The sequence below is a fragment of the Brachyhypopomus gauderio genome, unplaced genomic scaffold (genome assembly GCF_052324685.1).
Source record: "Brachyhypopomus gauderio isolate BG-103 unplaced genomic scaffold, BGAUD_0.2 sc60, whole genome shotgun sequence".
Taxonomy (NCBI): Eukaryota; Metazoa; Chordata; class Actinopteri; order Gymnotiformes; family Hypopomidae; genus Brachyhypopomus; species Brachyhypopomus gauderio.
The window spans coordinates 1532199-1603867 of NW_027506881.1; the positions used below are offsets into that span (position 1 = coordinate 1532199).

The 71669-nt window shown below is 42.4% G+C and overlaps 3 protein-coding genes and 2 long non-coding RNA genes across 7 annotated transcripts; 2 read left to right on the plus strand and 3 right to left on the minus strand.

Moving 5' to 3' along the window:
* Positions 1–5600: 5600 nt before the first annotated feature.
* On the minus strand, positions 5601–12981 carry LOC143489293 (uncharacterized). Of its 2 annotated transcripts, none has more exons than XR_013124636.1 (5): positions 10610–12981; positions 9880–10511; positions 9533–9648; positions 9328–9430; positions 5601–8998 (listed from the first exon to the last, which is right to left on the minus strand). It is a non-coding gene; the product is annotated as an uncharacterized LOC143489293 (long non-coding RNA). The 2 variants fall into 2 exon arrangements; XR_013124637.1 differs by having other exon boundaries at positions 5602–8998; positions 10467–10511; positions 10610–12978.
* Positions 12982–13484: 503 nt separating this feature from the next.
* On the plus strand, positions 13485–20192 carry LOC143489295 (uncharacterized). The gene is made up of 14 exons (XM_076988215.1): positions 13485–13748; positions 15537–15589; positions 15762–15881; positions 16036–16823; positions 17229–17367; positions 17467–17589; positions 17682–17733; positions 17917–18042; positions 18144–18343; positions 18688–18843; positions 18996–19070; positions 19250–19386; positions 19574–19842; positions 20071–20192. Exons 2-12 carry the CDS (start codon positions 15539–15541, stop codon positions 19277–19279), a joined length of 1860 nt encoding a protein of 619 aa, XP_076844330.1. The 5' UTR covers positions 13485–13748; positions 15537–15538; the 3' UTR covers positions 19280–19386; positions 19574–19842; positions 20071–20192.
* A 5921-nt stretch (positions 20193–26113) lies between these two features.
* On the minus strand, positions 26114–29757 carry LOC143489271 (uncharacterized). The gene is made up of 10 exons (XM_076988166.1): positions 29458–29757; positions 29113–29165; positions 28889–29008; positions 28054–28736; positions 27739–27877; positions 27517–27639; positions 27373–27424; positions 26856–27189; positions 26618–26731; positions 26114–26312 (listed from the first exon to the last, which is right to left on the minus strand). Exons 1-8 carry the CDS (start codon positions 29462–29464, stop codon positions 27020–27022), a joined length of 1347 nt encoding a protein of 448 aa, XP_076844281.1. The 5' UTR covers positions 29465–29757; the 3' UTR covers positions 26114–26312; positions 26618–26731; positions 26856–27019.
* A 678-nt stretch (positions 29758–30435) lies between these two features.
* Positions 30436–39437, plus strand: LOC143489272 (uncharacterized). Of its 2 annotated transcripts, none has more exons than XR_013124629.1 (6): positions 30436–30856; positions 33914–34267; positions 34357–34994; positions 35212–35327; positions 35510–35612; positions 35948–39437. It is a non-coding gene; the product is annotated as an uncharacterized LOC143489272 (long non-coding RNA). The 2 variants fall into 2 exon arrangements; XR_013124630.1 differs by having other exon boundaries at positions 33937–34267.
* Positions 39438–68725: 29288 nt separating this feature from the next.
* Positions 68726–69681, minus strand: LOC143489205 (uncharacterized). Its single transcript, XM_076988057.1, has 3 exons — positions 69164–69681; positions 68849–68987; positions 68726–68737 (listed from the first exon to the last, which is right to left on the minus strand). Exons 1-3 carry the CDS (start codon positions 69679–69681, stop codon positions 68726–68728), a joined length of 669 nt encoding a protein of 222 aa, XP_076844172.1.
* Positions 69682–71669: the final 1988 nt, after the last annotated feature.

The following is a 71669-nucleotide window of genomic DNA, read 5'->3' on the forward strand; positions in this document are numbered from 1 at the left end:
ATAATCTGTCTCACCTGTGAATCGTGCAGTGTCCTGTGCTCGTCGTTGTCTAAGGTTTTCACGTCTCTGTGTGCTGTTTGTGTTCTACGTGCGCTATTGCGCAATACTTGTAAACGAAAGTAAAGTGACATTTGCTGCAACAGAGGGATTCTGTGTCTCGTCCTTCACGCCGCACCCACCGTCACACTTTCAACACACCTTTAACCTAATGATCTAAAATGCTATGATAACCTAAAATGGACACGTGCTGCTCATCCAAAAATTCTCAGTCTTGACCATTTGCTATTTTATCAGAATAAGGGCGCGTGGCCGCCAGATTTTGGGAAGTATGCAAATTAATTATTTATTTCATACTGATACTAATCAATCGCCATGGCTCATCATTCTCATGTAGTAAAGTCCCTGTGTTAACATTACTACCTGCCTACGTACTACACTTTCCCTCTCAGTCTGTCCCTCTTTCACAAGCCTGCATCTCTGGCTGCTGCTGCTGTCTTCACCTACAGAGGACGCGGAGGCTACAGCAGCGAACATGTCTGTGATTTTTACCAGTGGCGGATGCTGGTCTTTCAAAGAGGGGAAGCTCAATTTCGGCCATCATCATAAAATGTGTCGGTTTATTTATACATAAATTCTACCCTCCGTTCCTTTTCAAGAAAATGATCTGTGACCCTGTCATACCAACAAGAAACGTTTCTTTCTTTTAATGAAGAAAATGCCACTAAGAGGATTAGGAAAATCTCCGGTTCAACTCAGAACAGAATGAAAATTTAAAACATTAAAATTAAACGCTCCCGCGAAGGTTTACACCAAAAGATTGCTGATTCGCTCATTTCGCTGTCAATCAAAAAGGGATTCAGCCTCAGACAGATCATCCAATCATCATGCAGAAGCTGAGCGTCCGGGCCAGCCGAGGCCAGCCCACTGCCCCATAGACCCCCAGAGACGCTGAGCGTCCGATGGGCGGGACAAAGCCCAGAATTCATCCAATGGCTCGTCTCGTTTCGCTGCACTCTTCGCTTCGCTATTGAACTCTGTAGACGCTCAGCGTCCACACCGTTTAAAGCACCGTGAAGCTGCGGGACTGAGTGAGAGGAAAGCCGCGTCGTTACCAGTGATAAGAAGCTGATTCTGAACAAAAGATGAGCGCGTTGTAGCGCATATTTAGTCAATGACATGTACACACAACAGTATATGTCTGATCACTTATTTTTTGACATTTAGGGGAAGCTGAGCTTCCCTTGCAGTCTTAGAGCAATCGCCACTGATTTTTACACATTTTGTAGCATCTACATTAGGGGTGACCTGCAATAGTCAGTCCCACCAGGATTTCGCGGGCCTTTTTTGTGATTGTTGCAGGCTAAAATGTTTGATGTTGCGGGTGTTTTTCAAAAAAATTGCGATGGAAGTTGCGGTGTGTTTTTGCTTTTTTGTGAGTACATTGCAATAGGGAGTAAATGTTGTATGGTTTCCTCTATTTAGTAGTCCATTTTAATTATCTATTTAACTATTTATTCAGGGTTGCCAACTTTTCAAGATCGCTTGGAGTGAGATTTGAACCTGGAGGGGGTGGCGAACGTAAGTTGTTACCGGGCGGCCTGTAAAATGGACACAAATTAAGTATTATATCGAGATCGATGGCGACCCTGATTTATTTATTTATGGGTATTATGCTTCTTATAAAACCCATGGTTTTAACACTTCAAGCAATCATTGAAGGAATCATTTCGAATCATTTAGACTATATGTATAAATATTTAACTTAATTAAGTTTATCTGGTGCGCGCAGTTACAAAATTCGAGAGGTGCACGACCTTGCGAATCGACAGCGTGCGACTCCCTCGCGCACGGGCGGAGCCAGTGCGATTACGTCATCTTCGCCGCGCGGACCCTCGCCGCTTGTGCGCTGCAGTGACTTCGCAGGCTACCGTTGCATTGTGGGGAATGTAGTGTTTGTGCTTGCAAAACACCATCGGGCGGTTGTGGCCTGCGGGCCGGTTCTAATAGTAATTAAATATCATCCAGGGGGCCATAGATAATCAATTCGCGGGTCGGATCTGGCCCGCGAGCCTTAACTTTGACATATGTGCTCTATAGTTTGGGCAGGAATTATCCCTCTCAAGATTTTGTATGCCCCGCCCCCTGAAACACAGGTGTTGGGACAGAGAATGCACAATGATCCCTCTCACTTTCTTGAAATGATCCCTCGAAGTGCAACAGCTCGGTGGCAGAAATGGACTTTCCGTCTCTTAAAAGACTATGAAAATCACTTGGAGTGGATGGGCTGGTGCTAGAAATGTTAAACTTGTTGGAAACACATGTATGAACCCATCGTTGTGAAACAATAAAACACTGAAAACAAAAAACAAAACCAGTTTATCCCCGCTTTCATGTAGTGTACCGGGATACTGCTTTTCCCAATCTTTTTGCCGTTATTTTCGTCGCTCATGCTGCTTTCAGTCTGCTCCTCTTGAACGTATATACGGAAGTAAGGCGGGAGTTTGTCGACGTTACATCAAGACGACATCAGCGATTGGTCAAATTTGCGGGAAAGTTGCGGTGATTGGCTGAAGTTGCAACACCGCCCTGAATTCGCAGGGTTTGCTTGAAGTTGCGTTGAAGTTGCAAATCGCAACATCGCGACTTTCTGGAGGGTCTGTTTTACAGAGAGGCGGTTGGTGATACTGAGCAACGTCTCTGTCCGTTACAGGTACAGTTAGGCTCTCGTGCTGGGCGACGTCATACGTGCAATTATATACATGCACGAGAAACTGGCCTATACTACCTCTCACAACAGTGCCACCTACTGGATACTTAAAATAACATGCGAGGAAAAGGAGAGAATGATGTAAATGTAAATGTGCCGTATTTTGTCAATTTTGATTTTTACACTGCCCAGAGCGGTGGGCAGCCCTAGCCCGGCGCCCGGGGAGCAGTTGGGGTTAGGTGCCTTGCTCAAGGGCACCTCAGTCATGGCCTCAGGTCTGGGAATCGAACCCACGAACCCTCCGGTCACAAGACCAGTTCCCTAACACCAGACCATGACTGCCCATGACTGTTCCCTACCACCAGGCCATGACCATTTCATATGGAAATAATAACTTTATTATTCACCTGGCTACATTTATATAGAAATAATAATAATTATTATATCTGCTTCACTAGGATGGTTGTTACGGTTACGCAGTGCTGCTTCTCTCACTGGGCACATCTCAAATCAATAATTATTTAGTGCCCATTTAGTGCTTTTAGTAAGCGTAGGAGTATTTTTGTTTAGGATAGTGAATATACATTCAGCTTTTGACTGTGTAGTGCACTAGTTAACATGGGAAATGTTATTTGAATGTTAAAAAACACAAATGAAACAAAACGAGGACTGTTCTCTCTCTTCAAATATAGTATTCTTATATTTCTTATTTAGGTTTCAGATTTACATCAAGATGAATATGTCACAACAAACACAGAGTCTCGCTGGAGAAGAAAAATGAGGAAGCCACCAAAACTCTCCAAACGATATAGAAGGCTAAAAACATTGGTGAGTATAATAATTTAAAATTAGGGGTGGGATGCGATCAAAAAAATTAATCGAATTAATCGGAAGCTTTGTAATTAATTAATCGAAATTAATCGCATTTTAATCGCATTTCAGTATTTAACATGAGAAATATTCATTTAAGTTTGAATGATGAATGAATCAATGAACATAATCATAAACTTCAACATCTTGTTTATTTTTCCACCAGTCTACTACGAAGACCAATATATGTGTAGTGTGCAGAAAACAGTTCAGAACATTGGAAATTCTAACCAAAAATGTTGTTTAATCTTTAGGGAGTTTTGCTCAGGATATTGGAAGAATTGAAGTAAATCAGAAGATGTTTTTTAATACCATTTTAGATGGTAGACTTTCTTTAATTTCCCAGGCCTCTGCCACAGGCATCTCCATAGTGCCTAGTGGTCTTCTGCATGCTCAAAGCAAATGACTGGATCTTCATCATCTATAGATTCATCATCTATAATATGAGCTGTCACACCAAGATCATTCTTGTTGCTAACAGAGGTCCAGTGATCCCCAGTCAGAGCCACATTTGTGGCACTCTTCACAATAACCTGTTTTAATTCTTTCCTCATCATACAGCTGCTGGATTTTCTTCGACATTGTCTTTCTGGGGTGAGTTTCCCAAAACGTTCTTACGTACGAGGTTAAGAAGTACCTGGCGCTAAGAACGTTTTGGGAAACTCACCCCTGGACGGTAGTTCGTAACGTGCATCAGTTGACGCAATTCGCAGCGCTTCTTGTAAGCATTTATCTTCGACCACAGGGAGCGGACAACACAAATAATGTGACGCATCATGTATAAACGCGTGCGGAGTCGCGCGCCATTCGCGAAAGTTTAATCCAGTCTTAATGGTCCAATGAAGGTAATTTAAAAACCAGGACGTTTCCTCACAGGATGTGAATTACGGACGTTTGGTCACCCTATCGTACTAGGAATACATTTAGCAGCTAAGTTACCATTACTGACCTGCGCGTTAAGCTGGGCGTACACTGTGCGATTTTTGGCCCATTTTCAGCCGATTTTTCACTCGTTTCGGCTCAATCGCGTGTCGTGCATCGTATAGTTTACACAGGTAAACGAGGAACGATTCACACCTCACGACCAACTCCCGATCAGAAATCGCAGCGTCGCAAGAATATCAAACATGTTTGAAATTCAAATCGCTCCTCGTGAGAGTATCGCACTGTTGAAGCAGCTCCACGAGCCGACTCTCCCTGCGATTTAGTCGTACAGTTTGAGCTGGAGCTGAGTACACGATTTAAAATATCGCACAGTGTACGCCCAGCGTTAGCCCCAACATGTTTTGCGTTGAGGTGGTAATGAAGGGTGGAAGTGCTCCTGTGATAAGCGAACTCCTTCCTGCATAAAGTGTAAATAACACTATTTGTGTTTGTACTTCCTTCTGGAAGTTTCTTATATTTAAATTTCTCATCCACCAGCGTAGCCTCTTCAGTCATCTCCATCATGCTCATCTTATTGTGCGTCCATATAATCTGTATGCCCGGAACTCGCGCACTGAGAAACATTCCACAAAAGTGTCTCGTCCGTTAAATGCGTTAAAATGCGTTAATTTTTTTAGTGCGTTAATTTTCATGTAATTAATTAATCGAAATTAACGCGTTAAAGTCCCACCACTATTTAAAATATATATCTTTGAACATATAGAGGCCACTTTATTTATTTTATTTTAGAGATACTTTTGTATCTCTAAAATGCTGGTGTGTTTAAAGTGTGTAGCACATCTCTTGATGGACAAATGCACTGATAACATGGTCACTGAACTTTGCGTTGGGAAAAAAAAATCTAACTGGGTGTTATAAATATAATGTATCTTATATTGCAGAAGGAATCTAACTCAGGAGCCCAAAACACAGGTGTATATTGTTGGGATATTTTTTCTTGACCCAGATAGGCCCCAACACTGCCCCGATGAACTGATTGGTTTTGACTGAGTTACCCAAGCAAAGTCTTAACACCAAAAGTTCTTTTAGATCAGTTTATATGAAATATAAATGAGTACAAAATAGCCAAAGTATACATGGTACAAACTCTCCAGTACACTGGTGCTAGTTGCCTAGAAGTCTACCTAACCCAAGTGGATCTCAGCAGCGTCCCAGCAAAAAGGGCTCTGCACCTTAGTTGCCCTCTCCTCTGTCCCTTCAGGAAATACTGTCCCAAATGATAAATAGTTCATTATTATCAGGTTCTCAATAGTGTTTCAATTCATGGGGGGTCGTGAACATTTTTATGTTCCCTAGGGGGGGCATGACAGAAAATAATTGAGAACCACTGCCTTATCAGGAGAGTAGGTACAGTAGACTGGGTGTAGGGGAATGGAAAATCCAGGGAGAGAGATTCTAACTGAGGTGCAGACACACAGATAAGGGAATGAACATGTCAATGTGTTCTGATTAAGGATTTGCTGGGTGTATGTATGTCTGAAACACATCTGGATCAGGAACATCTGTCCAGCGCAGTGGAGTTGGGGTGAAGCAGGGGGACCATAACAGCTGGAACAGGTTGAGACTCAGTAGCAGCATGACGTCAGGAGTAGATTTACCTCAGCAAGAGGAGAGACAAGATCATTAGACATGTCTTAGTACAGAGAAGTGTAAATTAATGGACTATAGTGTGCAAGGCTCCAGCAGATTTAGCTATGGCAGCACAGCTAAAAGGGTGGAGCTAGAAAATAGCACAGGCATGAGGATCCCTGAGACATCAGGATTAGGTTTATCTGCAGGCAGAGGCAAAGAATAAGACATGTTAACATAATGTTTTTATATGAGGAGAGAGGTGCATTCGCCGACTAACACGTCCAGGTCTCCTAAAAAGAACAACATGAGTGACCTTAATCTGAAAAATGAAACACCAGAAGACTTTTTAACCCATGTGGTGTAAATACTTGTCCAAACATTCTCAGGTATGGCCAGTTTTTTTGTTTGTTTGTTTTGTTAGGGTTGCATCTTGCACAGATGAAGCACGAGTCTAAAAGTAACAGTTTTACAGGTGAAGCTTCTACAAAGTTAATCACAAATCATTAATGACCCCCCTTTGGGTGCCATATGAAATGCCATGAACATGTCGCACACGAAATGGTAGGCAAGACTTGGGGAGAGCTATCCTACTGTCGGGGGCAGGAATGGCCTCAAGCAGGCAGGCATGTCCTGTAAAAACAATCAAGAGATTTTGAAAGATATGCAACACGCCTATATTTACCACCATGCTCTTGAGGCAGGACCCTCGCCATGACCCCATATTCAGAGACCCCATTGCTCCTGATTACCTCCAAGAACTTATTTCCAATTATGAACCCCCACGTCCACTAACATCACAGGTTGCTGGCTTCTTATTAGTTCCAATAATAGCTAATAAATAATAATGAATAATGAGGTAACAGCAGGGGGAAGATTAAATGGATGAAGGATCAACCCACTGCCCTGGCCCCTCTTACCACCCCGAATTACCCCCTGCTAGGGTTGTATCACCACAGCCCTGGACTACCATTACTGACCATCAAGAAGTCTAGGACTCTTAAGAATAAGAATTACACAGATAACACAGGTATATAAATATCGCACATATACGCAAATTCTAACACAATGTGCAAGTATGTTTCATTACAACAAATATAAGTTTTATAAAAAGAAGTTTGCAGCAAGTGTGATTCCAAATATATTTTGGTTTCTCCCGAGGTTTCTTCCTATTCCCCATCATAGGGAGTTTTTCCTCGCCACTGTCGCCTTTGGCTTGCTCATTAGGGTTCTAGACCCATAGTATTGTTAACCTTGTAAATCCTGTAAAGCGCTTTGTGACAACATGTGTTGTGAAAAGCGCTATACAAATAAACTTTGATTTGATTTAGTTTACTCTTTAGTGGGATTCAGTGAATTTGCCATTGCACTATACGTACTGCTAACACATTGTTTATTCTTTAGCACGAAAAAATATGCGTAAAATGCGCATGAAACACATACAAAATGAGCTAGTCAGTATGTGCCCCGGCCCTTAAATTCAATTAAGCTGCCGCTGAGAATCATTTAAATCTGCTAAATATTAGATCCCTGTCATCTAAAGCATTACATGTTTTGCTTGACGGAAACTTGGACTCGGCCAGGCGACTATATGGCCCTAAACGAAGCTTCTCCCTCTGGCTATAGATATGTTCATAACCCCCGTCCAAATGGTAGCGGGGTGATGTTTGAACATCTCATCCTCACTGTATCAAATTTATCAACCAAAGTGGCGCAGACATTTATGTTAATTACTCTTTACTGCCCCCTGGTTCATATTCTGAGTTTTTGCTACTGAGCCTCATTTGAACTTGTCTTGAAGAATTTCAACTAAAGTTTGATCAGCCTGTCATTTGATTTTCCACTTGGATTTTGAGTATGATTCCAAATGCAGACCTCCATGGGATAATAATTTTGATTTACATTGATCATTTTTTATGCTATTTTGTTCTCAACACATTCCACTATGTAATAAATAGATTTTCTACAGTATATTTATATTTGCAAGAGTTATGGCATAATTTAGCATTTCACTAGCCTTACTGAAAAGGTGAATCCACCAACTTTGTTATATCTGCATGACAATTAGGCAACCAAGATTTGAAATAAACTATAACAGAATGAACATAAATATTCTGGCCTACAAACCACTTCTAAACCAAATAACCAGTTGGTCAAGTCTTTAAATCACAGAAAGCAAATGTGTCTAAAGTTGACATAGGCTAAGTGTTTCAGATTGTAGACAATGGTGATGAAGATAGGGGAGCTTGAAACCCTGAGGCGTTTGATTCCTTAGATGAAGGAGAATACAAATTAAGATGAAGAACAGGAGTACTTTAAAGTCTATTTAACTGGTTGTGGAGATCCAGTGGCATTTTACATGCAAATGAACATCTGACTGTAAGAGTCACTTCAATAATCCCTCCAGGGACCTTGGTCATATTTTTGTCACATTTATTTTCAGAAGAGCAGTGAATTCTATTGCCCCCCTGTGTCAATAGTATGTCAAGTTAGAGTCTCTCCTGTGTGAGTGTGATGGTCTCTCTACTCAATATTTATGTGGTGGATTTTACTGAATCAGCTGACAGGAGCCACTAACAATCTCAACTGGAACTTGGTGTGATTACTGAAACTAAATGTAATGTGTGTTGTACAGAACTCTCTGTGTGTGTGTATGTGTGTGTGTGTGTGTGTGTGTGTGTGTGTGTGAGAGACAAGAACATTGTTAAGACACATGCACACATTTAAAATGCTTCTATTTAAAGATGTTTAGGAAGAACTAATATATGCCAGTGTGTGTAATGCTGGATGTCAGACGATATCAGGTTGATGAGCAGGTGCAGCACCTTCATTTCACCTGTGCAGGTGCAGCTGCTGAGGGCATCCACACAGGGGGACAGGAGGAATGTTCTCAGGCTGCAGAGCACCCTGGTGTGGAAAAGAACACAGTAAATTAAAAAACACCCTAACAATCAGGGTTGGGTTGAAACTGTGAAACTGTGTGTGTGTGTGTGTGTGTGTGTGTGTGTGACAAGGACGTTGTTAAGACACAACTTAAGTATAACTTCCCTAAGCTTCGATATATGTCTGTAATTATTAATTAGAACAAGAACGTCATTATTGTAACTTCATTAGTGAGACAAAGAGGTGTTTCTGGGTTTTCTGGAGTCCCCATGTCTTAGCTGTGCAGGGTGTTGCTGGTGGAGACATTGTGTGTTGGTGCTACGGTTGTTTCCTAGTGTGGAAGTTGACCTCACCTTTTTACACCTTATCACAGAGCACATAGACCTCAGTCTTTCCTGTACAGGGACCTTGAACAACATTTAGCCCGCTGATCTTCAGTTTCTTCAGTTTCAGCTACTACACACATGCGCCCACACACACACACAGCATTTTAGTATTTTAAAGCTGATATCTGAGATCTGAAGTATGTTTGTGTAGTAACATGGTGGAGCGTCATACTCTTGTCATATATAAGGTTGGACACGCGGGGACTGAGTTGGACTCTGTCTCCATCCTCACGCTCCAGCTCACACAGCCGCACCACGTTCATGTCCATGTCTTCAATGAGAGACCAGCTGCAGAGAGAGAGAGAGAGAGAGAGAGAGAGAGAGAGAGAGAGAAAGAGAGAGAAACACAACCATGTATCAAATAACTAAATCTCATGGCAAATTTCCTAGTACACTTGCACATATATGGGTACACTAGTTACACTTTACTATAGTTACATTACAAAGCATTTCATCATCAGCAGTCTTCTCAACTCGCTGGTGTTACGTTTGAATTCTTGACATAACCGGTGGACCTGCCTGGCGAACTTCTCTCCGCCCACATCTCTAGGGTTGTCCATCTGTCACATGACTTCTTTGATGTTGGACACAGTCCATGGGGGGTGGACCACCATCAGTCCTTCATGGTCTGTCACCTCTACCTTTGGCATCTGGTGGTTCTCTTGTCTCTCCTTTTTCTGTGTTTTCTTTCTAATGAGGCCTGCGTTTTGAAACTTGACCCCCCCGACCGTGTGAACCCACGTGCTTGCTCTTCTCCTGTTTCCTGCTCATTCTCTGTGTCGTAACCGCTGTAATCTTCTGGGCTGGTGCTGGTGATGATGATGATTGCAGCACCAGCAGCTGGGTTGGTGATGATGATGATGATGATGGCACCACCAGCAGTAGTGCCTGCGCTGCTGTCCTCTGTTCAGCTTGTGAGTCAGTTTTCTGGGCTGAAGTTTTCTGGTCCCGATGCTGCTCTTGTGGTGTTGATGGCGGTTCGTGGTGTTGTCTCCTCGGTGTTGGGTTGGCTCGGGGTCTCGAGGGCACAGCTTCCAGGACTGGATCAGCCTGCAACTTCAAGCACTGAGATGGTTGAGACGGACCTGCCTGCATGATTCTCTTACCTGCTTCTTTCTGCCACATTCCAAGTGCCTTCCAGTTGTTAAATACTGAAATGCAACTAAAATGCGATTAATTTTGATTAATTAATCACAAAGCTTCTGATTAATTTGATTAATTTTTTTATTATATATATACATGTAAGTACCAAATATAAGAATATAAGAATAAATTCTGCACTCTTAGGGAAACGTGCTCTTGTCGGGCACAGGTCTTCTCTCTGGAACATGTCTACATTCCCACCTTCGCCCTGTCTAGTGTCCTTGACCCAGAGGGTGACCTTAAACTTCCTCATTTGGTCGTACGCCATGTTAAAAAAGTAGGAAAGTAGAGTTTCAGCATTTTCTATAACATGATCCTCCAGCAGAACACTGCTTCCTTCCTGAATTTCCTGAATTTATTGAGGTCCAGGTTCAGCTCTCTCAAGTGTGATGAAGGGTTTGACTCCAGAGCTGAGGACAGAGCAGCGGAGTCTTCCTCTGAAATATTGCAGTCAGACGGCCTGTAGACAGAAAGAGATAAAAACACACTTACAGCTGCACATAACAAACGCATCTCACACACAAGGTCTTTCACATTTCAGAATACACACACTCAGAAATGAAGCTGCACCAGTCTAATCACCCCAAACACATATGTTGTGTGTGTGTGTGTATTAGAGAGGGATGCTACGATGTGTGTGTGCATGTGTGTGTGTATAAATAGAGAGTGAGAGAGAAGGGAGTGTGTGTATGTGATTCATGTGTATGTGATCTGATAAATACACTGATAATATGGATGTTTCAGAGATAGGAAGAGGGTAATAGCAATTATTTGTGTGTATGTGAAGGAGAGACAAACACTATTTTTAAGTGTGTATTTATAAGCACATATATAAAGCATATGTATACATATCCTTTTGCATATTTGCCAAATCCTTAACTTTAGTTAACCTTAACTTTAGTTATCTCTCATGCTCTTAACATTTTTGTGGTGCTTTGACACTTCATTTCATACCATTAAAGATACTTTGAACTACTCTGAACTGAGTGTTAAAGACTGAGAGAAAATTGAGAGTGCAGCTAGATGCAGCTAGACAACCTGCAGAGACGAGAACAACTCCTCCCCATGCACTACAACACACACATGTTGTTCTGTTGCTGTTGCGTTGTGTTCCTGCCTCAGGTGGGTGGGGCCCATTATAATCCCCAGCACCTGAGGGCCATTTGTCCATCTATATATAGCTTGTCTTTGTACCAATTGACTGCTGGTGATTGTTTCCTTACTTTGGATCATGTCTCGGGTTTTGTGTTGTGCACCTTAAGCCAGGTTCACACTACACGATTTTAGGCTGGTTTTTCAGTCGCCGACTGTTTTTTGTAGATCGCCGACAGAAACTGTGGTTGGAGGCAAATCGGCGATCACTCGGCGCTCGCTCAGTCGTGTTGTAGTGACATGCTGAAAGACGCTCGCCGAGTGGTCGCAGAGTGGTCGCCGACTCATCGCAGACGCCCGACAAATATCTAGCATGTTTAATATCTAGCATGTTTAATATCTAGCATGTTTAATATCTAGCCCAGTCGGCGACTGTTCTCGTGTTTTTGGAGGGCAGCCAGATGAGTCGGCGATTCCCCAGTCGTTTAATTCGTGAGCCCATGTCACCGATCAGTCATGTAGTGTGAAAGCCACAACAACTGAAAGACTCGCGATTACAGCACAACCAGTCATGTAGTGCGAACGGTACAAAAACCTGACGACTGAAAAGTCGTGTAGTGTGAACCTGGCATTATTCATTAAATTCCTCCTTTTCCTCGAGACTGGCATGAGTCTTTTTTAATACTTAGTCATTAGAAACACTGCACACGTCCTGTTCACTTGTTCACTTCCTGTTCATAAATCTCACAATGTTAATGTTAATCAACAGGGTTCAGTTCTTGGCCATTTCCATTTAATTATCTATATGTATATCTATATCACATTCTACAGAAGCACCATAGAGAGCATTCTGACCAGCTGCATCTCTGTGTGCCATCTGTTATATTCTTGAAATCCTCTCTTAATCCTGGTTACTGGAAATCTATTGATACATTTCATTTCATCTCATTTATTTTTCTTATATATCCAAAACTTTGTTGTACAAAACTGTAGTTCTAGTCCCTGGTCCTAAGTCCATCATTTCCAGACTTCATGGTGCCACGATCTTCTTCTACCGCTGCTATATTGCTAGACTTAGGCCCATAGCCACCCACCACCACACAGACGCTCTGGTTCATGCTTAATCATGTCCAATCTTGATTATATTCACTTATTATATCTTGATAACTTTATCCTGAAACTCAAAACATCCTTTTTGTTTGGCAAACCAAAACAAACCGGTGTGCTCACTGTAGTATGTCTGCTACGTTACACTGGTTATCTATCTCACAATGCATTCAGTTTAAACGTATTTCCACACACACATGTTGGTGAAGTGTACTTACTGGCCATGGGCCTCCACTAGACACACACACACATGAAAACATGAGTGTAGTATTAAAAACACCTCCATAACACTGTTGTCATTAACGTACCCTTTACCGCCTTGTGTTACAATCTCAAGATGAGCTGTTGCTCGGCCTTTTCTCACAATATCCACTTTTTCGTTGAATGGCCGTCTTGAAAATGGTGTTGTTATCCTGCGATTACATCCTTTCCTCTTGTGAAACATCACGGTAGCTCTGCTAGCAGCTGCTAACTAGCTAGCGCACAAGCTAAAAGCTCACGAGACGTAGAACGGTCGCACGCGGACCAGCGACAGGGTTGCCAGGTCTTACAAAAATATCCAGCCCAAAGTCAGTCTAAAACCCGCCCTTCAGAAGGTCAAACTAGCCCAAAGTTAGTATTTTGTTTATGAGGGATTTATTATCAGTATTGCGATTTATATTAAAATCATTAATAATATTGTAACATTAGTGTTTATCAACTAAATAGTAACCCAAGAAAACGCGCCCCGCCTCCGCTGAATTTTCACCCGCGACTAGATTTCCAAACAAGCCCAATTTGGCGTGAAAACCGCGAACCTGGCAACTCTGACCAGCGAGAATATCCCGAGACCATTGGACCACGCCCCCGCCATTCTAATTCGAAATATGATTGGTTGATTAAACGGTGTAAGGGGAATTCCCATGACGTCACACAGCAACTGTATATAAAGTGGCGCGCGCGATTAGCGGGGTACAGTCGGAGGAAAGCAGTACTCGGAGTTGAACACTTTAACAATATTTATTCACCACAGCATTTAGGCTTCAGCCACGCAGATTGCTGCAGAGGTATGTGTGTGTCTTTGGACTTTTAGCACTAAGGGTTTCTGACGGTCCTTTGACTTTAATTAAGCGATAGAAGACGAGAGGGAGTGTGTTATCGCCAATAACCGGCTGTGATTCGGTCGTAGTGTGGAGTCTTTTTCTGAGTCTGTCCAAACTGGCTGCAGCTCAAACGTTATGTTAACAACATCCATTTGATTAATTTTAGCAGGTTGTATATAAAATAATAATAACAGACCATTAATAACAATTTCATCTGTTAACCTTTCTCCCAAGAGCCGCGTGAATCCAAGCAAAGAGCCGTTTTGTGTTTTGTGTGTACATGCCGTTGCCTGGCAACGCTCCGCGCAGTTCTCACAAACATCCACCTCAGATTGTGAGGAACTAACTGTTGTATAATGATGGTTTTAAATGCGGTTTTTAAAGTAGCTGTAGATTCAACATTTGTTTTTGGAAAGAGTATCGATATTTAGTGATTTTTGACGTGCCTTATTACTAATGTGCAACCAACTCTTAAACCTTTGGGACTGTTGTACATTTACTAACTAAATGTGCATTAATACACATTGAGGCGATGGTAGCAAACGTTTAGGTCAGGAGTGGCCAACCTGCAGCTCTTTGCTTGGTTTCATGCGGCTCTTGGGAGAAAGGTTAACAGATGAAAGGTTATTTAATGGTTGTTATTATTATTTTCTTAGATAAGACATGTTTACTATGCATTTAGTGGAATACTGATCAATATATATTATTATAGGGCTTGAAAAGCGTGTCGAAGGTCTCGATGCTGTGACTTGTGCTATGTAGTTTTCGAGTCGATAGTACGGTGGCCCTGAAAGCCCATCACGATGCAAGCGGAAAACGCACTGCAAATACTCAAAGCAAATGCATCGTTAGCTAGCTACATTTAAAGAGCTTTATTAATTCCCCTAGCTAACTATTTAGATAGATACTAGTTTGTGTTAAATGGGATTTTTAATCAGGGTTTTTAAGCTTTGGTTTCTGTCTAAATACTTAGCTAGCAAGCTACATTTAAGGAGCATTTGATGCTGATGATGAGCTAAATGATGCAGCATGTATCAAAACGATTCAGCAAAATAGACTAAACATAACCTGATAAGAGACGAAGGGAATATCACTGTAGGTTTTAAACTAGAATCAAGAGTTGTGTTAGACTGTAAACACTTTCATACACACTGCACACAGTCGTACTCACAATCGCTCTCACCTTCTCTCATGCCATAAACACACCTTCATTCACACACACTCTCACATACCACACACACACACAAACAGACACATATCCAAAGAGGTTCTTTTTACGGATTTGTGAGTTGCATGACTGGTTGCAGTACACCACGACGAGGCTTTTCAAATTTTCCGAACACATTTACGTCATAGTGCAGTCTGTATGACGTACTTCTAAGACAAACAAAGCATAATTTATATCCCATTAGTAGTCCGTTCTGCTGGATCAGGAACATTTAGGCTACAGGTCTACCTCTGAATACGTACATTTACCTCTAAAGACAGTGAATTTGGTGAATCACAGGTACTTAAAAAGATCAGATGAACTGATAAATGCAAAATGCTACTAGCTCTCTTTTCTTTATATGATAGCGAGGTAGTTGAAAAGCAAGGGCTTGAAAGCCCGAGGGCACCCCTAATCAAAATTGTGGAGGAGCTTCTCAAACGCCAGAAGCTCCTTGGCACCAAAATGGACGTTTTCTCGCTCTGGTGAATTTCGAAGTGCGTTGGTGTTTTGCCTGTCTGACTGATGTGTTGACCTCGTTTCAGAAATGGAAGCGTTGCTCAAGAAAACCTGCGACCAGCTACTGGAAGCCCACAAGGTTGGTCTTGTGCACAGTATAATGTGTCATTACATATGTGTCTTTATGTGTCATTACATATTATAACATGTATAATAATACAATATAATAATTTGTACATCTACAAATAATAATGATATAATAACATAACATATTATAATTTCTATGTCTTTATTAATGATTTTTCTCATAGATTTCTGAGAATCAGGTTGCAAAGCATAAGGAGCTCATGACTGTTTGCCAGGAAGAACATGAAACAATCTCCAAGTTGCAGACTGCTTTAGAGCAGAGTATTGAGACAGCTTCTGAATACGTAAGTGCTTTTAACTCTCTGATGAACATGACAAAGACATAGTAATGTGTCACAATACAAAGTAGGATATCAGAGTACAGAAAATCGTGACATTGTAAGCGTTACAAAAGAGGTAAACCTGCCCTGACTATTTTGATACTGTGTTTTTCTTCAGAGGGCCTTTGTTGATGGCATTAAAGAGACTTTGAAAAAGAAAGACGAGCTTCTGGACCAGATGCAGCACGAGCAGCATTCACTCAAGGAGAAGGTGATGGAACTCTCCAGTGATCTGACGAAGCAGGACCTGGTGTACAGAAACACAGTCTCCATGCTGGAGACAGAGAGGGCAGCAACCACCCGTCTGACTGCTGAGAATCAGGCTTTGACCTGGAAGCTTGTGGAGTTCCAGCAGATCACCAATGAAATGAGCACCAAGCTCCAAGCACTGGAGACTGATTTAAGTATCCAGACAAACACAGTGGTTGATCTTTCTGAGGAACTTCAGAAAGCCAAAGCTCTTCTCAGGAACGGGGAAGAAGAGCGTAGCCAGCAGTCCAGCACCATCAGCTCCTTGAAGCTGGAGGTGGGGGAGCTCCAGCAGACGCTCCACACACTTTCCAGAGGAAGAAAGTCCAACTGTGCTTACATGGCAGTGGTGACATCTTCGAATGAGGAGAGCCGGAAGATCGAGGCCATGGAGAGAGTGCTGAGCAGCACCAGAAAGGAGATTCAAAAAGCCTGTGAGGAGCTGAGACAAAAACAAGACGCTGAAAAAAACGAGAGGTCCAGGGAGCGGGAGCTGGCTGAGTTAAAGGCCATGTGCACTGCCCTGAGGGAGAAGCTCCAGCAATGCCAGAATGAACAGGCCCAGGTGGAGAAGGCACAGAGGAGACAGAAAGACATGGAGGAGAAGCTGGCACATAAAGATCTGGAACTCAACTCTAAAGCTCAGGAGATTTTAGGGTAAGACCCTTATTAATCGATCTTACTCAGCGATGCTCAAACTGTTCCCTTGTCTTTTAATAACATGCAGTTGGCATTATATATCAGATAATACATAGGTCTGATCCAAACTGAAAACATGGTAAGTTGGCTGTACACAGTATCAGAACAGCAGTTTGTATTGTAACAGTTTGTATTGTAACCACAGGGCAGTGATGGCCTGGTGTTTAAGAAACTGGTCTTGTGACCGGAGGGTCGTGGGTTCAATTCCCAGACCTGAGGCCATGACTGTGGTGCCCCTGAGCAAGGCCCTTAACCATCAATTGTGCTCACTTCTATATATAAAAAAAAAAAAAGAGATATAAGTCGCTCTGGATAAAGGCGTCTGCCAAATGCCATAAATGTAAATGTATTATATGGTTACAGGCTCCAGAAGCAGATGTGTGATGGCCAGGATCAAATCAAGACCTTGCGTGCTGATCTGCTGCAGAAGGAGTACAACATCTCGTATCTCCAATCAGAGATGCGTCAGGGCAACACCCGTATTGCCGTGCTGCAGAAAGAGGTTAGTAAACAAACCATGGTGTTAAAAATAATCAACGTGGCAGGCAGAGTGGGTGGCGTTAAACCTAACATGTCGGATCACTTCATCGTCCCCCTTAAGGTACAGACCCTGGCTGAAGCTCTCTGGGAGCACAGAACCAAGAGAGTTGACGCGGAGGGAGAGAGGGACAGAGCTCTCAGCGCCTTGTGGAATCAAGAACAGACCATTGCGCAGCTGAAGACTGTGAGTGCCGTTCATTAAGTCTCACTGAGCTAGTGATCTTTCACACGGGCTTCCTGCGTGTTTTCTCATAGCTTTTTCCATGTCGTTGACAGGAGCAGGTCGGGTCGCAACAAACTCTCCGGAAATACTGGGAGACGTGTCAGCGTGAGTACTTTAACACAAACACCCCACAGTACAGCAGTACTAGTGCTAACGCCGTGAGAAGGAGCCGACGGTTGCAGAGACGCCTTCTGCTTTAGACCTCTTGAACCGGTGCTCTTGTGCGGTGTGCTCTAGTATGTGAAATAAGTGGAAAACCTCACCTGGTGTTTGATCTTTTGCCTGTAGTGCTTCAGGAAAAGGACAAGCTGATTCACGAATTGCGGTTCACCCTCGCGGAGAAAGAGAGGGCACGTGTGGAGCAGGAGAAATGTGTTGACGATCTGCAAAAGGACATCAGATCCCTAACTGAAAGTAATGGGAGGCCATTGCATTTTTTTGAACACACAGATTGTTAAGGAACTCGTCTTTTATAGTCGCTGACGTTGGTAACGCTATTCAACCATTTCTCACAGAGCTGGATAAGTTGGAGAGGGGGACCAGACAGAGTGGGACTGCCTGTGGTCCTGATCCCGCACATCCCAAGGGAGATAACAAGCGGGACACTACAGGACGCTGCACAGTAAGCCCCCCCAACAAACCCAAGAAACCAGCGGGGAAAGACCAGAAGACAAAGCAACCACAGCAAGACACCAGTGGCAGAGTGCAGCGCAATGTAAGGTTCTCTGTCTCTCACACACACACACACACACACACACACACAAACGCTTGTTTTGGCTATTAAAATCTAGCAGTGTTTTTTTTTGTCTCACTGCTTATGGTCATAAAGCCACAGTAACGCTATACATGTAAACAATTTGAGAGAGATGCAGACACAACAGTGAAGAGCAATGCAGACATAACAGTTAAGATAAATTCAGACAGCAGTCAGTGTCAATCATCTCCTAATTAACATACAGCCCTGATCCCAGATCAGCACTACAGGCTCAGGACCTTCCAGCACCTGCAAACCCGTGTTGTCTTGTCCTCACCAGCCCTCTCTCTGATTGCACTCGGCAGGACTCTTCGGTCTCCACTAAGACGAAGGATAACCGCTCCTCTAAAACAGCAAGCCCAACACCATCGACGTCCGCAGGGCATTCGCAGGGCGTCGACGTCCGCAAGGCTGGAAGCGGCAGGTCCATTAAACCAGCTCAGAAGAGAAAGTTCACGGAGGTCTGTAGCTCCCGGAGGGCTCTTGACAGAACCTGCCTTAAAAAAATAATTAAATGTTTGACTTTTTTTAGGAGTTGCTCACAATTAGCTGGTTGAATAGTATCCTCGTAACCTGGCCTGAACCTGTCTGCGTTGTTTTATGTGTGGTCTAGGACTCCGTGCCATCTGACAACGGGAAGAAACTGCGGCACCGGACGACCTCCAGGGTCAGCGTGACGTCTGTGAAGGTTTGTGTCTGCGCAGCAGAGCTGCTCTTATACCTGTGGCTCCAAGATCACGATCACGGCAGTAATGAATGCTGATCGCTTGGACCAGGGCTGTAATTACAACTGTAGTTATTACTGTAACCGGTTCCTGTAGGGTATAATTAAAACACCCTGTCGTGACAATGTTTTTGATTTGTCAGTGTAAGACAAGTGAGGACGGATCCAGTTGAGCGCACCCTCCTCGCCCCCGCCCTGGCCCCTCTGACGCAGGCTTCCACCCAGCCAAGAAGATCCCCCAGAGCTCCAACCCTGCAGAGATGAAGAGAAAACCCATGAGGTTAGATCGCAGGCTGTTCTAGCCCCAAAGCTCATCACCATTGATTACACCTTCACATCTGTTGAGTAGGGCTCTGGGATGCCCGTAACTTCAGTACAGTGTTATCATAGTGAACCTATTGTTTTTGGGCTGACTGAGGTGATTTTGGGAATTGTAGTTTTCAAGCTTTTTCTGGTTTCCTTTGCAGATCATGAGTACATCAACATGACAGAAATCATCTCACTGTCAAGCGGAAGACGTAGAAGACTTCAGGCTTCAGGCTTTCCAACCACACAGAAACCACACAGATTGTTAAGTAACTCGTCTTTTATAGTCGCTGACGTTGGTAACGCTATTCAACCATTTCTCAAAGAGCTGGATAAGTTGGAGAGGGGGACCAGAGAGAGTGGGACTGCCTGTGGTCCTGATCCCACACATCCCAGGGAAGATAAGCGGGACACTACAGGACGCTGCACAGTAAGTGTTGCTTCGTACTCTTTGATGGCAACATATTTCTCATCCTGCTGCTTTTCTCAGAGGAAACAGAGGCTCATCACCATTGATTACACCTTCACATCTGTTGAGTAGGGCTCTGGGATGCCTGTAACTTCAGTACAGTGTTATCATAGTAACCTATTGTTATTGTAATCACTGAGGTGATTTTGGGAATTGTAGTTTTCAAGCTGTTTCTGATTTCCTTCGCAGATCATGAGTACATCAACATGACAGAAATCATCTCACTGTCAAGCGGAAGACGTAGAAGACTTCAGGCTTCAGGCTTTTCAACAATAAACCACTTCTTGAATAAATAAAAGTTCTTCCAAATGGTTCTGTTTTTCATTAATAGAAAAAAAACACCGGCTAAAGTTTCCTATATACAGTAGTGTTCAAAATAATAGCAGTCCAATATGACCAACCAGATTAATCACTGTTCTTGACAGTGACAGTTAGATGCCTGTGTGAAGCTAATCTATTAACAAGATGTCCCCACAAAGTCCCACTGTTAAAAGACACATACTGAAGCGGATACAATTTGTCAAAGAACACATCAACTGGCCCAAAGAGAAATGGAGAAACATATTGTGGACTGATGAAAGTAAAAAATGGTCTTTTTGGGTCGAAGGACTGTAGACAGTTTGTCAGACGACCCCCAAACTCAATTCAAGCCACAGAACACTGAAGACATGGTTTCACTTACTATGGTGCTGGGCCTGTTTACCGCAAACCAGGGATAATGGACCAGTTTGCATATATCAGAATACTTGAACAGGTCATGTTGCCTTACGCTGAAGAGATAATACCCTTCAAATGGGTGTTTCAGCAAGACCACACCCCTAAACACACCAGTAAACGAGCAGTTCCCAGTTGAGAGGTACCAGAAGTTGGTTGACTCTATGCAACACAAATGTGATGCAGTTCTAAAAAACTGTGGTTAGTCATCTAAATTTTAGGATAGTGATTCACAGGAAATCATTAAAAAGGAGTACATATTTTGAGTTTGTAAAGACAAATGCAGACACTGCTATTTTTTTTAACAGCCCAATGTTCATTTTTTGTTATTTTCTGTAAAGTAGTTACAAATTATATACATTTCTCTTCATGTTTTGATTTGGAAAACAGTATGCAATGTTCCATATGCATGGAAATAAAGATTTTGTGCTTAACTCATGTTTTTAAATACACTATTATTTTGAACACAACTGTATCTACGTTACGTGAATACGTCTGTTACTGGCGTCACTTCAGCTGCGTGGCCAGGTGCTCAAACTGGTACTGCAAGGGGTTCAATAGCTTGAGGCATGACAGACATTAGTGAGTTAGTGCATACATTATCCAGACAAATCAGAATAAACTAGGACAACAACCAGTAAAACGGTCCTGACAAATTAAGGTGATCTTTACAAAATCTACATTTCTTTTCTTTCTCTTTCTCTTTCTCTAATGAGCAAATCTTTCTTTGTATTTTGCATAATGACCTTCAGGTTAAGAGTTACCACAAGCAGGCAATTATTATACATAGCTAGGTCAACTGAGGTCAGTTCCTACAACTACATAATGCAAACAAATAAGCAGAGGTAGGTATAGCTATCCATCCATATGCTGAGTGAATAAATAGGCTACAGATGGACAAAACTTGCTGAATGCTATATTTGTAAAAAAAAAAAAAAAACTCTTTATCAACGAAAGTGCCCCTTTGAAACTTTGGGTTTCCTGTGCCCTGAAATGAGCCACCACCTCGCACACAGCCGACCTCTCTCTTCCTTGGTCACACCAGATGTGCTACAGCAGCAGTTCAGTTCAGCGAGTGGAAGGAAGCGTCTTCAGCACAGCACGCACGGTCACAGACACAGGTAAAATATACATCAAGTAAAATCGTACTGTTTGCCCTCTAAGCCCAATGTGAAATCATTTTGTTGTGCAGTAAAATGTCTCATACAGCACCAAATTACCTCATAAACTAGTCACTCTAGCCCAAATCAATGATAGATAACGTGAGGACGACCACATACAAATAATCACGGTAAAGTTTGCAAATCTATGTGTTAAGCTGAATGTTTTCTGTTGTATAGGTTTTGTTAGGCAACATAAATTAACACATTCATTTGTGAAAGAAGAAACGGGAAGTTCCCCATTACCTGTGAAAAATTCATGTAATGACAACACGCAGTAGCCTATAACTCCTTCTCCTACTTTTTGGTCTTTTTAATGTTTTAATTGTAGGCCTATATTGATTTACTAATTCCAAAATATATGCACCAAGGCCTGCAGACAGTGGAGGATAAACAGAAGTTAACTGAAGGACTTATCTGTGAAGTCTATCTGTGAGCGTGTGTGCTGTGCTGAAGACGCTTCCTTCCACTCACTGAACTGAACTGCTGCTGCAGCGCATCTGGTGTTAAAGGAAGAGAGAGGTCGGGTGTGTGAGGTGGTGGCTCATTTCAGGGCATTGTTTTTAATCGCTCAGGTTTTCAAAAGATCATTTCAAACCGACCTCAGTAAAATGATAATAATAAAAAAAAAAACGAAGTTTCAAAAGGGCACTTTGGTTGATAAAGGGCAGAGTTGGTGGTGCTTTAGCACTACCTGATGTCTATGTGTGCACGCCACTGATAGTTAATATTGGATATGGAAGAAGAGGTCTATAATATATTGTAAACAAGAATGTGCCCACCAGTGATGCTCACAAGTCATTTTTTGCAAGTCCAAGTCAAGTCTCAGGTCTCAAGTCCAAGTCCAAATATTTGAGTGACACTGTAGTCGCAAATCACTTTATAGTTGTAATGGCTGTTATGACACTTCTGATGTATGATAGCTTAAACTAGTAAGTTGAGAAATACAATTTCAAAAAGTGCACGCACACACCCAAATGTTTTCTAGATAAATTTTGTATCTGTAATTTTCTCCAAAAAGTATTTTTCTTACAAAACTGACATTGTTCTGGATACAATATTCTCTTCTTTCAGTAGAACATCTGCTATATTTTGTTCTAAAAGATAAAGGAGGGCTGTGAAATAAAAAAATCGAAATCTTTCTAACAATCACATTTTTAAACTATATATAACTATATATAACTATATAAAATATATATGATGTCACGGTGAGGGAGCCGGGTCGCCACAGGAGGGCACGCATCCCGGCCAGCAGCCGATCCCAGCACACACCCCCGAGCACCCAACCACTCCCACAGCCACAATCACCTGAATACTGATGCACCTGTTTTCTATTACGTTGCTCTTTTTTAAGCCCGCAGGTCGTCCGGTCCAGTGCTGCACATTACCGCTACAACAGCGTCTCTGGATCCGGCGAGCATTCCACTAGCGTTACTTTTGCATCACTGTTTGTGTGTGCGCTAAGAGTATTACTTGGGCATCATTGTTTTGTAGTCATAGAGAACAAACTCTCTTCTGTTCCACCCACGTCTCCGGCTGCCTCTGTCCCGACGCCTTCGGCGTCACAGAATGTGCAGCCTGGAGCAGCCGGAGGCGAGGGAGCCTCACCTCTGGAGGTGCTGGCCCACCAAGGTATCGTCCTGGGTAAACAGCTGCAGGAGCTCCAGGAACTCCGTGCGCTGGTGACCACACTCATGTCCTGCATAAAGGCTCTGACGGTGCAGGCGTCCGTACATCCTCCGACACCACGGACACCGATTCCTCTCCCCGAACCCTACGGAGGGGACCCAGAGCGTTTCGAGGGCTTCCTGGTCCAGTGCCAGCTGTATTTTGACAGCATGCCTCCTCTCGAGGAGAAAAACAAGATCTTGTTGTTTTGTAGTCATGGAGAATAAACTCCCTTCAGTTCCACCCACGTCTCCGGCTGCCTCTGTCCCGACACCTTCGGCGTCACATATGAAAGGTCTGCATATAAAGAAAATAGCAACCAAATTAGTGATTATAAAATAAAAGTTTAAAACAGCATTCAAATTTTGCAATATGCCCTGCAGCAACAACTTTTTGTCTCCTAATGAACTGGATGAAACACAATATATTTCAACTTCAAGGTGTCTTTCAGTGTCCCATAAAAGGAAAATGTTTGAGCAACTAATGCATTACATTTTACAAAGATCAAGATTGACAGGGTACTTGCACTTAGCCTGGCTCGGTGAGGGCGCATTATGAGGCCTCCATGACTGAACACCCTCTCTACTGCTGCACTGGTGGCAAGTCAATACCAATATTGCAATATTGCTAAAAACCTTTCCGGGTGGGTTTTCAGGTGGCAAATAAAATTAGATGTGGTGGAACCAGCGTCCTGTATTTTTATACCACACACGCTGCAGTTTGCTGCTCTTCAATTTGCTACTTGTGCTACGTTTTTGTACCCAAAACTTAAGAATGGTGGAATAGAAGCGAGCATCCGCACCAGCACCACCATGCTTTCTCCAGTATTTTTGAGACAAAAGGTAACTTTGAGATTGGTCTATAATTTACACAGTCTGTAGTATCAAGACCCGTTTTTTTAAGAATAGGCTGCACCATCGCTAGCTTAAAATAGTCTGGGACACAGCCTGATCCAAGAGACAAATTGATAATTGACTGAATGTGAATGCCCACCGAGTCAAAGACCTTTTTTAAGAATTTTGCAGGGAGAATATCACCAGAAGAAGTAGACGGGTGCAGGCCATGCATAACCTTTTTTAGTTCCTCAAGAGAAATAGGAGAAAACTGCTCTAAAACTACAGGTACAGCCACCTGAGGAACCACTGTAATAGGTATAGAAGGAAGCAGAATATTACCTCTAATATCCCTGACTTTATCTACAAAAAAACTTAAAAACGTTTCACATCATGTCATGCATCACATCAGGTCTTCCCTCCCCTCCTTCCTGGACCTCTACCAGTTTGCGTATCGGTCTAATCGCTCGACTGATGATGCCATCTCCACTGCTTTACACTTAGCCCTTACACACCTGGACAGGAAGGACACCTACGTCCGAATGCTGTTCCTTGACTGCAGTTCGGCATTTAACACTATCATCCCCCAACAGCTCACTCGGCTGAGCAAATCACTGTGCAACTGGCTGCTAGACTTCCTGACCGGAAGACCACAGGCAGTGCGGGTTGGCAGAAACAGATCCAACAGCGTAACACTGAACAAAGGGGCTCCCCAAGGATGTGTGCTGAGCCCCCTTCTGTTCGCGCTGCTGACCCACTACTGCACACCAGAGCACCCCTCCAATCTCTTCATCAAGTTTGCGGATGACACAACGGTGGTGGGTCTCATCAGCGACAACGATGAGACACACTACAGGAGCGAGGTGAGCCACCTGGCCTCCTGGTGCAAACACAACAATCTCTCTCTGAACACCAACAAGACCAAGGAAATTGTTGTGGACTTCAGGAGAACTCGCACCCAGCACACTCCCCTGTTCATCAACGATACTGCGGTGGAGAGGGTGAGCAGCACCAAGTTCCTGGGTGTGTGTGTCACAGAGGACCTGAAGATCGTCGGTACCTCTCTCCCCTCCCTTCCGGACTTATTCAGCTCCCGCCTCACACGGAAAGCCCTTCGCCTGGCAGGAGACCCAACCCACCCACTACACAGCTTCTTCAGCCTGCTGCCATCAGGGAGGAGACTGTGGAGTCTCAGGACCAGTAGACTGAAGGACAGCTACATACACCAGGCTGTGAGGATGCTGAACTCTCTCCCAACTTTACCCCCCCCCCCCCCCTCCTAACCCCAGCACACACTCATACAGCATCCAGATCAACACAGTACTGATCTGTTGATACACTGGTACTGTTATTCCCTCTTAATCCCCCATCTCATCTTACCACTTCACTACCCTTGTATTGCACTATTGTCCCGTTTCGTGTCTCTTGTCACATTTATGTTTACTCTGTAGTTATTGACGTAAAATATACATGTATTATGATTTGACGGATTTTTTCCCGAAAAAAAATCAAATGGCCTTGGACCCAAAAAGACCAATTTTACTTTCATCAGTCCACAATACGTTTCTCCATTTCTCTTTGGGCCAGTTGATGTGTTCTTTGGCAAATTGTATCCGCTTCAGTACGTGTCTTTTAACAGTGGGACTTTGTGGGGACATCTTGTTAATAGATTAGCTTCACACAGGCATCTTCTAACTGTCACTGTCAAGAACAGTGATTAATCTGGTTGGTCATATAGAACTGCTAGTATTTTGAACACTACTGTATATAGGAAACTTTAGCTGGTGCTTTTTTTCTATTAATGAGAAATAGAACCATTTGGAAGAACTTGTTTCATTTATTCAAGAAGAGGTTTATTGTTGGAAAGCCTGAAGCTGATCTTATGATGGTGGTCGTGTCAATTGACCAGCTCAATGTGGTGGTTTCTTCTTTACAGCCCTGCAGACGTCGATGCTGAACTTCACTTTCCATTTGGATGCCCTGTGGACGTCGATGGTGTTGGGCTTGCTGTTTTGGAGGAGCGGTTATCCTTCGTCTTAGTGGAGACCGAAGAGTCCTGCCGAGTGCAATCAGAAAGAGGGCTGGTGAGGACAAGACAACACGGGTTTGCAGGTGCTGGAAGGTCCTGAGCCTGTAGTGCTGATCTGGGATCAGGTCTGTATGTTAATTAGGAGATGATTGACACTGACTGCTGTCTGAATTTATCTTAACTGTTATGTCTGCATCTCTCTTAAATTGTTTACATGTATATCATTATTGTGGCTTTGTGACCAGTGTGTTGACCAGTGAGAAAAAAAAAAAAAACCACTGCTAGATTTTAATAGCCAAAACAAGCAAGTGTGTGTGAGACAGAGAACCTACTCTGCCACTGGTGTCTTGCTGTGGTGTCTTGCTCTGGTCTTTCCCCGCTGGTTTCTTGGGTTTGTTGGGGGACAGAACCGTTCCTCCAGACTTTCCCTTCAACTTTGTGTCTCTCTGGAACATCAAAAGGAACATCTAGAACACTTCCACCCACTCTGAAAACATTCCTCTGTTTCCTCTGAGAAAAGCAGCAGGATGAGAAATATGTTGCCATCAAAGAGTACGAAGCAACACTTACTGTGCAGCGTCCTGTAGTGTCCCGCTTGTTATCTCCCTTGGGATGTGCGGGATCAGGACCACAGGCAGTCCCACTCTGTCTGGTCCCCCTCTCCAACTTATCCAGCTCTGTGAGAAATGGTTGAATAGCGTTACCAACGTCAGCGACTATAAAAGACGAGTTCCTTAACAATCTGTGTGTTCAAAAAAATGCAATGGCCTCCCATTACTTTCAGTTAGGGATCTGATGTCCTTTTGCAGAGCGTCAACACATTTCTCCTGCTCCACACGTGCCCTCTCTTTCTCCGCGAGGGTGAACCGCAATTCGTGAATCAGCTTGTCCTTTTCCTGAAGCACTACAGGCAAAAGATCAAACACCAGGTGAGGTTTTCCACTTATTTCACATACTAGAGCACACCGCACAAGAGCACCGGTTCAAGAGGTCTAAAGCAGAAGGCGTCTCTGCAACCGTCGGCTCCTTCTCACGGCGTTAGCACTAGTACTGCTGTACTGTGGGGTGTTTGTGTTAAAGTACTCACGCTGACACGTCTCCCAGTATTTCCGGAGAGTTTGTTGCGACCCAACCTGCTCCTGTCAACGACATGGAAAAAGCTATGAGAAAACACGCAGGAAGCCCGTGTGAAAGATCACTAGCTCAGTGAGACTTAATGAACGGCACTCACAGTCTTCAGCTGCGCAATGGTCTGTTCTTGATTCCACAAGGCGCTGAGAGCTCTGTCCCTCTCTCCCTCCGCGTCAACTCTCTTGGTTCTGTGCTCCCAGAGAGCTTCAGCCAGGGTCTGTACCTTAAGGGGGACGATGAAGTGATCCGACATGTTAGGTTTAACGCCACCCACTCTGCCTGCCACGTTGATTATTTTTAACACCATGGTTTGTTTACTAACCTCTTTCTGCAGCACGGCAATACGGGTGTTGGCCTGACGCATCTCTGATTGGAGATACGAGATGTTGTACTCCTTCTGCAGCAGATCAGCACGTAAGGTCTTGATTTGATCCTGGTCATCACACATCTGCTTCTGGAGCCTGTAACCATACAATACAAATTGCTATGCTGATACTGTGTACAGCCAACTCTTACCATGTTTTCAGTTTGGATCAGACCTATGTATTATCTGATATATAAGGCCAACTGCATGTTATTAAAAGACAAGGGAACAGTTTGAGCATTGCTGAGTAAGATCGATTAATAAGGGTCTTACTTTAAAACCTCCTCCTGGGCCTGTTCCCTCAGGGCAGTGCATCTGTCTTGCCTCAGCTCCTCAAGGACTTTCTCCATCTCCTTTCTGGTGCGGCTCAGCTCTGTCTCCAGGGCCTCGATCTTCCGGCTCTTCTCATGTAAAGTTGTCATGATTGCTTTGATGTTCTTCTGCTGGAGCTCCCCCACCTCCAGCTTCAAGGAGCTGATGGTCCTGGACTGCTGGGTACGCTCTTCTTCACCATCCCTGAGAAGAGCTTTGGCTTTCTGAAGTTCCTCAGAAAGATCAATCACTGTGCTTGTCTGGATACTTAAATCAGTCTCCAGTGCTTGGAGCTTGGTGCTCATGTAATCGGTGACCTGCTGGAACTCGACGAGCTTACTGGACAAAGCCTGATTCTCAGCAGTGAGACGGGTGGCTGCTGCCCTCTCTGTCTCCACCGTGGAGACGGTGTTTCTGTACACCAGGTCCTGCTGCATCAGATCATTGGCAAGTTCCTTCACCTTCTCCTTTAGTGAATGCTGCTCGTGCTGCATCTGGTCCAGAAGCTCGTCTTTCTTTTTCAAAGTCTGCACAAGCCGCTGGATTTCCTGGTCTTTCACCTCCTCCTTGCCATTGTTGACCAAACACTTGCATTTTTTTCTATAATGCAATATTTCCTCTTTAACACCATCAACAAAGGACCTCTGAAGAAAAACACAGTATCAAAATAGTCAGGGCAGGTTTACCTCTTTTGTAACGCTTACAATGTCACTATTTTCTGTACTCTGATATCCTACTGTGTATTGTCACACATTACTATGTCTTTGTCACGTTCATCAGAGTTAAAATCACTTACGTATTCAGACGCTGTCTCAATACTTTGCTCTAAAGAATTCTCCAACTTGAAGATCTTTTCATCTTTTTCCTGGCAAGTCATCATGAGCTCCTTATATTTCGCCACCTGATGCTGATAAATCTATGAGGAAAATCATTAATAAACACATAGAAATGCTATTATAATATGTAATGACACATAATGACACATATGTAATGACACATTATACTGTGCACAAGACCAACCTTGTGGGCTTCCAGTAGCTGGTCGCATGTTTTCTTGAGCAACGCTTCCATTTCTGAAACGAGGTCAACACATCAGTCAGACAGGCAAAACACCAACGCGCTTCAAAGTTCACCAGAGCGAGAAAACTTTTTGGTACCAAGAGCTTCTGGCGTTTGAGAAGCTCCTCCACTATTTTGACAGCCAGCTAATAATCCATGAACCATTTGAATAGTTAAATAGTGCTTTCTTTGTGTTTTACAGTAATCTGACAACTGACTTATTGGTAGGGCCATATGTTTAGGGCCACTAAATGCATAGTAAACATGTCTTATCTAAGAAAATAATAATAACAACCATTAAATAACCTTTCATCTGTTAACCTTTCTCCCAAGAGCCGCATGAAACCAAGCAAAGAGCTGCAGGTTGGCCACTCCTGACCTAAACGTTTGCTACCATCGCCTCAATGTGTATTAATGCACATTTAGTTAGTAAATGTACAACAGTCCCAAAGGTTTAAGAGTTGGTTGCACATTAGTAATAAGGCACGTCAAAAATCACTAAATATCGATACTCTTTCCAAAAACAAATGTTGAATCTACAGCTACTTTAAAAACCGCATTTAAAACCATCATTATACAACAGTTAGTTCCTCACAATCTGAGGTGGATGTTTGTGAGAACTGCGCGGAGCGTTGCCAGGCAACGGCATGTAAACACAAAACACAAAACGGCTCTTTGCTTGGATTCACGCGGCTCTTGGGAGAAAGGTTAACAGATGAAATTGTTATTAATGGTCTGTTATTATTATTTTATATACAACCTGCTAAAATTAATCAAATGGATGTTGTTAACATAACGTTTGAGCTGCAGCCAGTTTGGACAGACTCAGAAAAAGACTCCACACTACGACCGAATCACAGCCGGTTATTGGCGATAACACACTCCCTCTCGTCTTCTATCGCTTAATTAAAGTCAAAGGACCGTCAGAAACCCTTAGCGCTAAAAGTCCAAAGACACACACATACCTCTGCAGCAATCTGCGTGGCTGAAGCCTAAATGCTGTGGTGAATAAATATTGTTAAAGTGTTCAACTCCGAGTACTGCTTTCCTCCGACTGTACCCCGCTAATCGCGCGCGCGCCACTTTATATACAGTTGCTGTGTGACGTCATGGAAATTCCCCTTACACCGTTTAATCAACCAATCATATTTCGAATTAGAATGGCGGGGGCGTGGTCCAATGGTCTCGGGATATTCTCGCTGGTCAGAGTTGCCAGGTTCGCGGTTTTCACGCCAAATTGGGCTTGTTTGGAAATCTAGTCACGGGTGAAAATTCAGCGGAGGCGGGGCGCGTTTTCTTGGGTTACTATTTAGTTGATAAACACTAATGTTACAATATTATTAATGACTTTAATATAAATCGCAATACTGATAATAAATCCCTCATAAACAAAATACTAACTTTGGGCTAGTTTGAGCTTCTGAAGGGTGGGTTTTAGACTGACTTTGTGCTGGATAATTTTGTAAGACCTGGCAACCCTGTCGCTGGTCCGCGTGCGACCGTTCTACGTCTCGTGAGCTTTTAGCTTGTGCGCTAGCTAGTTAGCAGCTGCTAGCAGAGCTACCGTGATGTTTCACAAGAGGAAAGGATGTAATCGCAGGATAACAACACCATTTTCAAGACGGCCATTCAACGAAAAAGTGGATATTGTGAGAAAAGGCCGAGCAACAGCTCATCTTGAGATTGTAACACAAGACGGTAAAGGGTACGTTAATGACAACAGTGTTATGGAGGTGTTTTTAATACTACACTCATGTTTTCATGTGTGTGTGTGTCTAGTGGAGGCCCATGGCCAGTAAGTACACTTCACCAACATGTGTGTGTGGAAATACGTTTAAACTGAATGCATTGTGAGATAGATAACCAGTGTAACGTAGCAGACATACTACAGTGAGCACACCGGTTTGTTTTGGTTTGCCAAACAAAAAGGATGTTTTGAGTTTCAGGATAAAGTTATCAAGATATAATAAGTGAATATAATCAAGATTGGACATGATTAAGCATGAACCAGAGCGTCTGTGTGATGGTGGATGGCTATGGGCCTAAGTCTAGCAATATAGCAGCGGTAGAAGAAGATCGTGGCACCATGAAGTCTGGAAACGATGGACTTAGGACCAGGGACTAGAACTACAGTTTTGTACAACAAAGTTTTGGATATATAAGAAAAATAAATGAGATGAAATGAAATGTATCAATAGATTTCCAGTAACCAGGATTAAGAGAGGATTTCAAGAATATAACAGATGGCACACAGAGATGCAGCTGGTCAGAATGCTCTCTATGGTGCTTCTGTAGAATGTGATATAGATATACATATAGATAATTAAATGGAAATGGCCAAGAACTGAACCCTGTTGATTAACATTAACATTGTGAGATTTATGAACAGGAAGTGAACAAGTGAACAGGACGTGTGCAGTGTTTCTAATGACTGAGTAAGACTCATGCCAGTCTCGGGGAAAAGGAGGAATTTAATGAATAATGCCAGGTTCACACTACACGACTTTTCAGTCGTCAGGTTTTTGTACCGTTCGCACTACATGACTGGTTGTGCTGTAATCGCGAGTCTTTCAGTTGTTGTGGCTTTCACACTACATGACTGATCGGTGACATGGGCTCACGAATTAAACGACTGGGGAATCGCCGACTCATCTGGCTGCCCTCCAAAAACACGAGAACAGTCGCCGACTGGGCTAGATATTAAACATGCTAGATATTAAACATGCTAGATATTAAACATGCTAGATATTTGCCGGGCGTCTGCGATGAGTCGGCGACCACTCTGCGACCACTCGGCGAGCGTCTTTCAGCATGTCACTACAACACGACTGAGCGAGCGCCGAGTGATCGCCGATTTGCCTCCAACCACAGTTTCTGTCGGCGATCTACAAAAAACAGTCGGCGACTGAAAAACCAGCCTAAAATCGTGTAGTGTGAACGTGGCTTAAGGTGCACAACACAAAACCCGAGACATGATCCAAAGTAAGGAAACAATCACCAGCAGTCAATTGGTACAAAGACAAGCTATATATAGATGGACAAATGGCCCTCAGGTGCTGGGGATTATAATGGGCCCCACCCACCTGAGGCAGGAACACAACGCAACAGCAACAGAGCAACATGTGTGTGTTGTAGTGCATGGGGAGGAGTTGTTCTCGTCTCTGCAGGTTGTCTAGCTGCATCTAGCTGCACTCTCAATTTTCTCTCAGTCTTTAACACTCAGTTCAGAGTAGTAGTGATGGGCAAATGAAGCCTCTTGAAGCAATGAAGCTTTCCAACCCTTTGCTTTGCAAAAAGGTTCATTACTCGAGGCTTCATTCATCACTCACTAGTGACATCTGCTGGTGAAACTGTAACAGCCTCGTCATTCAGTTGGATCATACTTTCAACAATTTGTAAATGCAATATTGTCACAGTTTCCATCAAACTCATGTATAGTAACAGGAGAACCATTTAAATCATAATTAATTGTCATGTTTTAATTATTAAAATGATTTGTAGCCAATCTAATCCTTGACCATTAGTGGTTGTGTTGGGTTTTCTTGTATGTCATGAACGTATTTGACAATGAAGATATGTTGTACTTTACTATATTGGGAATTGAGTGGTTGTTGAGGCAGACTGAATATTTTGAGTTAGAAACTGATTAAAAAAAAAAACAAAATGTGTTTTAAATAATTGCTTCTTGGGGGTTCTAGATCTGGTTTGGTAGTCATGGCCTGGTGGTTAGGGAAGGGAAGTGGTTAGGGAACTGGTCTTGTAACCGGAGGGTCGTGGGTTCGATTCCCAGACCTGAGGCCATGACTGAGGTGCCCCTTAACCCTCAATTGTTCACTTATATAAAAATGAGATAAAATGTAAGTCGCTCTGGATAAGGGCGTCTGCCAAATGTAAAATGTTTTTAACATTACAAATAAGGTTTGCCTCTTCCAATGGTTTTTAGTCTGTTTTTGATGTGTGAATCTGATGTACATCCTGATCAAACAAAAAGAATTTAGAACGTTCCAGATTTTAAATTTAACCACCTTCTACAACACGAAGCAACAGGGTTCATAGCGCTTTTATTTTGAAAAACGATACGCAAAATGAAGCAATGACGTGGCCGATGTAATGCGAGGCCTCGTTTGTTGCTGATCACGTGATTTTGCTCAATCTAACACAAGCTCCGAAGCGGGGCTTCACCGGACACGCCCCTTTTTACTCGGTACACGCTTCGAAGCGTAGCTTCAGATGTCCCATCACTACAGAGTAGTTCAAAGTATCTTTAATGGTATGAAATGAAGTGTCAAAGCACCACAAAAATGTTAAGAGCATGAGAGATAACTAAAGTTAAGGTTAACTAAAGTTAAGGATTTGGCAAATATGCAAAAGGCTTTGTATACATATGCTTTATATATGTGCTTATAAATACACACTTAAAAATAGTGTTTGTCTCTCCTTCACATACACACAAATAATTGCTATTACCCTCTTCCTATCTCTGAAACATCCATATTATCAGTGTATTTATCAGATCACATACACATGAATCACATACACACACTCCCTTCTCTCTCACTCTCTATTTATACACACACACATGCACACACACATCGTAGCATCCCTCTCTAATACACACACACACAACATATGTGTTTGGGGTGATTAGACTGGTGCAGCTTCATTTCTGAGTGTGTGTATTCTGAAATGTGAAAGACCTTGTGTGTGAGATGCGTTTGTTATGTGCAGCTGTAAGTGTGTTTTTATCTCCTTCTGTCTACAGGCCATCTGACTGCAATATTTCAGAGGAAGACTGCGCTGCTCTGTCCTCAGCTCTGGAGTCAAACCCTTCATCACACTTGAGAGAGCTGAACCTGGACCTCAATAAATTCAGGAAATTCAGGAAGGAAGCAGTGTTCTGCTGGAGGATCATGTTATAGAAAATGCTGAAACTCTACTTTCCTACTTTTTTAACATGGCGTACGACCAAATGAGGAAGTTTAAGGTCACCCTCTGGGTCAAGGACACTAGACAGGGAGAAGGTGGGAATGTAGACATGTTCCAGTGAGAAGACCTGTGCCCGACAAGAGCACGTTTCCCTAAGAGTGCAGAATTTATTCTTATATTCTTATATTTGGTACTTACATGTATATATATAATTAAAAAATTAATCAGAAGCTTTGTGATTAATTAATCGAAATTAATCGCATTTTAATTGCATTTCAGTATTTAACAACTGGAAGGCACTTGGAATGTGGCAGAAAGAAGCAGGTAAGAGAATCATGCAGGCAGGTCCGTCTCAACCATCTCAGTGCTTGAAGTTGCAGGCTGATCCAGACCTGGAAGTTGTGCCCTCGAGACCCCGAGCCAACCCAACACCGAGGAGACAACACCACGAACCGCCATCAACACCACAAGAGCAGCATCGGGACCAGAAAACTTCAGCCCAGAAAACTGACTCACAAGCTGAACAGAGGACAGCAGCGCAGGCACTACTGCTGGTGGTGCCATCATCATCATCATCATCATCATCACTAACCCAGCTGCTGGTGCTGCAATCATCATCATCACCAGCACCAGCCCAGAAGATTACAGCGGTTACGACACAGAGAATGAGCAGGAAACAGGAGAAGAGCAAGCACGTGGGCTCACACGGTCGGGGGGGTCAAGTTTCAAAACGCAGGCCTCATTAGAAAGAAAACACAGAAAAAGGAGAGACAAGAGAACCACCAGATGCCAAAGGTAGAGGTGACAGACCATGAAGGACTGATGGTGGTCCACCCCCCATGGACTGTGTCCAACATCAAAGAAGTCATGTGACAGATGCACAACCCTAGAGACGTGGGCGGAGAGAAGTTCGCCAGGCAGGTCCACCGGTTATGTCAAGAATTCAAACGTAACACCAGCGAGTTGAGAAGACTGCTGATGATGAAATGCTTTGTAATGTAACTATAGTAAAGTGTAACTAGTGTACCCATATATGTGCAAGTGTACTAGGAAATTTGCCATGAGATTTAGTTATTTGATACATGGTTGTGTTTCTCTCTCTTTCTCTCTCTCTCTCTCTCTCTCTCTCTGCAGCTGGTCTCTCATTGAAGACATGGACATGAACGTGGTGCGGCTGTGTGAGCTGGAGCGTGAGGATGGAGACAGAGTCCAACTCAGTCCCCGCGTGTCCAACCTTATATATGACAAGAGTATGACGCTCCACCATGTTACTACACAAACATACTTCAGATCTCAGATATCAGCTTTAAAATATTAAAATGCTGTGTGTGTGTGTGTGTGTGTGTGTGTGTGTGTGTGTGTGTGTGTGTGTGTGTGTGTGTGTGTGTGTGTGTGTGTGTGTGTGTGTGTGTGTGTGTGTGTGTGTGTGTAGTAGCTGAAACTGAAGAAACTGAAGATCAGCGGGCTAAATGTTGTTCAAGGTCCCTGTACAGGAAAGACTGAGGTCTATGTGCTCTGTGATAAGGTGTAAAAAGGTGAGGTCAACTTCCACACTAGGAAACAACCGTAGCACCAACACACAATGTCTCCACCAGCAACACCCTGCACAGCTAAGACATGGGGACTCCAGAAAACCCAGAAACACCTCTTTGTCTCACTAATGAAGTTACAATAATGACGTTCTTGTTCTAATTAATAATTACAGACATATATCGAAGCTTAGGGAAGTTATACTTAAGTTGTGTCTCAACAACGTCCTTGTCACACACACACACACACACACACACACACACACACACACACACACAGTTTCAACCCAACCCTGATTGTTAGGGTGTTTTTTAATTTACTGTGTTCTTTTCCACACCAGGGTGCTCTGCAGCCTGAGAACATTCCTCCTGTCCCCCTGTGTGGATGCCCTCAGCAGCTGCACCTGCACAGGTGAAATGAAGGTGCTGCACCTGCTCATCAACCTGATATCGTCTGACATCCAGCATTACACACACTGGCATATATTAGTTCTTCCTAAACATCTTTAAATAGAAGCATTTTAAATGTGTGCATGTGTCTTAACAATGTCCTTGTCTCTCTCACACACACACACACACACACACACATACACACACACAGAGAGTTCTGTACAACACACATTACATTTAGTTTCAGTAATCACACCAAGTTCCAGTTGAGATTGTTAGTGGCTCCTGTCAGCTGATTCAGTAAAATCCACCACATAAATATTGAGTAGAGAGACCATCACACTCACACAGGAGAGACTCTAACTTGACATACTATTGACACAGGGGGGCAATAGAATTCACTGCTCTTCTGAAAATAAATGTGACAAAAATATGACCAAGGTCCCTGGAGGGATTATTGAAGTGACTCTTACAGTCAGATGTTCATTTACATGTAAAATGCCATGTAATACTGGATCTCCACAACCAGTTAAATAGACTTTAAAGTACTCCTGTTCTTCATCTTAATTTGTATTCTCCTTCATCTAAGGAATCAAACGCCTCAGGGTTTCAAGCTCCCCTATCTTCATCACCATTGTCTACAATCTGAAACACTTAGCCTATGTTAACTTTAGACACATTTGCTTTCTGTGATTTAAAGACTTGACCAACTGGTTATTTGGTTTAGAAGTGGTTTGTAGGCCAGAATATTTATGTTCATTCTGTTTTAGTTTATTTCAAATCTTGGTTGCCTAATTGTCATGCAGATATAACAAAGTTGGTGGATTCACCTTTTCAGTAAGGCTAGTGAAATGCTAAATTATGCCATAACTCTTGCAAATATAAATATACTGTAGAAAATCTATTTATTACATAGTGGAAAGTGTTGAGAACAAAATAGCATAAAAAATGATCAATGTAAATCAAAATTATTATCCCATGGAGGTCTGCATTTGGAATCATACTCAAAATCCAAGTGGAAAATCAAATGACAGGCTGATCAAACTTTAGTTGAAATTCTTCAAGACAAGTTCAAATGAGGCTCAGTAGCAAAAACTCAGAATATGAACCAGGGGGCAGTAAAGAGTAATTAACATAAATGTCTGTGCCACTTTGGTTGATAAATTTGATACAGTGAGGATGAGATGTTCAAAAGATGTTCAAATTAAACTTGAAGCTGGATTTTTGAGAGACACCTATATCAGAGTCATACAGTGTGGCGACATCACCTCCGCTACCATTTAGACGGGGGTTATGAACATATCTATAGCCAGAGGGAGACGCTTCGTTTAGGGCCATATAGTCGCCTGGCCGAGTCCAAGTTTCCGTCAAGCAAAACATGTAATGCTTTAGATGACAGGGATCTAATATTTAGCAGATTTAAATGATTCTCAGCGGCAGCTTAATTGAATTTAAGGGCCGGGGCACATACTGACTAGCTCATTTTGTATGTGTTTCATGCGCATTTTACGCATATTTTTTCGTGCTAAAGAATAAACAATGTGTTAGCAGTACGTATAGTGCAATGGCAAATTCACTGAATCCCACTAAAGAGTAAACTAAATCAAATCAAAGTTTATTTGTATAGCGCTTTTCACAACACATGTTGTCACAAAGCGCTTTACAGGATTTACAAGGTTAACAATACTATGGATCTAGAACCCTAATGAGCAAGCCAAAGGCGACAGTGGCGAGGAAAAACTCCCTATGATGGTGAATAGGAAGAAACCTCGGGAGAAACCAAAATATATTTGGAATCACACTTGCTGCAAACTTCTTTTTATAAAACTTATATTTGTTGTAATGAAACATACTTGCACATTGTGTTAGAATTTGCGTATATGTGCGATATTTATATACATGTGTTATCTGTGTAATTCTTATTCTTAAGAGTCCTAGACTTCTTGATGGTCAGTAATGGTAGTCCAGGGCTGTGGTGATACAACCCTAGCAGGGGGTAATTCGGGGTGGTAAGAGGGGCCAGGGCAGTGGGTTGATCCTTCATCCATTTAATCTTCCCCCTGCTGTTACCTCATTATTCATTATTATTTATTAGCTATTATTGGAACTAATAAGAAGCCAGCAACCTGTGATGTTAGTGGACGTGGGGGTTCATAATTGGAAATAAGTTCTTGGAGGTAATCAGGAGCAATGGGGTCTCTGAATATGGGGTCATGGCGAGGGTCCTGCCTCAAGAGCATGGTGGTAAATATAGGCGTGTTGCATATCTTTCAAAATCTCTTGATTGTTTTTACAGGACATGCCTGCCTGCTTGAGGCCATTCCTGCCCCCGACAGTAGGATAGCTCTCCCCAAGTCTTGCCTACCATTTCGTGTGCGACATGTTCATGGCATTTCATATGGCACCCAAAGGGGGGTCATTAATGATTTGTGATTAACTTTGTAGAAGCTTCACCTGTAAAACTGTTACTTTTAGACTCGTGCTTCATCTGTGCAAGATGCAACCCTAACAAAACAAACAAACAAAAAAACTGGCCATACCTGAGAATGTTTGGACAAGTATTTACACCACATGGGTTAAAAAGTCTTCTGGTGTTTCATTTTTCAGATTAAGGTCACTCATGTTGTTCTTTTTAGGAGACCTGGACGTGTTAGTCGGCGAATGCACCTCTCTCCTCATATAAAAACATTATGTTAACATGTCTTATTCTTTGCCTCTGCCTGCAGATAAACCTAATCCTGATGTCTCAGGGATCCTCATGCCTGTGCTATTTTCTAGCTCCACCCTTTTAGCTGTGCTGCCATAGCTAGATCTGCTGGAGCCTTGCACACTATAGTCCATTAATTTACACTTCTCTGTACTAAGACATGTCTAATGATCTTATCTCTCCTCTTGCTGAGGTAAATCTACTCCTGACGTCATGCTGCTACTGAGTCTCAACCTGTTCCAGCTGTTATGGTCCCCCTGCTTCACCCCAACTCCACTGCGCTGGACAGATGTTCCTGTTCCAGATGTGTTTCAGACATACATACACCCAGCAAATCCTTAATCAGAACACATTGACATGTTCATTCCCTTACCTGTGTGTCTGCACCTCAGTTAGAATCTCTCTCCCTGGATTTTCCATTCCCCTACACCCAGTCTACTGTACCTACTCTCCTGATAAGGCAGTGGTTCTCAATTATTTTCTGTCATGCCCCCCCTAGGGAACATAAAAATGTTCACGACCCCCCATGAATTGAAACACTATTGAGAACCTGATAATAATGAACTATTTATCATTTGAGACAGTATTTCCTGAAGGGACAGAGGAGAGGGCAACTAAGGTGCAGAGCCCTTTTTACTGGGACGCTGCTGAGATCCACTTGGGTTAGGTAGACTTCTAGGCAACTAGCACCAGTGCACTGGAGAGTTTGTACCATATATACTTTGGCTATTTTGTACTCATTTATATTTCATATAAATTGATCTAAAAGAACTTTTGGTGTTAAGACTTTGCTTGGGTAACTCAGTCAAAACCAATCGGTTCATCGGGGCAGTGTTGGGGCCTATCTGGGTCAAGAAAAAATATCCCAACAATATACACCTGTGTTTTGGGCTCCTGAGTTAGATTCCTTCTGCAATATAAGATACATTATATTTATAACACCCAGTTAGATTTTTTTTCCCAACGCAAAGTTCAGTGACCATGTTATCAGTGCATTTTTCCATCAAGAGATGTGCTACACTGTGACGTTCGGGCTGTCACGAGACACGGAATCCTCTGGATTGACGTCACTTCGTTTATTTTAACAGATATTGCGCAATAGCGCACGAGCAACAAACAACTTTCATACACACAGCAACGTGTAAACCTAGACATTGACGAGCACAGGACACCGCGCGAGCACACATTAAATAGACAAACTACATTAGCCCCATGTGATTACGAGACGATTCACAGGTGATACACATTATCACACGACATAGCCTTCACCACAGAGTTCCACAGACGCAGACAAAGCACGTGGACCACGTTTACACACGCCGGGGTCCTCAACGTGACATACACACTTTAAACACACCAGCATTTTAGAGATACAAAAGTATCTCTAAAATAAAATAAGTAAAGTGGCCTCTATATGTTCAAAGATATATATTTTAAATTATTATACTCACCAATGTTTTTAGCCTTCTATATCGTTTGGAGAGTTTTGGTGGCTTCCTCATTTTTCTTCTCCAGCGAGACTCTGTGTTTGTTGTGACATATTCATCTTGATGTAAAGCTGAAACCTAAATAAGAAATATAAGAATACTATATTTGAAGGCAAGGCAAGTTTATTTATATAGCACCTTTCATACACAACGGTCATTCAAAGTGCTTTACAAATGAAAAGAAAACACAGAAAAATGTAAAACAATAGATTTAAGAAATTAATCACATATATAAAGTAAAATATATAATGAAATAACATAGAATGTAAAAAGTACAGTAAATAAAATAATAAAAAGTAAATAAGATCTAAAGGGGGGGAGCAAAGATAAGAACAGTAAAAATAAAATGTTAGACTTAAACATAAAAAAAGAAACAAACACAATAAAATCTAAAATAGGACGCATGATTAAAACAGTAGATTTAAAGTAAGTTAAATTAATGAAGATAAAAATGCCGTTACAGAGTAAAGGTAATTAAACTGAGCTGAAGGCCTGCTCAAACATGAAGGTTTTCAGTCTGGATTTAAAGGTATCTAGTGTTGGGGCTCTTCTAATGCTCTCTGACAACCGGTTCCATTTCTGAACGGCGTAGTAGCTAAACGCCGCCTCTCCATGTTTAGTTTTTACTTTAGGCTGCACTAACTGACCAGTTCCTAATGATCTGAGAGTTCTGCTCGGCTCATATTGTTGGAGCACATCCAATAAATATACTGGTCCTACACCATTAAGACATTTATAGACCAGTAATAGTACCTTAAAGTCTATCCTGTAACATACGGGTATCCAGTGTAAGGATTTAAGGATGGGAGTGATGTGCTCCCTTCTTTTACTCCTAGTGAGAACTCTGGCAGCTGCATTTTGAATCAGCTGAAACTGTTTACTGTTTAACATTCAAATAACATTTCCCCTGTTAACTAGTGCACTACACAGTCAAAAGCTGAATGTATATTCACTGTCCTAAATAAAAAAACTCCTATGCTTACTAAAAGCACTAAATGGGCACTAAATAATGATTGATTTGAGATGTGCCCAGTGAGAGAAGCAGCACTAAACTTCCACGTAACCGTAACAACCATCCTAGTGTAGCAGATATAATAATTATTATTATTTCTATATAAATGTAGCCAGGTGAATAATAAAGTTATTATTTCCATATGAAATGGTCATCATTCTCTCCTTTGCCTCGCATGTTATTTTAAGTATCCAGTAGGTGGCACTGTTGTGAGAGGTAGTATAGGCCAGTTTCTCGTGCATGTATATAATTGCACGCATGATGTCACCCAGCACGAGAGCCTAACTGAAATTGTAACGGACAGAGACGTTGCTCAGTATTACCAACCGCCTCTCTGTAAAACGTGAAGTAGTGTGTCGGCGTAAGTGTTTCAACTAAGTTTTATTAAATGTTTATGTGTCGTGTTTATGTGGTAACAATGTAAAAATGAGTTTATTGATATAGCGGTATCTTAGTTTGATTTAGAGGGGAGATAAGACTGTCCACTGGACTGAGTGTCCTTCCGTTAAAGAGGCTGTCTGTAATTTTTTGAATGAACAGTCCACTACTGTTGTCTTTCTTTTTTTCCTGAAGTACTTGTATGCTGTTTCCTTTTGGGATCAGTCGGGAAATAAAAGCCACACATTAATTTTAGAGCTGTCTGGTTTGTGTGATTCCCTCCTTCTACACCTGGCCACATATATTATGATTTTTTATAGATATGATTATTAATTTCACAGAGAATCTCCTTCCTATTATATATATTTTTTGTTATTAGTGACTTGAATGACATTTTGTCCCTTCCTCATACCCACAGTGCCCCCCTTATCGTTGGCGGGAAGCAAATATTGCGTCAATCTGCTGAGAGCTGGACAGAGGTACGGCTATGTGGTGCTCTTCATAAATGGCTAATTTTAGCACACTAATGGGTTGTTTAGTGAACGGTTTTCATGTATTTTTGTCGCTGTGAACATGGTGAATCATACTACGAATTGAGAGATGACTTTTGAGTTCAGAATAGTAAACTGAGTAAAGCAGCAAGTATCCGGCGAGCCGTTAGCTCTTTACCACAGGTTGGTTAGCCAAGTAGCTTCTTGGCCTTCGTGACAAATGTTCATATTGGTTATTTTCCCTGTGGTAGGCGCCCTTTGAGACGTTATTGCTGCAAACAAACTGTTCTGCATTATTTTGAGTATTATATGTGCAGGTAAGTACTCCCACAGTCATTCTAAGTTGGTTCAGTTATTTTCAGTAGACGTGCTGGGTGTTTAAACGCCGTTCGCCATTTTGTTTTTCTTTTCCGCTACGTATTCCGTCAGTAAAGACGAATATGCGAATGTATTCATGTTTAGTTTAAATGTATAATGTATACATGTATAGGCTGAATGTATAGGCCCTTTTCACACTTCCGCATTTTTTCTTCCGGAAGCTCTCGTTGCAGGGTAAAGTTATTTCCGTTACACATTAAACAATGGCAGAGTCCAATAACAAGAGCTTTTGCAGTGCACCAGGCTGCTCGATCTCGAAGCAAAAACAGTCGTATCTCAGTTTCTATGGTTTTCCGGCTGACGACGAGCAGAAAAGAAAATGGGTTTGTGCAATTAGGAGGGATGAAGGGGAAAACTTTGTGATACGGAGCATCTTTGTGTGTAGCCAGCATTTCACTGCTGCAGACGGCTAAAGCTCGCGGCTAAATTTGGTGCTGTTCCCTGTTACTGTCCCCGGTACTGTTACTGTTCCCGGTACTGTTACTGTTCCCAGTACTGTTACTGTTCCCAGCCGGTTTCAGTGGAACATAGGGGTGCACGATATGGACTAGAATTGCGATGTGCGATAACATTGTTGGATATCCCGATATCGATGTGAACCACGATAAATTAAGATTAAAATACAGAAATGTAGTGTCTCTCTGAACAGCAGCACGTTAATTTGTTTTGTTTTTTACTGTGTAATGAATCCAGAATAATTCCAAATATTTTGCAGGTTTATTCAACAATAGATTCAATCTAGGTTTATACTTTCACGAGTGAGCGACTCCGCACACCTCGTTAACCTCCGCGAACGGCGGAAGCGTTTAATCTTGCCGTGTCACATTCTTTGCAGTGTTGTCCGAAACGATATGTAGGCCTAGTAGTATAAAAAAAACAAACACCCCTCAAATACAGGGGAATGAACTTTTACCTGACCAATTTTAATGTTGCTTTGTGTTTCAGGTTTGAAAAGTGCTGGAATTTAGGCTAAAGTATTTGAAAAGGCTTGAAATTGTAACTACTTCGTTTCACAACAAATATCTGTCTGACTGAACAATTCTCTTGTATCACGTTAACAAATACGAGCCTCTTGTAATTCCAGGACGAAACATGAGAGAACGTGAAGACGTTAAGATTGGGCGTTTTGAAAATAAATTTGCCCTCCATTAAATAATGTGATAAAAAAGCGAATTATTTCGAATCATTTAGAGTATATGTATAAATATTTAATTCAATAACGTGCTGGGAATTATTGAAATGGACCTTGAAAGTGACGTACAAGTGCTTGAATTCTACCTTGTATAGGTGTATGAACCCTGCAAACATGACTGTTCTCATTGCGCCGAGACGCGGCGCGCGCGAACTTTAAATAAATAATAACATTAAATAATGTGATAAAAAAGCGAATTATTTCGAATCATTTAGAGTATATGTATAAATATTTAATTCAATAACGTGCTGGGAATTATTGAAATGGACCTTGAAAGTGACATACAAGTGCTTGAATTCCACCTTGTATAGGTGTATGAACCCTGCAAACATGACTGTTCTCATTGCGCCGAGACGCGGCGCGCGCGAACTTACAAAATTCGAGAGGTGCACGACCTCGTGAATCGACAGCGCGCGAGGCAATTGCACACAGGCGAAGCCACCGCGATTACGTTATTTTCGTCTCCCGGACCCTCGCGCCGCATCAAGTGTAAACCTGGCTTAAACCAAATTGCGTGTCTGATGAGCGTGTTCACCTCACTCCAGGGTTGCCAGGTCCTACAAAAGTTTTCCGCACAAAATCTGCGAGTGTAACCAATAGTATACGGCGCGAGACTGGGAGACTCTCTCACCATGGCTCTCTCATCCTGGCTGCACCGCGCTGGTGAAGTTCTGTTATAGTATCTAAGTTGTCGGCGGAGGGGGGGGGGGGGGGGGGGGGGTGTTGCGAGTGTGAACTGGAGACAAATTAAGTATTATATCGCGATCGATTCTTAGTGTTGACTTGTAACTTCCGCAGTAGCCCAACTCAAATGTAGCCCAAAAACCGCACCCCGCGGCCCCAGAATTTTTACCCGTGGCTGGATTTTCAAACAAGCCCAATTTGGCGTTAAAACCGCGAACCTGGCAACTCTGCCTCACTCTGCCTCTTGCCTACTTACGTCACGTGATCATAGTCTGCAGCGCGAATAGCTCCCTCTATTGCTGGACGAGGATAACGCAATTTGAGTTTGCTGTTATTCAAGGAGTTATCGTGGCTCTTTCGATGTGTTTCTCGTGAAACTTCACATCGCGATAACGATAAAAATACGATTAATCGTGCAGCCCTAGTGGAACAGTTGCTGTCCGCGTTTGAAAGATCAAGCTCTCGGCTGGGAGTACACGTACGTCCGCTAGCATCTAGCTGTTACCCGCTAGCATCTAGCCCCGGTTCGCTAGCTTCTAGCTCCGGTTCGATAGCATCTAGCCCCGGTCCGATAGCATCTAGCCCCGGTCCGATAGCATCTAGCCCCGGTCCGATAGCATCTAGCCCCGGTCCGATAGCATCTAGCCCCGGTCCGATAGCATCTAGCCCCGGTCCGCTAGCTTTTAGCTCCGGTTCGCTAGCTTTTAGCTCCGGTTCGCTAGCTTTTAGCTCCGGTTCGCTAGCTTTTAGCCCCGGTTCGCTAGCTTTTAGCCCCGGTTCGCTAGCTTTTAGCCCCGGTTCGCTAGCTTTTAGCCCCGGTTCGCTAGCTTCTAGCCCCGGTTCGCTAGCTTCTAGCCGTGATCCGATAGCTTCTAGCCCCGGTTCGCTAGCTACTAGCCCCGGTTCGCTAGCTTCTAGCCCCGGTTCGCTAGCTTCTAGCCGTGATCCGATAGCTTCTAGCCGTGATCCGATAGCTTCTAGCCCCGATCCGATGGCTTCTAGCCCCGATCCGATGGCTTCTAGCCCCGATCCGATAGCTTCTAGCCCCGATCCGATAGCTTCTAGCCCCGATCCGATAGCTTCTAGCCCCGGTTCGCTAGCTTCTAGCCGTGATCCGATAGCTTCTAGCCCCGATCCGATAGCTTCTAGCCGTGATCCGATAGCATCTAGCTAGAAAAGAGCAAGCTCTCGGCTGGCAGTACACCACGACATCTACTAGTCGAGAGTTTGCTCTTTCAAATGCGGACAGCAACTGTTCCACTGAAACGGCTCTGAAACTAGCTGTGATCCGCTAGCATCCAGCTCTGCTCGGTAGCATCCAGCTCTGACCATCACTCTGCTGTCGACTATATTGGACACTGAATAAACAATAACACGTAATAACTTGGTGTGTGTCATGAACTTTATTGATACTGATGTAAACCAAACAATCAATAGCTGACGTCCCTTGGCTTGCTAAAGCTGGGCGTACACTGTACGATATTTTAAATGGTGTACTCGGCTCCATCTCAAACTACGACTAAATCGCAGGGAGAGTCGGCTCGTGGAGCTGCTTCAACAGTGTGATACTCTCACGAGGAGCGATTTGAATTTCAAACATGTTTGATATTCTTGCGACGCTGCGATTTCTGATCGGGAGTTGGTCGTGAGGTGTGAATCGCTCCTCGTTTACCTGTGTAAACTATACGATGCACGACACGCGATTGAGCCGAAACTCGGCCCGATTGCAAAAATAGTCGCACGAGTGAAAAATCGGCTGAAAATGGGCCAGAAATCGCACAGCTTAACCTAGCTAGATATTGTTAACTAAAGCTGTCAGTATCATTTGTAATATTATAATATATATCATAATAATATAGACTGTTTTACCACTCCGTAGGATGACTAATGGAACCAGCTATACCTTAAATAATAGTTAGTTACCTAGCTAGTGCTAGCTGGTGTTAGCTTACCCTGGTATAAGTGAATAAATTATTCTACAAACAATTTGTAGCCTCTATTTAACTTGGAACCGTTCATTGTTGAATGTTCTCCAACGATACTGGAAACGTATTTAAAATTCAGTCTCGGCAGCGACGACAGGGATGAAGTAAACACACGCTCCATGCTGAGGTGAATTGACAACAACTATCTTCTGCGAGTACCGGAACTTGTTTTACCCGGCGGTGACGTATTTCCGTTTTGTTGTGAAAAGGGCCTATTCATGTTTAGTTTAAATTTTATTCTGTAATGTATTATTAGTATGCTTTGAAAATGTCTGGTTATTCTTTTTGAAACCCTGATATTATATATGGCGTTTTTATTACAGATGTACATATTGTTTATTGTGCATAAGCACTGAGTAAATATTGTGTCAGTCTGCTGAGAGCTGGACTGGCGGAGGCGCCATTTGAGTTATTGCTGCAAACAAATTGTTCTGCATTATTTTGAATATTATATGTGCAGGAAAAATACACCCAGTCCGAAGCTGATCCCGGTGTCCTGAACTTTATTTCGACGCAACATACACAACGCAGATTATTGAAGGGTAGCAGGGCGAGTGAACCGGCTACACCAGCAACACGTATGCGCCAGGTTTGCGAACAACTTATACTGGGAATTAATGAAACGGACTGAAACAACTGACTGTGGATCAGCTGTTTCTTCAGAAGACGCTGCGCCATTGCCCCAGTTCTGAAGGAGAGATCTGTGAACGCACCTTTCGTTGTCATCCCACATCATCCAATTAAAGAACAGCTGATAGCGTTGTGCGATCCTGATCGGTCATTAATAGTACTGGAGATGGACTGTGATTGGTCGGTTCAAGAGCAAGTCCCTCCTTCTGTGAAGTCACGAAGAGCTGCTGCGGAATCCGGCGGGAAGTCGAAATACTCAGTAAATAGACCCAAACATTGAATATTATAAGAGTAACGTTATTTAGCATTATTTATTTATTTATTATTTACTTGATTTAAAATATGATATTTTTGTTGAAAGACAATGCTATGTTTTAAGTTATATTTCAGCTGTTGTTACTGTGTAGTGTAGATTGTTGACTGGGGGGTGTAATGGACAAAAAATAAGTATTATATCGTGATCGATCGATCACCAGTAGTTGGTGAATTAGTAACGCGTGTGAAATCAAATGCGTGTTTTTCACTACGCCGGTTTTAAAAGTATTAGCGGCTCGCTAGGCTTGTAAACAAACCGCGCAGCACGAAGATGTAGCAGTGTGTTGCCCTCAGAGCTGATGAGGTAACCGGGCCACAGCACAGACCGTTAGTGCAGGTGAGAGTGTGGACCGGCTGGGGAGCCGCATGAAACCAGGCAAAGAGCCACAGGTTGGCCACTCCTGGTCTAGTGGTATAGCTTCATAACGGTCCGCTGGATATCTGGATATAACGATGTTGGTATGCTAGCAATACAAGGCATTTTCTACATTTTGTTCAGAGTTTGTAGTTTGACAAATACATGCCAATTGCATCTTGTCATAAAACATTTTTTTTTCTTAAATTTTTTTTAGCATCTGTCTGAAAGTACAGCTCTTCTCCAGATTAATTTTAGTAAGCATCATCTTATATTTATGCTAATATAGTTTAGTTTACTTGCAAACATGTCTTTGCAGCCATTATAATACAGACAAAAAGAATGATGGTCAAATGCCAAATTTGTCATTTTTTGGGTTGTTTAGATTAGAAAATCACTGGGGTTGTTGGTCTTGCTCTGTATACTGTGTGTGTGTGCATATGTATGTGTATTAATGATGCAAATGATTAATCGACAGTGTCACTTAAAGGGCCAAGTGCCTGTCTGTTAGGGAATTCGCTGCGAGGAGTAGTAGTCGCTACAATTTCAACATTGTTAATTTAGGCAAAGAAGTCAAATGTTCTGTGTGTAATGTGGTATTGAAGTACAACAGTTCCACTAGCTCACTCAATTATCATTTGAACACCATGCATGCAGCTGTCCTGCATATCACCAGTGCACCTGGTCAACCTAAAATCACAGCTACACTGGGAAGGCGAGCGTTTTCGAAGCTCGCTACAAAAAAATACGAGTGAGCTAAAAACAAACCTATATACTGCTACTACTGTAGCCCTTATAACAGATTGTTGGACGGCTCTAACAACAGAAAGTTACATTACTGTGACGTGCCACTACACTGCCGAGAACTGGCAGCTAAAATCTGCAGTGCTGATTACGACAAACATGTCGGATAGACACACCGCTGACAGTTTAACTGACAAGCTCAATGATGTTGTGGAAACTTGGGCACTCTCCGGTCGCGTTACAGCATGTGTTCACTACAAAGCTAGAAACATTGTCCAAACATGGGCTCAATAATATTCTGTTTGGCTCTCTATTTAATTTCCTTTTTTTTAAACATTAAAAAAAATGTCTAATGTTTCAAATTGAACTGAGCCAGTCCTTAATTTATTCCTTTTTTAAAATGAAAGAATGTATTTTGTTATACCATAAAGATTTCCTCTTCATGCATAATTACTTGAGCAATATATAATATAATACAATATAATTATCATAATATAATATATACTTTTTGAACAAAGTGTTTTAACTACACTGCTCAAAAAAATAAAGGGAACATTTAAACAACACAATGTAACTCCAAGTCATCCACACTTCGTGTTCAGATAGGAAGCAACACTGATTGTGAATCAATTTCAACTGCTCTTGTGCAAATGGAACAGACAACAGGTAGAAATGAGAGATTTTCAACTGATTTCAAAGATTTTTATTAATTGAGATCTAGGATGTGTTATTTTAGTGTTCCCTTAATTTTTTTGAGCAGTATATTTAGCTGATATTTTTAAAAGCCCTATTGAAACACTGAAATTCAGGTGAAAAACGCCGCTTATCGATTAATCGAAAGTCGATCGATAAGATCAGTCAACTAACGATTAATGAATTAATCGATAATTTGCATCCCTAATGTGTATGTGTATATATATGCCTAGATTCGACATGTACAAACAATTATTTTATTAAAATAAAATATTTTCTGCTAAATTGGATTTCCTGAGTTTAGACAATCTTACAATTTTATCTTTTTCACAGAATGGCAAGTCCTGGTAGGCGAGGTGGAGGAAAATGCCCAAGAGAACCCGCTTTGAGCCAAACACTGATGTACAACGTCATGAGCAAGGTATTTTTTTTAGTAATATTTTAGTTTTAGATACACAGTTAATACACAGTTCATGGTTAATACATGGTTCTAACACACAAGTGTTATCTTTTAATGAAAATAGTGGAGTTGTTGATGCTCCTGATGCAAATAAAAGTCCCTCACTGGTTATTATTTATGGCCAAGTGCAAATCAGTATAGCTGTGGCTACAACAAATACCCAATACATTAGATCATTAAAATGCTGGAAGATGGTAAAGTAATTCCACAGACACTTGTTTAAAGTCACATGCTTTTATTAGACAATGAATAAGCCTGGAATCCTAGTTGGCAATATTAGCACCTAGCAGTAGTAATGGTAACCTGACCCATTATGTACAACTCCAAATGAGAATAAAAACAGGACAGTGTTTCTTCTTTGAATGGGGCCCATTTATGGCTAGTGAAGCAAAACAAACAAACAAAACCACTAATGTGATTTTACACAAGTGATATCAACAGGTAAGTTGTAATCATGATTACTCTGGACTGACCTGCCTGCACTCCTGACCTGTCCCCAACAACACAATGTGACAATGATGACCCTGTACTGTTGCACACCATAAGGCATGCTTGAGGGATGAATGTCACAATAACACCTTAAATGTCATGACTTTATATCCTTGGTGCCAACATTTCTTATAAGTGTTATGAAAAGGAATGGTAATAGTACAGAGCAGTAAATCAGGCATGAAAATCTGTCACATTTCTGCTAAATCCGCCGTTTTGAAGTTGAAAAGGGTGACCATATATATATATATATATATATATATATATATATATATATATATATATATATATATATATATATATATTGGGGGTGGGCATAGATTAATTTTTTTTATCTAGAATAATCTCACTGAAATCTTGAAATTAATCTAGATTAATCTATACTAATCTATATTAAAAAGTCAGTTTTTGAGATAGGATTTCTATCCTTCTAATACAGGGGGTGCATTAGATCAGGGGCTCATCTTCTGTTTCCAAAATGCATCAATGACTGCTTGAGAAAGCTGTTCTACTTTGATACTTGAAGAAAAAAAACATGCTCAATAAATGTAGGCTACTCGTGTTCAACGGTTTATTCAGTTAAACATGAATTTGTAAGCCTACATACTGTACATTAAAAGCTGAATAACATGTTTATTCAGCTAAACATGATATTTGAAATGTAAGCCAACATTTAGTACATTTAACCTCATGGACATAATTTGGGGTGGACTTTTTCAAAAGCCGGTTTTGGTCCTCTGCAGTTTTAACGGTTAAAAAGAAATATTTAAATAGCAACGAATCTAGCGCTAGGACCATGCAGAAAACGACCGCTCCGAGGTCCGCTCCGGTAACACTTTACGTTTCTAAAAATGAATTTTCCATGAAGCAAACCTGGCGACTTCGTGGCTGCATCCATGTAAACACACGAACGATTTGTAATTCACAGGTTTGAAAACTCGTTCTTGCCCCTACTGTGCCATTTGGTTAGGAATACAGCCGAGCTAAACTATCATGGTGAAAGTCATCATAGTTTGCTTACCCATTTTGACCCAATTCCCAACCCAACTTTAAGAATAGATTAACGGCGATAATTTTTATATCGCCCGATAAGAATATCAAATTAACAAACGCAGTTAACGGCCCACCACTAATATATATATATATATATATATATATATATATATATATATATATATATATATATATATATATATATATATATATATCCAATCAATCCAATCATAGAGGCCAAATTGTGTTCCAATCATACAAACGTTCTTCATTCGTGTTGTGACATCATTCATATCATTCATGTTATTCATTTATTGCTAAGCGTGACGAGAAGCAGGACCTAGAGCTATCTACGCCGGGGACAAGGCAGAAGAGCGTACATTTACCACTACATTTACCAGATCGTACATTTACCAGTGGATTTAATTGGGTGATTAATGGTTTCAATCGTTTTCATATTTTGCGGTAAAACAAAGTTACTGCCGTTGGCTACAGCTTGCGTTGAACACTGTCAGAGCTAGCCACAAGCTCTTGTGATAAATAGGTAGATAGATGAGCCTATTAAGTTCGCATCAGTAGTTAACGGTGACATAAAATAAGAAACACGATTTTTTTCTAGTGTGTCTGTAGTTGTAACTGGTGAATCCAGGGACGTGTGAGGATAACATTCGTGCCAGGGCTGAAAAGGTTGAAGATGAAGTTGTAAACTCTTGTCATTTGAGTCTACTCTGTGCTTTAGCCCATGTTAGAAAATAAAAACACGTGAACCCTGGTGTTTTTACACTTATTTTTGCCGCTGATATTATTTATTGGTTTATTAAGATGTAATGGTTTTGACTGAGCCATCTGGAATGCCGAAAGCGGGTTTCTCATGTTTACGGATCTGGCTCCATCCATCAACAAGACAGGTGTCAATTTTTTTAGGTTTTTTTTTTTTTTGTTTTTTTTTTTAATGGATTTTACTATATTTGGCATCACCTGTTGCCATACCCCTGTACACCAGCAGCCTAGTAAATGCTTTACAGTTCCAACTTTTTTTTAAAATGTGTTGCAGGTCTAAAATGCAGGAATGTAAGAAAGTTGATCAGCATAGAATAGAATAAAAAATAAAAGTCAATGCATTTAATTATTTTATTAGCATTTTCTAAACTGTCCCAATGCTTTCTGATTTGGGGTTGTCCTTAGTACATTTGGCATGAGGACCTCAGAGTCCCACAAAACCTTCGTTATTTTGGTGCTTTTATCAAGCGTGTTTTGATTGTATGCACATTGGCATGCAGAAGACACTACTTAATGTATTGGTTCCATTGCTTTGTAGTTTACCCAGAAATGTAGCCAACAATTCTGTAAACATTTTGATTAATATTTAAGATGTATGACATGGTCTGACAAACTCCAACTAAAACCAACCTGACCACTAACTGCCATATTTGATCATTTTGCTTTAATGACCTGCAAGTTGATATTTTAGCTTTTGGAATTTGACATCAGCATTTTTTAATGTACTTAAGCTATCTCATTCTTTTTTCAGGCCTTTTTGTATTTTTGACATTCGAAGATGGATATATCGCAAAAATGTTCAAGTCCTGTGATTTACTGAAAGTAGATGAGTCTCCTATTGACAGTTTCAAAGAGCTGACACCTGAAGGCAAGGTTCTCACGCGGTGGTCTGACAATAGATTTGATAATGCCACCATCGAGTATGTTGGTGAAACTGAGCAAAAACAGGATGAAACGAAAGGAGCAAGAAAGGACATGGAAAAAAAAACAATCAAGCTGATTGAAATTAGATGAGCATCAGAGCCATTCCAAGTAATCCAAGATGCAAGGAATCATATCTGGGAGTTTCGTTTTGTCCCTCTCTAAATGAAACTCACCCACATCTGCCACCTTTTGTTTAAAGTGCAAATCAGAATATTGGTCTAAACATGACTGATGAGAATTCTAATCCAAGTTCAGCAGATACCGTAATCCTGGAGCATCATCCATCTCCAGAATGTGGAAAAAGAGTTCTCAAAGACTGGACCAAATGAAGCCAGACCAACCATGTAGTGCTTGCAGGCAATGATGGAGGAAAGAAAAAGGATGAAAGAGATGCTGTCTAGTATCAGTAAGTCTTTTTGCTGTACTTTCCTCAGTTTTGAGGAACTTGCTTCCCTGTGCTTAATTGTTTGCTTAGTATTGGAAGACAAACAAAGAGGACCAAATCTTGGCCACAGTATACAGTCCCTGACATAAGTTCTGTCGCTTATCCATGTTGTGGAAACAAACGCTTATAACCTGACTTTAAATGCATCGATTGGTTTTAGAAATGACTCGTATGAAAGCCAAAACCCTCCCAAATGAGATTTAATTTACGAAAATAAATTTGCTTCACTGCAGAAATATTGATCATTCAATGAACACAGAAAGGTCAGATTTTGGCAAGACAAAAGTTTTGTCGCCTTGTCATATATTGCACCCAATCCTAGTTTACAGCCTCACCTGTGCTCACTAATTGATTGGTTAATTAGTGGGTGTGTATAAAAAGAACTCCAGCACCCCAGACCTTCACTTGCACTGCAACTTGACCTCTGACAAAAGGTCAAGTTGGTCAAATGGTCCATGGTCTCCATGGTCAAATCAGTGTCCAGAAGCCAGCACTAAACAAAAGGATGGACGCTGGAAAAGTGGCAGAAGGTGCATTTCTCAGATGAATCTTCAGTTGAATTACACCACAGCCACCGCAAAAACTGCAGGAGACCTGTATAGATCCAAGATTCGTCCAGAAAACAGTCAAGTTTGGTGGTGGAAAGATCATGGTCTGGGGTTACATACAGTATGGGGGTGTGAGAAATATTTACAAGGTGGAAGGCAATATCAATAGCCTAAAATATCAAGAAGTATTAGCTACATCTTACATTACTAATCATAAAAGGGGTCAAATTTTGCAGCAGGATGGTGCTCCATCTCATACATTCATCTCTACATCAAAGTTCCTCAAGGCAAAGTGGCCAGCCCAGTCACCAGACATGAACATCATTCAGCATGTTTGCGGTAGGATGAAAGAGGAAGCTTGGAAGACAAAACCAAAGAATTTTGATGAACTCTGGGAGGCATGTAAGACTGCATTCCTTGCTATTCTTGATGACTTCATCAATAAATTGTATGAATTGTCGAACCGCATGGATGCGGTCCTTCAAGCTAGTGGAAGTCACACAAAAAAACCAATCGATGAATTTAAAGTCAGGATATAAACTTTTGTTTCCACAACATGGATAAGCAACAGAACTTATGTCAGGGACTGTACTGTATACTGTAAAAAGTAAAAAAAAAATTGTGGAAAGTAGTCATTTTTTCTGACCTAATGTAAGAACAGTGATTGTGTAATGATTAGGGGTGGGATGCGATTAAAAAAATTAATCGAATTAATCGGAAGCTTTGTAATTAATTAATCGAAATTAATCGCATTTTAATCGCATTTCAGTATTTAACATGAGAAATATTAATTTAAGTTTGAATGATGAATGAATCAATGAACATAATCATAAACTTCAACATCTTGTTTATTTTTCCACCAGTCTACTACGAAGACCAATATATGTGTAGTGTGCAGAAAACAGTTCAGAACATTGGAAATTCTGACCAAAAATGTTGTTTAATTTTGGGAGTTTTGCTCAGGATATTGGAAGAATTGAAGTAAATCAGAAGATGTTTTTTAATACCATTTTAGATGGTATACTTTTCTTAAATTTCCCAGGCCTCTGCCACAGGCATCTCCATAGTGCCTAGAAGTGGTCTTCTGCATGCTCAAAGCAAATGACTGGATCTTCCATTCATCATCTATAATATGAGCTGTCACACCAAGATCATTCTTGTTGCTAACAGAGGTCCAGTGATCCCCAGTCAGAGCCACATTTGTGGCGCTCTTCACAATAACCTGTTTTACTTCCCTTTCACAATAACCTGTTTTTTTCCCTCGTTCTTACGTACGAGGTTAAGAAGTACTTGGTGCTAAGAACGTTTTGGGAAACTCACCCCTGGACGGTAGTTCATAACTTGCATCAGTTGACGCAATGTGCAGCGCTTCTTGTAAGCCTTTATCTTCGACCACAGAGAGCGAACGACACAAATAATATGACGCGTCATGTATAAACGCGTGCGGAGTCGCGCGCTACGGTCACTCGCGAAAGTTTAATCCAGTCTTAATGGTCCAATGAAGGTACTTTAAAAACCAGCACATTTCCTCACTTAAAAAAAAACCCGGGACAACACCTGTCCAGGATGTGAAATGCGGACGTTTAGGTCACCCTATCGTACTAGGAATACATTTAGCAGCTAAGTTATCATTACTGACCTGCGCGTTAAGCTGGGCGTACACTGCGATTTTTGGCCCATTTTCAGCCGATTTTTCACTCGTTTCGGCTCAATCGCGTGTCGTGCATCGTATAGTTTACACAGGTAAACGAGGAGCGATTCACACCTCACGACCAACTCCCGATCAGAAATCGCAGCGTCGCAAGAACATCAAACATGTTTGAAATTCAAATCGCTCCTCGTGAGAGTATCGCACTGTTGAAGCAGCTCCACGAGCCGACTCTCCGCAACGAGTTAGTCGTACAGTTTGAGCTGGAGCTGAGTACACGATTTAAAATATCGTACAGTGTACGCCCAGCTTTAGCTGCAACATGTTTTGCGTTGAGGTGGTAACGAAGGGTGGAAGTGCTCCTGTGATAAGCGAACTCCTTCCTTCATAAAGTGCAAATAACACTATTTGTGTTTGTACTTCCATCTGGAAGTTTCTTATATTTAAATTTCCCATCCACCAGCGTAGCCTCTTCAGTAATCTCCATAATGCTCATCTTATTGTGCGTCCATATAATCTGTACGCCTGGAACTCGTGCACTGAGAAACATTCCACGATGCAAAAGTGTATCGTGCGTTAAAATGCGTTAATTTTTTTAGTGCGTTAATTTTCCTGTAATTAATTAATCGAAATTAACGCGTTAAAGTCCCACCACTAGTAATGATATTTTCTTGATGACACTGATTTGTTAAAACACCAGCACACTTGATCATTAAGCATTGTGTAACAAAACCAAGGATAATGATATCCAAAAATTATTCTGATACAAATATATACTGCCCAAATAAGCAGATATTTAATTCTCATTGGTGCATTTACACAGTTTTGCACATGTTTTATTTTGTTGCTTGCAAGCTGCAAATAAATCCCAATGCATCCCTTTTTTTCTAGATATTGAACAGTTGCAAGCAGTCCCAAAGGCTAGGCCTGATGATGATGATGATGATGATGATGATACTTTATTATCAGATCAGATCTGAAATTTGTCTTGCATACAAACAGGCCTGGCCAACATGAGTTATATGCAGACAGTGGACTCTTCCTTTCCTCTACCAGACTTCCATCTACTGTTTGAGGAGTTCTTCACTCCTGAAGAGTGCATCAGTTGTGTTCCATTTGGAAAGCATGGGAAAATCCCAGAGGGGAAGAAGAGATTGAATAAATCCAAAGTGGATTAAATACTAAGTAAATATTATAATTTCTTATATAGTATCAGAAATAATTAAATGTTCAGTAGTGTTCAAAATAAGCAGTGAGTTTTTAAAAAGTAAATACAATACAATGTAAATACAATGAAATACAATGTCCAAATCAAAACATTAACAAAATGCATCCCGTTTGTTATATATTTGCAGAAAGTAAAGAAAAGGTTATATTGGGCTGTTAAATAAATGTGCCAGAAACTCAAAACTCAAACATATATTAACTGAAAATCTGTTTGAGATTTACATACTCTACTTTGAATTACTGAACTAATATTTGGTGGCAAAACCATTGTTTCTGAGCACTGCTGGAGGTGATCATTGGCTGTTGGCTAATAGCCTTTGCTATGTTGGACATTCCTCAATCAGTTTGAACAGCTACTTTCCACATCTTTCAGGCTTTGGAAGCCACTTCAAGACATTTGAGCCTATAATTTGCTGCACATTATCTTCAATTAACTCTTTGATCAAAGTATGTTCTTCAACAGAACGATGTCTAGAATAACTAATTTCCCCCAGTATTTCAGAAGGAAATGCACAACCAACGTGTGCATATCCTGTGCAACATTTGTGCAATCTTTGCCTCCCACCTACCTTAAATAAAGGCAGTAATTGACTTGTTATTCCACAGAATCAGTGACTTCAACTACTAAAATCTTGCTATTATTTTGAGCACACCCCTTTAAATGGTTAGTTACTCAGAAAGAGCATCATTCATGCAGGCCTGATAGTTTTCAGGCGCCACGCCGGAATTCCGGCGTACCGACATATACGCGAGAAAAAAAAAGGTTTGCTTAGTGCATGAGTTAAAGTTCTCCGTCACCACGATTTCCGTCATTTTAATTTTTTTGCAGGGAAATCCGTCAAATCATAATAATAAACCACATGCGCGCGCGTGCTATCTGTTTTGAGGATGAAATATGATCCTCTCACTGGATCATCAGCGCTGGATGGATGACGGCGGTGTCATTTGATTGACTTGCGGGTCATCCCGCCTTCTGATTTTCGGACATTACGTAAAAAAGCTACCTCCCTCCTGCCTTAAGTCCAGTTTGTTTTGGTCAGTTTATGTTTTCAACTTGTTTGGTCGTGCCGAAGACATTATTGCTCCGATTCAATCGACATGTGTAATCATCATACAGGTGGTCCACGAGTTACGATTTTCCGTGGTTACTACACATCTCCCATTTACCATATAAAGCCTCGTTTGGACCCAAGTGGTTCTGCGTCGTAAACGGAATTTGGTGTTTGGTGTGCGCGGCATCAGGATAGGCCTTTAGCCTTAGTTAAATGAAGCTACGGATAAAGGTATTTGCCAAAAGGCTAGCTTTAGGATAGGATAACTGCGTATAGTACGTTATGTTCTGATTTACACCGAAAATCGATTTACGACGGATCGACGTCGTAACCCGGGGACCGCCTGTATTTCAGACATCGGAAGAACTTCAGAGGTAGATACAAGATAAATTCAGTATTTTATCTTTATTCTGATGAAGTTTAATTATAAGAAAGTGTTTTTTTTGAGCCAGTACAGGTGGTCAGACGATCTGGTTCATCATGGCCGCCTTAACGGCGTAAGGTGTAATACATGAACAAAAGCACAAAATGTATGTCCTAATAATCCAACACAAAATATTTATTAAATATTTTATATATTAAAACTAACTATAATCATAATACTTGTAATTATTTTAAACTTTATTTGCATAATTCTTTGAGTTGTCTGGTATCCTTTGATTTACTAACAGTAATGAATAAATAATTAATCATGCCTGTTTTTAACATATTGTGTCTAATTGTGTTAACAGAATCTTTAGGTTACAGCATTTTCTCAGAATATTAATAGAAATTTGTTTTTTTTATTTCACCATAATGAGTACCTGACTTATTTATTATTAATTCATTTAAAGATTAATTATTAAATATTAAAAATATGGTACACTTCCACAACACCCCCCCCTCAAAAAAATGTCAGGCTCAGGAATTTTTCCCACTATCACCCCTGTTCATGTTTGTCACGGTGACAGCTCCGGACCCTTCCCTGTGGGCGTGTCATGACGTCGTCTGCGTGCTGTTATGTCCATGTTTGTACTTCCGTGGGTGTGGGTTGTTTGTGAGCGTGTTCGTTTGTTACACCTGTGCCTTGTCTCGAGGTCACATGGGTCTGTGTAACTCACTTATTTAATGTGCGTTCGCGCAGTGTCGTGTGCTCGTCTTTGTCTAAGTTTCATGCCAGTGTGAGTGTCACTTTGTTGTGCTTGCGCCACCGCAGTGAAGCTACGTGTTCATTGTCAAAGTAAAGTTCGTGTTTGCACCTTCTGCTACGTGTCGTGTCCGTTCCTCCGCACGTCACAGAAAGACGAGCCAAAGAGAAAGAGGTATGCCTGGATACGCCACCCGGGCGCCTAAAGGGAAGAGAAAGAGCCGTCGCCACCACGGCTCTTCCCCGGTCCGTCACCACGAAGCCCCTGTCTCCGAGCAGGAGATGATGAGGAACCCGTTGTGCGCGTACATGCTCTGCGCGGCTCGGGAAGCGGAGGATGCGGAGATGGCAGAACACCTACGCCAATCCGCGGTCCGCATGTGGAGGGACCAGGACCTCGCCGCTTCCCTAGAGCCCCCGCACCGGGCGGTAAGAGGCGGCAGGACCGAAACCCCGCACGCGTATTCTCCCATGCCAGTGCCCGAGAGCGCAGAGCAAGGAGAGGATAGCGCGCTACTCCCGGTCTTCCCCGAGGAAGAGGAGACCGAGGAGCCGTTTTGGGTGGGCATGGGCGCCTTTTCCCTCACCCCTCCCGAGGAAGAGGAGGAAGAGTCCTATCCCCCCTCAATGTGCTCGAAGAGCACGGTGGATTACGGGGGTGAGGAAGGCAGTCTCCCACCGTCGGAGGGCGAGACGGAGGGGACGGACTCCGAGGAGGAGGAGTATTCCCCGTCAATGTGCTCACGGAGCACGGTCTGCTACGGAGAGGAAGACGTCAGTGCTCCGCCATCGGAGTGCGAGGCGACAGGCGTGGACTCCGAGGAGGAGTATTCCCCGTCCGTATGCTCGGAGAGCACCGTTCGTTACGGGGGGGATGACGTCAGTCCCCTCCCATCCGACTACGGTGAGGAGAGCGAGGGGGAGAGCCCTCCGTCTGTATGTTCGCTCCCGACGGTATACAAAGGGGGAGGGAGCGGACCGGACAGTTCGTTCGCATCGGTGAGTGGGGATTCCTGCGAGGAGGAGCCCATGGACCACTCCCGATGCGAGACCCCCGCTCGGTCCATGGACTGGAGCGTGGCCGAGGAGGAGGAGCCGGAGATGGACACCACCCCCGATACCGGTCCAAGAGGGGGCTGGCCTGGCAAGGGAGGGGCTTCCTACGGGAGATTCCCGGAGAGGGAGCGCCGGCAGGCCTATCGCGCAGCAAGCCCCTACGGTTCTCCCGGAGGAGGTAGTCACGGACCCGGGAGGAAGGTCGCTGTGAGACCCGCCGGTCGCGCTGCCTCCAAGCGGGCTAAAAGTCGCGCTGCACCTCGCGCGTCCGCCAGGTGTGCTGCCCCCAGGCGGTCGACCAGTCGCGCTGCACCCCGCGCGTCCGACCGAAGCATGGCACCCAAGCGGTCGGACAGTCACGCCGCCCCTCGAGCGCCCGCCAGAGGGACTGGTCCCAAGCGGTCGACCAGTCGCGCTCCACCCAGCGCGTCCGCCGGCCGTGCGGCACCTGGCGGTGAGCGGGCGCAACAGGCGGGAGGAGCACCGCCTGCTGCAGCGTCTCCAGCCCTCGGAGCCTTCGCGCCGCTACTGGCGTTGCCTCAGGCGGGAAGCCTGGCTTCGGGGCTGAATGTGTGTGTTCCGGTGTTTCTGTCTGTCCCCTTGTGTCTCCCTAACCCACTGTTCCCTTTTGTGCCATTTGTGTTTCATGTTCCAGTGTGTGTGTTTGTCAGCGTGCCATTGTTTAACGTTTTCTCCCCTGTCTTCCCAGGGAGGGTGTGCTAGAGCTGTTCGCGGCGGTTCCCGCCGTCGGGGGTGACTGCTCTCGGAGGCTCACGATCCCGGCGGCTCCGGACCTGCCCCGTCGGTGTTGGTTCGGGGCTTCCCAGCTACGCGGGACGCTCCGGGAGTAGCGAGCCCCTGGCGGAGGGTTCTGTCACGGTGACAGCTCCGGACCCTTCCCTGTGGGCGTGTCATGACGTCGTCTGCGTGCTGTTATGTCCATGTTTGTACTTCCGTGGGTGTGGGTTGTTTGTGAGCGTGTTCGTTTGTTACACCTGTGCCTTGTCTCGAGGTCACGTGGGTCTGTGTAACTCACTTATTTAATGTGCGTTCGCGCAGTGTCGTGTGCTCGTCTTTGTCTAAGTTTCATGCCAGTGTGAGTGTCACTTTGTTGTGCTTGCGCCACCGCAGTGAAGCTACGTGTTCATTGTCAAAGTAAAGTTCGTGTTTGCACCTTCTGCTACGTGTCGTGTCCGTTCCTCCGCACGTCACAATGTTCTTAGTGTTGAAATTTTTTGTTGTTTGATTTCTGGGTTTTTGTTACTAAACTTAGATGACAACAAAATATCAATTCTACCAAAAACAGGTAGTTATCAGGCTAATGATTTTGGTCTGATTTTATTATTTTACTACTGTGCACAGTGTGTCACATTGTGATCCGTATAGCCAATATGTAGTAATGCAACAGGTATATTTGCTGTGGACTCTTGGTGGTGATTTATAAAGGCAACCATTGTAAATACTTTCTTTTATTTTCATGTGCAGCGTATGTAATGAGCTGTGGTAAACTGCAGGGATGGGAACCAGTCGATAAAGGCAAACTGAAGAAGGCGGTTGTCAACAAATGTCATATGAGGTCAACATCAAAGACTTTACAAAGGGAAGGAAGAAAATGACTCAAGGTACTGGGGTTTTGTTTTGTTACTTATTTATTTAAGATAAGTGAGAAAAAGTTCTACAGTTTGTTTTGGCAAATTAATTCTATTAGACTATTAAAATTTTGTTTTTTTTTTCAAATTTTAGAGTAATTATTAGACTTTTATTAGGCATGTTTTTATTAGACATAGACATTGTATTTGTCACGGTACAGCTCCTGACCCTACCCCTCTGGGCGTGTGTTTATGTCGTCTGCGTCTAGTCATCTGCGTCTGTGTATCTTCGTGGGTGTGGGTGTGGGTGTGTTCGTGTGTTGTGTTAATCAGTTTCACCTGTGGGCGCGTCCCGTCATCACGCGGGGATTATGTGGTCCATCTATTTAGTGTGCGTTTGCGCAGTGACCCGTGCTCGTCTTTGAGTCTGTCCGCGTTATATGTTTACACGTTATTTGTGCGCTATTTGTAAGACTACAATAAAAGTGTCATTTGTGAACAACGTTGGACTCTGTGCCTCGTCCGTCGCCCAGCAAGCAAACGTCACAGTATTGCATTGAAATTGTTTATATTACTTATTAGAAGTAATGCTTGAAACGAGCATAGCTATCTTTCAGTTGAAGAAAGGGGGGGGGGGGGGGGGGGGGGGGTAGGATACAAGTTATTACATATATTATATTATATTACATTACATACAGTCTATTGGCCAGATTTGACTTGCCAATTCATATTTGTAGTGTGAGATCTTGTGTTTTACGCGTTATTATTTAGTGTTGTTTGTTAACATAAAAATTAAATTAATAAGGCTCAACAGACAGTGTTGTGCAGGGAATATTGTCTTACCTTTGTTGTGTATGATGTATCATATTATGCTCCTGTTTTTTGTTTGTATTTTGTTCTAATCTATTTTGCATCTAATTCAGTTGTACATAAATTGTACTTCAGTTTTTGACATTGCACCTCAGTTATTACTCCTGCAATCTCTTTTTTTCTTTTTGTACACTATGCAACGTTTCTGTTCAAAGAAAAAAGTTGGAACACATGCAAGAATAAAATGTAAAATTATTATAGTTGTGTCTTAATTAAAATTAATTTGTTGAATTTGGGGTAACAAAATGTAACTGAGTAATTTCCTTTTCATTCTATAGTAAAAATGAAAGAGAATTAATTCAATACAAGAAAGAGATATCATTTGGAATTCTGAGTTTTGACTCCTCATTTTCCTCTGGGAGAGTCCTAGACCACACATAAAACAGCGCCGACAGGTTCAGGACAGGTAACGAGGATACTATTCAACCAGCTAATTGTGAGCAACTCCTGAAAAAAGTCAAACATTTCATTATTTTTTTTAAGGCAGGTTCTGTCAAGAGCCCTCCGGGAGCTACAGACCTCCTCCTCCGTGCACTTCTGAGCTGTGTTAAGGACTTTGACCGTCATGGACCTGTTGCATCCAGCCTTGCGGACGTCGACGTGGGTTTGGCTTGAAAGGAGTGAAGCTGAACTCCACCTCCCGTTTGGGGAAGCGGTTATCCTTCTGGCTCTCACTGGAGGAGACCGAGGAGTCCTGCCGAGTGCAATCAGAGAGAGGGCTGATGAGGACAAGACGACACGGGCTTGCAGGTGCTGGAAGGCCCCGAGCCTGTAGTGCTGATCTGGGATCAGGGCTGTATGTTTACTAGGAAATGATAGATCGACACTGATTGCTGTCTGAATTTATCTTAACTGTTATGTCTGCATTGCTCTTCACTGTTGTGTCTGCATCTCTCTTAAATTGTTTACATGTATATCATTATTGTGGCTTTGTGACCATAAGCAGTGAAAAAAAAAACACTGCTAGATTTTAGTAGCCTGCGTGCGTGTGTGTGAGTGAGACAGAGAACATTGAGAACCACATTGAGCTGCACTCTGCCACAGGTCACACAGGCGTCTTCTAACTGTCACAGTACTCACAGGTAACTTGAGACTGTCTTTGATCATCCTGGAGTTGATCATTGGCTGAGCCTTTTCCATTCTGGCTATTCTTCGATTCATTCGAATGGTAGTGTTGCATTTTCTTCCACGTCTCTCTGGTTTTGCTCTCCATTTTAAAGCATTGGAGATCATTTGGGCTGCCTATTATTGTCTGCACTTCTTTATAAGTTTTACCCTCTCCAATCAACTTTTTAATCAAAGTTCGCTGCTCTTCTGAACTGTCTCAAATGACCCATATTTCTCAGGCTTTTAAGGAGAAATGCATGTACAACATGTGCTGGCTTCACCCTTTAATAAGGGCCACCTGATTCACACCTGTTGATGATTGTCCTTACTAATTGAACTCCATGCTGCTATTATTTTGAACACATCCCTTTCAATTAATTTTTCAAATACACAGACTCAATAGCATGTATATTGTTTTAAGGTCCAAGTGAATTTTGGAACTGCTGCAGCTGCTCACACTGGCCACTTATCTTGCATAGCATTACCTAAGGCTTGAATATGTCTAGCTAAAGGGATATTATGTAGTAGGTTAGTGGTTCCAGCCGCATACTCTGTCTCTGAGATCTGTGGCTGTACAACATCTAGCTATCACCCCTCTAAAATCTCCCATAGCTAGCACCTTGCCCACAGTCAGTTTGTCTAGTTTAGATAGCCATAAGCCTCCCCCCTCACGATCCCCAGTGGGCCCAGTTACAAGAGGCATAACTAAAGCTTCATTATCTGACTCCTTAATCATACTCCTTGTTCCTTGATACACCCCATCCTGCTCCAAGAGTTTATTTAACTCATGCATTTGCTTTTTAGCCTCTAATAATCCTGCTCTTACTTCTTCTACTACCTCACTATTCTCATTCTCTGAGTCTACCATAGTTCCCTTCAGATCACATTTAATCATTACCTCCCGTCTTGGTCTCTCTGTCTGATCCTGCCTTGTCTCTTTTCCCTTAGCCTCTAATCTCCTCCCTTTTCTCTCTGCCTTCTGGTGCCTGCTGCCATATCTATTTCCTGAGCTGTGTTTTGTGCTGCATGCTTGCACTAGCTCCTCCCCATCTGACTGTTCAGTGTCACTCCCTGAATCAATCTTCTCCTTTCTGACCACATTACCCCAACCTTCTTGCTGTGCCCTTACATTATCAAATGGCTTCACCTCCTGTCGTCTATTCCTAGGTTTGCACCCCCGCCCTGATGGCGCTGTGCTGGAATCATCAGCTATAACCATCTCGCCTTCCTTCACATATACTACAGGATATATGCCTTTTACGGTTACCTGTGTTTTCTGCTGTGGCGGTGCTGAAGGTGCAAGCCGCTTTATAGACTCATAAGTGGGTGGGTGCTCTAGAGAATTAGTCTCCTCTGTCTCACATTTTTTCTTTGCCTGCTTTCCTATCTTACCAGCCCAAAAACACATATATCTCTTTCTTAGACCCAACTCTCTCTCACCTTTAACCACACCTCTTCCTAATTTTACTTTTCTCAGTCTTCCTGCCTCCTTATATTCTTCCTTTAATTTAAGCAATCTCTCTTTACTTTCCTTTATTTTCTGGACTATTATATCCCCCAAACACACACGGTCTGTTCCTTTTTTACCTGCCTTAGTCACCCATACCTGCAGATGTTTCCTACATTCTATTTTAATTTTTTCCCTTTTCTTAGGATTATCTTCTATTAAAAATAACATAGTACATGTTTGCTCAACTTGTTCATGTAAAGTTTTCCATACCCAGTTATCTATTCCCCAGTTATCATTAAGCTGTTTATACAACCTTTACATTTCCTCACCAGACATGTTGATAAATCACTGGCACTCACATGTCCACGTTATGGTGTCAGGGGCTCAGTCAGGACCGCTCGGTTCTCCACCCTCAAGTCAGGTCTTCTTTCTTGTCCGGCCTTTACTTTGTCCAATTAAGCCAGTTCAGGGAGTCCTCAAAGTCTCACGGAGACTTCAGCCCAGCGTGTTGGGACTCTAACCCAACATATCCGATCAACTCGTCAGTTGGGTTAGAGTCCCAACTGAGTCCCCAGAGTGTAGCTCTGACACCTGTCTGCTTCTGCTTCATTATATACGCTCCTATGGCATCCCCCTTCTCAGGTAAAGATAGGAGGTGGACATTTATCATGTCAAAACCTACAGCTGTTTCCCTTATTCTGGAAGCGTGGTCTCCCGCTTGACCTTACCAAATCGGGTCAGAGAGGACTCCTGTCTCACATCCCATTTTTAGCAACTTGCAAACACTCATAGTTTTGGAAAAGGCACACAAGCACTTACACCGACATTCTTAATAACAAGCAACTTGATGAATAATATAATGTAAACAAAACATAAAGTAAATAATATTTGAATAATACTTTAAGGTTAATTAATATAAAGATTACATAATACTCAAGTATTGTGGTTTAAATATACCTTAGCATGCTTTCACACATATAATCCTTAACAATATCATGAATGCTGAGTCTGTTGACTTTTACAAATCTACTGCACCAACTGGTAAATTGTTTGTCATGTAGTAATATAATCTGTACCTAAAACGGTGATTAATCTGGTTGGTCATACTGGACTGCTATTATTTTGAACACTACTGTATATAGGAAACTTTAGCCGGTGCTTTTTTCTATTAATGAGAAATAGAACCATTTGGAAGAACTTGTTTCATTTATTCAAGAAGTGGTTTATTGTTGGAAAGCCTGAAGCTGATCTTATGATGGTGGTCGTGTCAATTGACCAGCACAATGTGGTGGTGTTTTTCTTTACAGCTGATTAGATGAGGACGATTTTTTTCTCAGTGTCCAGTGGAGATTGTTCTATACAAACACGTTAGCAATATGGATTGATGGAATAATGACAGCATGTCCTTGTTTAAAATAAGCCGTTAGCAAACTTTATTTTTTACTTTAAATAAAAAAGATGAATGAACAAATAAAGTAGATTTTGATCATTTTAGATTAAACGAAAAATGATAACAGATTAACTTTGTAGATTAAACGAACAATTAGGTGACGTATTTCTCTTTAAATGGTGGTGGCAATAAAACTGCTATCGTTTACTAGAGAGGAGCATATTCTTATATTTATTCAAGGTTTTTTGCCAGTAAAACTAACTGGTTTACCTTGTCAGGCTTGAGCAAGCTACGAGAAGGGGTAACATTATTGCCTGCTGTGCTGAACAACCGCTCTGATGGCACACTTGTGGCACAAACACACAAGTAATTTTTGGCCAACTTCGACATCATTGAGAAGCGGGTTTCATTTGCTTTCCACCAAATGAGCGGGTCTTCATCCCCGTTAATTACAGGCTCACTACAATAAGCAGAAAGGTCAGCTGCTGCTTGATCCTCTGCAGACATGTTAGGTGCGCTGGCTGCCGCGGTTTTCTGCAAGAGGCTGCCCAAACTTACTTTCTTTTTAAGCGGTTCAGACTGCGCATCTTCCTCCTGTCCTATGTCTTCACACTCTTCCACTGCACGCACTGCTGCTTCCGATCTCATTGCCAACATCTCTTTCTCAAACCAACTTTTTGTCTCACCCAAAGAAGCGCCATCCGCTTCATATCCATCACGGTATCGAGGGTCGAGAAAGGTGCACTTCCGCAGCAATTTTCTGACATCTTCATTTTCGTATTTGTCCTCCAACTTGACAATGATCGCAGCTTTAAGTGCTTTGGTTAGCGGCACATCGTTGTCTAAGGCAACTAACATTTCTTTGCTGCATAGCTTAAGCATGGGGAATACACGTGAACTGGACACACATTTTTCTCCAGACAAAATATCTGTGAATGCACTAACTGGTTTTAGTGCATCACTGATATCCTGTAGAACATCTGTGTCTTGCCATGACAGGGAGATACTGTTCCGTCTTTCATCAGCCAAAACGTGATGGATAGCTTGTGCCTGTTCAAGGATCCGCTCGATGATTTCCTGCTTGGAGCTCCAGCGTGTAGCGTAGTCCTGTGAAATTGATAATAAAAATAATCTCATTACAATAATCATAGTATTCACTAACACATTTTACTTTCAGCATAGGCCTAGATAAACTACAACAGTATGGAATGAGTTTGTAAATAATGACCCGTTACCGTTATTAGGCTGTGCTGAGGAAGGCCCAAGTCCACTTGCTGCTTTTTCAGTTCTCTCTTTCTGTGCCAGCTGTGTGAGAAGGCTGCAGTGATGGTACGGCACACTCCATTTTTTGCTTTTGGTTTTGCAGTCCGCTGGAAATAGCGAGGTTGAGATTATGCCTGAAACAGTTTAACCACGGCCAGTGCAAGAGCTTGAACACCGCTACAATGTTAGCTCCGTTATCCGTAGTTATGGCCGCGAGTTTATTCTCATCCAGTTGCCATTCTCTAAGCGCCTCACCAAGCGCATCAGTAATGTTGGTAGCGGTGTGAGCTTCCGGGAAAAAGGTTGTTTCGAGACATTTAGATTGTAATTTCCAATCGGGTGTGATGAAGTGGGCTGTCAACGACATGTATGGTGTCATATTCACTGACGACCACATATCTGTTGTTAACGAATAACTGTCTGCCTTCGACATCAGCGCCTGGACATCTTGTCGAACTTTGTTATACAAGTCAGGAATTGCTGATTTAGAAAATAATTTCCTACCAGGTAACTCGTAATGACAATCAAGTGTTTTTATCATGTTTTTGAATAACCTTTTTTCGACTGTATGAAATGAAACCATTTCTTTAGCGAGATATTTTGACACCGCTAATGTGCCAAAACAAGCAAGTGTGTGTTTGTGTGTGTGAGAGAGACAGAGAACCTTAAGAACCACATTGAGCTGCACTCTGCCATTGGTGTCTTGCTCTGGTCTTTCCCCGCTGGTTTCTTGGGTTTGTTGGGGGACAAAACCGTTCCTCCAGACTTTCCCTTCAACTTTGTGTCTCTGGAACATCAAAAGGAACACCTGAAAACATTCCTCTGTTTCCTCTGAGAAAAGCAGCAGGATGAGAAATATGTTGCCATCAAATAGTACGAAGCAACACTTACTGTGCAGCGTCCTGTAGTGTCCCGCTTGTTATCTTCCCTGGGATGTGCGGGATCAGGACTACAGGCAGTCCCACTCTCTCTGGTCCCCCTCTCCAACTTATCCAGCTCTGTGAGAAATGGTTGAATAGCGTTACCAACGTCAGCAACTATAAAAGACGAGTTCCTTAACAATCTGTGTGTTCAAAAAATAGAATGGCCTCCCATTACTTTGTTAGGGATCTGATGTCCTTTTGCCGAGCGTCAAGACATTTCTCCTGTTCCACACGTGCCCTCTCTTTTTCCGCGAGGGTGAACCGTAATTCGTGAATCGACTTGTCCTTTTCCTGAAGCACTACAGGCAAAAGATCAAACACCAGGTGAGGTTTTCCACTTATTTCACATACTAGAGCACACCGCACGAGAGCACCGGTTCAAGAGGTCTAAAGCAGAAGGCGTCTCTGCAACCGTCTGCTGCCACGTTGATTATTTTTAACACAGTGGTTTGGTTACTAACCTCTTTCTGCAGCACGGCAACACGGGTGTTGGCCTGACGCATCTCTGATTGGAGATACGAGATGTTGTACTCCTTCTGCAGCAGATCAGCATGTAAGGTCTTGATTTTATCCTGGTCGTCACACATCTGCTTCTGGAGCCTGTAACCATACAATACAAACTGCTGTGCTGATACTGTGTACAGCCAACTCTTACCATGTTTTCAGTTTGGATCAGACCTATGTATTATTTGATATATAAGGCCAACTGCATGTTATTAAAAGACAAGGGAACAGTTTGAGCATTGCTGAGTAAGATCGATTAATAAGGGTCTTACTTTAAAACCTCCTCCTGGGCCTGTTCGCTCAGGGCAGTGCATCTGTCTTGTCTCAGCTCCTCAAGGACTTTCTCCATCTCCTTTCTGGTGCGGCTCAGCTCTGTCTCCAGGGCCTCGATCTTCCGGCTCTTCTCATTTAAAGTTATCATGATTGCTTTGATGTTTCTCTGGAAGTCACAGTCGGACTCCCGGGAAAGTGTGTGGAGCTTCTGCTGGAGCTCCCCCACCTCCAGCTTCAAGGAGCTGATGGTGCTGGACTGCTGGGTACGCTCTTCTTCCCCGTCCCTGAGAACAGCTTTGGCTTCCTGAAGTTCCTCAGAAAGATCAACCACTGTGTTTGTCTGGATACTTAAATCAGTCTCCAGTGCTTGGAGCTTGGTGCTCATTTCATTGGTGATCTGCTGGAACTCCACAAGCTTGCAGGTCAAAGCCTGATTCTCAGCAGTGAGACGGGTGGTTGCTGCCCTCTCTGTCTCCAGCATGGAGACGGTGTTTCTGTACACCAGGTCCTGCTTCATCAGATCACTGGAGAGTTCCTTCACCTTCTCCTCGAGTCAATGCTGCTCGTGCTGCATCTGGTCCAGAAGCTCGTCTTTCTTTTTCAAAGTCTCTTTAATGCCATCAACAAAGGCCATCTGAAGAAAAACACAGTATCAAAATAGTCAGAGCAGGTATACCTCTTTTGTAACGCTTACAATGTCACCATTTTCTGTACTCTGATATCCTACTGTGTATTGTCACACATTACTATGTATTTGTCATGTTCATCAGAGAGTTAAAAGAACTTACGTATTCAGACGCTGTCTCAATACTCTGCTCTAAAGAATTCTCCAACTTGGAGATCGTTTCATCTTTTTCCTGGCAAGTCATCATGAGCTCCTTATATTTCGCAACCTGATGCTCATAAATCTCTGAGAAAAATCATTAATAAACACAGAAATGCTATTATAATGTGTACACATAATGACACATATGTAATGACAAAATACTTATACTGTGAACGAGACCAACCTTGTGGGCTTCCAGTAGCTGGTTGCAGGTTTTTGTGAGCACCGTTTCCATTTCTGAAACAAGGTCAATACTTCAGTCAGACAGGCAAAACACCAGCGAGAAAAGTTCACCAGAGCGAGAAAACTCACCTTCCGTTTTGGTGCCAAGGAGCTTCTGGCTTTTGAGAAGTTCCTCCACTATTTTGTCCAGGCGTGCCCTCGGGCTTTCGACCACCGCAGGGGACCTGGTTGTGTTCCCTAGACACGTGTGCGTCACCTCAGCATCTAGCTTTTTCTCAACCAGGTTGTCATGCAACACTTCCGTCATCCTGTCCAGACACTCCACCTTGGACTAAACGACAGAGACAGAAACTACCTCGTTATCATATAAATAAAAGAGGTCTAGTAGCATTTTGCATTTATCAGTTCGTCTGATCTTTTTAAGTACCTGTGATATACCAAATTCACTGTCTGTAGAGGTAAATGTACGTATTCAGAGGTAGACCTGTAAATTCGAAAAGCCTCGTCGTGGTGTACTGCATCCCGTCATGCAACTCGCTCACAAATCCGTAAAAAAAAAAAACATGGCAGACGCCAACGGATTTATTGTAGTTTCATCTAAATATGTTGTAAAGAAACTGCACACTTGTATTGGTCAGATTTCAAATGAGAAAATCCACTAACCAACAGCCAGCTAATCATCCGTGAACCCTTTGAATAGTTAAATAGTGCTTTCTTTGTGTTTTACAGTAATCTGACAACTGCTTTTTGGTAGGGACAGATCATATTACAGAGGCGCATATAGCCTTGCGAGTCACTATTGAGACTTTTTAATTGAGTTAGTTTTGGCTTGAAAACAGCTGTTAAGGTGTCTCGCAACCTTATGCTCTCTCTCGCTCTCTTGCTTTTCTACTACTTATTCGAGTAACTATCTCCTGAGCTGCTTACTAGCCTATCTCAAGTTTTCCCCCTGCTTTATCTCTTCCTATTTGTTCTTCGTTTATTTTGGGAAGGGTTTTTGTTATGTCGCGGCCTGCTGCCAGTTACTTCCCCTGGCGTCTTAAATTTCTTTTGCATTTTTCTCCCTTGTGTTTTGCGGTCGAGTTTATTTTCTACGCGTTGAGTTTATTCCGCGTCTCGTGTGATTGGTTTTGCTGTTCGTGTGTGTGTGTGGACACACCCACACATTTTGCTCTTTGCGTTTTGTCGGCACTTGGGTCTACTACTCTCTTGGTTTTGACGCGGTGTATACTTGTTGGTACACCCGACGTTACATGCGTGGCCTTGCCTTGGGCGCGCCCTTTCCATAGTCTCATAATCAGGTCGTAATCTGGTGCACTTTTTTCCAAAAGGATGAGATTGTTCTATCTTTAAATCTTCTATCTATCAGGACCTGTGAGATCCTGTGGACATTTTATTGTGAAAAGTGGAATCCTGTGAGCACTGTATTTTGAATAGAGGGATCCTGTGAGCATTTTAAATAGTGGAATCCTGTGCGCATTTTGTTTTATTTTGAG

Bases quoted from the DNA above. Each gene is read 5' to 3' on its own strand.
- LOC143489295 (XM_076988215.1), top strand. From the start codon at position 15,539: ATGGAAGCGTTGCTCAAGAAAACCTGCGACCAGCTACTGGAAGCCCAC. The intron at 17,368-17,466 runs GTTAGTAAACAA...GTCCCCCTTAAG, and splicing joins TTGCCGTGCTGCAGAAAGAG to GTACAGACCCTGGCTGAAGC. The intron at 18,844-18,995 runs GTCTGTAGCTCC...TGTGTGGTCTAG, and splicing joins AGAAGAGAAAGTTCACGGAG to GACTCCGTGCCATCTGACAA.
- LOC143489271 (XM_076988166.1), bottom strand. The intron at 27,640-27,738 runs GTTAGTAAACAA...GTCCCCCTTAAG, and splicing joins TTGCCGTGCTGCAGAAAGAG to GTACAGACCCTGGCTGAAGC. The intron at 27,190-27,372 runs GTGAGTACTTTA...TTTTGCCTGTAG, and splicing joins ATACTGGGAGACGTGTCAGC to TGCTTCAGGAAAAGGACAAG.
- LOC143489205 (XM_076988057.1), bottom strand. From the start codon at position 69,681: ATGAAGCAGGACCTGGTGTACAGAAACACCGTCTCCATGCTGGAGACA. The intron at 68,988-69,163 runs GTAAGACCCTTA...GTATGGTTACAG, and splicing joins GCCCAGGAGGAGGTTTTAAA to GCTCCAGAAGCAGATGTGTG.